General features: G+C 39.3%; 2 protein-coding genes across 5 annotated transcripts; one reads left to right on the top strand and one right to left on the bottom strand.

Annotated features, from left to right (window-relative positions):
* Positions 1–10,345: 10,345 nt before the first annotated feature.
* LOC122137228 (hydroxycarboxylic acid receptor 2-like) lies at positions 10,346–11,185 on the bottom strand. Its single transcript, XM_042722984.1, has one exon. It carries the CDS (start codon positions 11,183–11,185, stop codon positions 10,346–10,348), a length of 840 nt encoding a protein of 279 aa, XP_042578918.1.
* Positions 11,186–31,080: 19,895 nt separating this feature from the next.
* Positions 31,081–44,182, top strand: LOC122137065 (histone-lysine N-methyltransferase, H3 lysine-36 specific-like). 4 transcript variants are annotated; one of them, XM_042722466.1, is made up of 10 exons: positions 31,081–31,444; positions 31,680–31,878; positions 32,518–32,674; positions 32,813–33,002; positions 37,616–37,708; positions 38,072–38,164; positions 38,876–38,968; positions 42,788–42,880; positions 43,535–43,627; positions 44,075–44,182. In XM_042722466.1, exons 2-10 carry the CDS (start codon positions 31,773–31,775, stop codon positions 44,165–44,167), a joined length of 1,011 nt encoding a protein of 336 aa, XP_042578400.1. In that variant the 5' UTR covers positions 31,081–31,444; positions 31,680–31,772; the 3' UTR covers positions 44,168–44,182. The 4 variants fall into 4 exon arrangements, with proteins under 4 accessions (XP_042578400.1, XP_042578399.1, XP_042578402.1 ...); XM_042722465.1 differs by having other exon boundaries at positions 31,081–31,878; XM_042722468.1 differs by having other exon boundaries at positions 31,081–31,878; positions 32,576–32,674.
* The last annotated feature ends 27,907 nt before the right edge of the window (positions 44,183–72,089 follow it).

Genomic DNA, 72,089 nt, shown 5'->3' on the forward strand with positions numbered 1-72,089 from the left:
ATGGAAGGATAACATGTCCTTTTTATGATGAGCTGGATTTAATGCTGGGTGACCGACCCATGACACAGCCACTGACTACTTTTGATCCCGCTGTGCCGGAACACGAGGATGAAGACCATGTTGACAAAGGTAAGTTGGATATGGGTTATAAGCATGAACATTTTCTTGTTAGCATGCTAAACAAATTACTAGTGGGCTTCATTTTTGCTCAAGCAAATTATGTTTTGTTTCAGCAACAATTTAGTATAACGTTACAGTTAAACATAAAAAGTACAAATAAAAACTAGTACGCTATCTGTACCTTGTCGATAAGGTTATTTTACATTCATACCAACGTTAAAAACACTGTATTGTTTATTACAGTAATCTGCAGTTTAATGTTGTGTGCTAAATTAATTACACTATAGTATAGAATAATTACTATATATACAACAAAAGTAAACACAATATGCAGTTTTTAAATGAAGGTTTTTATTATGAAGGGAAAACCAAATCCAAACCCACATGGCCCTGTGTGAAAAAGTGCTTGCCCCCCCACCCCACCAAAACATAACTTAACTGTGGTTTATCACACCTGAGTTCAGTTTCTCTAGCCACACCCAGGCCTGATTACTGACACAACTGTTCGCAATTAATACTGAGATGGCGCTGCCGCATTCGGACGCCATCCAGGTCGCTCCACTTAGACTGTTTTATTTAATTTTTTACTTAACATTACTCTCACCTTTTGCACGCATAACATCGGCACTGATCACATATGTAAGCAGAACACTTTTAAACATCAGTAACCAGTTTTCTCACCTGTTTTACGACGGTTTACCCAACAATCCAAGTTGGCCACCTGAGATTCTCTGCACAACGGATGAGAACAATGGATATGAGAGGGCTCCTCCGAGGTGACAAAACAGAAAACACTGAGGGAAACATGCTGGGGTTCGCAACAGACTGAGGACCAGAGCGCACAGTCAACCTTTACCCAGTATCCTGCTAGCCAAGGTCCAGTCACTTGAGAACAAGATGGATGATCTCAGAGCCAGGATAAGATTCCATCGGGACATAAGGGACTGCAACATAATCTGCTTATCAGAAACATGGCTGACCCCCTCAGGACCGGACGAAGCTGTAACACCGTCTGATAGCTTCTCTCTTCTTTGGATGGACAGGACTGCAGAGGCCGGCAAAACAAGAGGTGGCGGGGTCTGTTTCATGGTCAACAACAAATGGAGTGACCCCAGGAACACCACCACTCTGTCGCGTTCCTGTTCGCCTCATCTGGAGCATCTAATGATCATGTGCTACCCGTTCTATTTGCCTCGTGAGTTTACAGCGGTCATCGCCACGGCTGTTTACATTCCACCTCAAGCGGACACAGAGATGGCCCTGTCTAAGCTCCATGATGTGCTTAGTGTCTGCTTAAACAACCACCCGGACACTGCCATCGTTGTTAGTGGGGACTTTAATAAAGCCAGTCTTAAACATGTAATGCCAAACTTTTACCAGCACATTTCCTGCCCAACCAGAGGGAGGAACACATTGGACCAGTGCTATTCTCAATTCAGGAATGGATATAAAGCTAGCTCGCTACCAGTTTTTGGTAAATCTGACCATACCGCCATCTTCCTCATACCGGAATACAAACAAAAGCTTGTGCAGGTAGCTCCGGAGAGGCGGGTGGTGAAACGCTGGTCCGCCCAATCAGAAGCAGCGCTACAGGATGCGCTCGATGACGTAGACTGGGACATGTTTAGGTCTAGTTCCACTGATGTCAGTGAGTTTGCGGATGTATCTATCAGCTTTGTCGGCACTCTGGTTGAGGAGTTAAAACAAACTATAACAATAAAAACTTTCTCGAACCAGAAACCATGGGTCGATAAATCAATCCGGGCAGTGGTGAATGCGCGCACAGTTGAGGAGTTAAAACAAACTATAACAATAAAAACGTTCTCGAACCAGAAACCATGGGTCGATAAATCAATCCGGGCAGTGGTGAATGCCCGCACGGCCGTGTATAATAATACGTTATGTAAAAGTTACGTAAATGTTAGAAAAAAACGTTCCTGACATAATGTTTCTGGAACAGTCTTATAATGTTTTCATAGTTAAAATACATTGTCGTAACGTTGAGGGAAAACATTTTCATAACAACGTTCTTGTAACGTCTTTATGATGTTATTTTTACTTGACTGATGTTCTCATAATGTTGAGCGAAAACAATCCCATAACAACGTTCTTGTAACGTCTTTATGATGTTATTTTTACTTGACTGATGTTCTCATAATGTTGAGCGAAAACAATCCCATAACAACGTTCTTGTAACGTCTTTATGATGTTATTTTTAATTGACTGATGTTCTCATAATGTTGAAAGAAAACGTTCTCATAACAACGTTCTTGTAACGTCTTTATGATGTTATTTTTAATTGACTGATGTTCTCATAATGTTGAGCGAAAACGTTCTCAGTTTTCTAGTTCTAGTTTTGTAAATAAATTGTTCTCATGCCAACTTAATCCAGTGAGTTCATTACTTTTAAAATGCATTTATCATAATGAGATGAGTTAGGGTTCGCGGTAAGTAAACATTTTGGCAGCGTATCAATTTTAAATGAAAGATTAGTGAACAGTAAAGAAGATATTAAAAATGAATCCGGGCCACGCCCGGGGCGCTGTACACTTCAGTGTCGTGCCGATTCCGGCTCGGATGTGGCAGTGTCGGTTTTCAAGATGTTAGAATGAAATGTTTCTATAACGTTCACATAAACCAAGAAAAAACTTTCCTAATACATTAAAGAAATGCAAATTTCAAACATTTAATGAACATTCACTAATAACGTTTTGAAGATGATAGAATGGAATGTTTCTATAATGGTCACATAAACCAAGAAAAAACGTTCCTAATACATTAAAAAAATTCACATTTCAAACATTTAAGTAACATTCACCAATAACATTTTCATAACGTTTTCAAGATGATAGAATGGAATGTTTCTATAACGTTCACATAAACCTAGAAAAACCGTTCCTAATACATAAAAAATGCTAATTTTAAACATTTAAAGAACATTCAGTAATGAAGTTTTCGTTACGTTTTTAAAATGGTAGGATGGAATGTTCCTGTAACGTTCGCAGAAACCCCACAAAAAATTTTCTCAATACATTAAAAAAAACTTGCCGTTCTCAACGTGTACAAAACATTCCGAAATAACGTTTTCATAACTTAAGGGAAATGTTAGTAAAACGTTCTGACAACTAATTTTTGTTAGCTGGGTCTGCTCCCTTGTTAGGCTCCCGTTGTCAGAGGAAGGCTTCATGAGCCAACTCAGCAACAGATAGGCAGGGTCACCGTGTAACAGTAAGGGACAGCTGTTCCTAGTATGTTTTTTGTCACCCGTAAATGTAAAAAAACAGGTCTTTGAAAAAGCTGAAAAAACAAACATGCCTTACAATGTGAACATTACTTGCATTGTATTTGTATTGCAGTTCAGTATACACTAGTTTCTTAAAATAAAATTAGAACTTTGTGATAGGACTTACAGCTGGGAAAAGGTCTCCACTTTCAGCTAATTTAAATACAGCAGAGTTACGCAACACACGTGCATCATGTACGCTGCCTGGTCATCCAACATTTATGTTGGTAAACCTAAGTAACAGAGTCAAGTCATTTTTATTTATATGACACTTAATACAGGGTGATTCAAAGCATCTTTTAAGTGATAAACAGGAAAATAATGATAAATGATACAAATATGCAGTTTGGTTCAAGAACTGTCTGAAGTTCATCATATGAGTTCAATTCAAAACAGTAATCACTAAACTATGAAATCATTTTAAGTCTCATGGTGGATACACGGATCCAGTCTTACCTGCCCCGATGATCAACAATTGCCTGTAGCAAGACTGAATGCCAGCCTTTCCTGTTGTAGTAGTCTGAGGAGTCAGGGTTTCTGCAGGATTTTTAGCTCAAATGTAAGACCTTTTTAAGACCTGCACAAATAAAATTAATACCATATGAGCGGGGTAGGGCAATGTCTATAGTTCCATATTAATCTGTAGAAATACTGTAAAAAACATAATCCTCAAAACAAAAAAAATCACACACAAAAATCAAAAAGCTTCATAAAATGATAACCTTGACATTTCAGCCTTTAAAGCATTTTTAAGAAAATGTACAAGTCAAAGGTATTAATTATTATAAAATTATTATATTAACAATTATTATCAATAAATTATTATATAAATTAAATAACATAAATTAGGGGTGTGCGATACTGAAAAAAAATCTCTTTATAATTTTCTGGGAATTTATTGATAACAATAATTAGACAATATTTTGCTATAGAATGTGTTATCGTGCTGATATCTCTAATTGTGCTGACAGCTGACTCCTGAATTTTTTTTTTTATATTCTTCTGGTCCGTTCACAGCAGTGATAAAAAATTAATAATTTCCAACAAGTTTAATGGGCATTTGTACCTTTAAGCCAATTTTTCTAAAAGTGTGCTCCATTTTTGAGTCAAATACATGCATTTGGGCTGTTACCAAGCAAATGAAATCATTATTAACAAAATTGATCTTTGCAATGCAGAGGAAACACAGAAACTGCATTAGAAGTGGCATTTAGATGTATTTACACACTGTTTAATGCAGCTCTGAGGGACATGGAATACTTTGAAATTATGTTATGAATGTTTTAAATTATTTTTAAATATGAAAAGGCACCTTAAAAGTGAAATTAAAACCGCCAGTAGGTGACAGTAAGTCACTGTTAAATGAGTCATTGTGATTGAACCGAATCATTTAAACGGTTGATTTATTCAGGAATGAAACACCGTCATGTTGCTCAGAGACGCAAAACAATGCTGTGGCTGTGTTTGAGTGTGGAATGATTTTTGATGGAGAAATTGAGCAAAAACAGGAAATATGGTGTCTAAAATGTAAGTCTCTTATATTAACTTTGAACTGTTTTATAAAATCAGGCCATCACATTTGTATTCATGCTGACTTTTGGAGAAAATATATTAACTATATGAAATTACATAAATATATACATATTATGCCCCTTATCTTTTAAATGCATTTAAATAGACTGATCCATGCAGTGACAGAACGCACTACAAATGCGCACGCACACTAGTCTAACCTGCTGGACTTCATCACTTAATGCAGGGGTTTTCAACCTTTTCGGGCACTCGCCCCCCCAAGTTCGTCTAATTTCACTCGGGCCCCCCTAAGCACCCCTATACTTATACTCAACGCGTCCGCAAGTTCGCTTCGGTGCGCGCAGAAAATATGATGTCATCGCGGTGTTGCCCGGAAGTTCACTTTGAGTGCGAGCAAACTCATTCGCACTGCATTTTTTCTAACTTTCCGCGCAGCACCGCGTCCGAAGATGCACGAGTTCAGGGCGATTCTAGCCAAACATGCATGTCTGTGCGGTGTTTGTGTGAAACAGAAGCAGGTTAATGTGAACTTCAAACTCCATCGGGTGCTTTTGGATGGAAAACAATGAATTATTTATTTATTTGTTTATTTTTTGCATAGTTTGTCCAAGGCTTTTTATTTGAAGTTTTATTTTTATTGTATACTAATTATACACTAGATACACTAGAGATACTAATTATACACTATTTGCTTAATGTTGTCTTGTGTTTGATGCAAAATGAAGCCAATAGTTTAAGATTGTTTTAAGTTTGTACATAAAGAAATTATTAATTCAACTCATTCATCATAGCACTTGTACTGGCAAATGACTTCTCACCGGTGATTCCAGACGGTTTTAGAAGACAATTACTCCTCATTGCCCCATCATTTCAAAGAATAGTAGGCCTACAATGGCGAACGCGACAAATATAAAAGCCTCGTCCATTTGGGAAGGTGCATGCGCAGTCAGTGGAGGATCGCGAAGCGGAGCCAGGTGAAAGTATAAATCCCGCTTTACACTGTCAATAAGCGTGACTGATACTCGAGCCAACGCTGCTCCAACTGTCGAGTACACTGACTAGAAGTGGGACTAATCAGACTGCCCCCTAGTGGAAGGCTAAAGATTTGCTAGCTCATATACATAAATAGGCTACTCAAGGATATACCTCTGAATTCACCCTTTAGCGCGTACGATCACACCGGTGTGATCAGTCTTGGCTGGTCCCTGAAGCGTACGATCACACCGGTGTGATTAGAACTTTCAGTGCGTCATGTCATCAACTGCTAAATTTAAATCCGCTTTCGCGCTTTGGCTGGCGCAGAGCCAGATCGGATGCGCTAAGCGCTGGACATATTATCACAAATATTCAGTGTTTTTCAACCATATAATGCTTATTTTAGGTTTCAGATATTTAAAAACACATAAGTACTTGCAAAACCATACATTTACAGTTTGTAAAATACACGCTGATGTCTATGGAAACGGCAATAATGACCCTAAGAAATATAATTTGACTACATGTTTATTATTGATATCATATACAGATTGTGTAGGTAACTATAAAGTTTACTCTGACCTTCTCCGAGTTTACCGGAGACCTACTTTAATGTGTTTCGGGAGGAAAGGAAAGATGAATTTGCGTGTCGTAAATCCCACAGCTCGGATTCAGCGCGAACTAACATGGCGGCGCCCATCACCCGGTATAGATTAACTAACACGGTCGATATAAAAGTGTTTAAACTACCAAATATATTTACTTGCATATATTTTAGAATCGGAATATCAGATAAACCATAATATAGTGAGCATGTTTGTGAATATTTTGAATAAAACAGGAAAAAAAACGAAATAAAAGCGATCCATGTGTAATACAGATCTATTTTGGCTTTGGGTGTGTCACATGACAAGCATGACGCGTCGCCATGGAAACAGTTAGGCGGCACACTCTAAATAACGGTCGCCTGAAAAAAGAACTCACGCCGGGGTCTCAGCTTGAATATTTTAAACTCACGTGCGAAAGGGTTAACATGCTGGCGCCACCCTGTCAGTCCGCCGGCATTTTTTGGGTGGCTGTCAGAAAAGCAGTGGCTGCCGCTGGTGTTCCACTGGAATAACGATGAGCAAAACGCCGGTGGATCGCTGACTCTGCCTCTAGTGGGCTGCCAGAGGACTGCTGGTCTTATGTTAGCTGGGTAGGGGTTGTCTCTGGGGGATAAAATGGGGATATGGGTCCCATCTATCGCCCCTGCGCACTGAGGGAAACCACATCTCTGGTCATACCCGCGCGTCACCTCTTTCAGTCTGTCTCCGGTGGGTATGCTTATGTGCTGACGAGAAAGAGATTTCAGTCCGGATGCCACCTCATGCACACTTTGCCGATCTATGGCTTTGCTGACACCAAAAAGGTGCCCAATTGTAGGGAAGCAGTCACCTGTAGCAAACCAATACAGGGCCAGGGCCACTCTTTTGTCTACGGGAATCGCCTCACGTAGCTGTGTGCTTCTGCGAAACAACCAAGGATGGAGTAGATCGCAGATAAGGTGAAACATTTGTTTTTTTAGCCGAAAGTTGCACAGCCATTCATTTTCTGTAAATGATGCGCAATTTTCCCACCATATCGGGGAACCATTTCAGACCCATATGTCTCTTTCCAACCTTTTTAAATTACGTGTATAATTGTGGCAGTATTTGTATGTTAGGTAAAAAATGTTAGCCTGAATGCACTGTAAGTCGCTTTGGATAAAAGCGTCTGCTAAATGCATAAATGTAAATGTAAATGTATGTTCCTCATTCTCACTTTACGAGATATGTAATATTTTTTATGTCTAAAAAATGTTTTTAAAAGAAAAGCATCACTTCAGGTCGACTTTGCAGGTCGAGTTTTTAACGGCAGCTTGTAATTTACCGTTATGTTTTCATGACGACACAACAAAATTTTGAATTTAAAACATACAATTACTGGCAAACACATCAAGAGGTATTATAAGCATTAACAATCAATTTATGTCCTATATATATATGTGTGTGTGTGTGTGTGTGTGTGTGTGTGTGTGTGTGTGTACAGTAATTTGTTTTTGTAAAGCATTTTTGTGTTAGTAGCTGGTTTTTGTATTTGTGTATTATGATACATACAAATAAACCAGCTACATTTGCATACTTCAACTTCTAATGTTTAGTTTTGTAAAATGTCTTAAATTGTACAAGAAAGTCTTGATTATGATTTCAAGAAGTCTTAAATTTGGCTACAGACCAGAATTGCAATTCAGCTTAATGTGATGATTTAACTTCAAAAGGCTTTGAATTCATAAATAAACAAGAGAGCCGCTACAGGATTCAAAATCCGGAGCTGTGCTGCTTTGTTTACTGCAGCCACCGAGGAAACAGTTATAGGTCTGCTGTTCTGAAAGTGCCTCCTGCTGGCAGAAAATGAATGTGCATTTCCAATAAACCTGTTGTTGTGAGTAGGGTATTCCTGCAATACCGGACGCTGTCATTTCAGGACTGCATTTATAGGACCCTATCATTTTTTTTTACATTATTTTATTTTATTTATTTTTTGTATGTATGTATCAGCGGCTCATACTATTTTAAAGGACTTGCTTTTCAATTCCGTATATTATTTTTAAGGAATTATGTAGTCGTTTAATACAATTGTCCTTGAAGTTGTATACAATTGTCCTACCTCTAAACATATCACTTGTTAACCCTCTTGAAATATTTAAAGGCTATGTTATTTGTGCTGGTCTTAAAAAGTCCTAAATTTAAATTTAAATATCCTGCAGCAACCCTGATAAATGTCCAGGCATTCCACTAGCCTGATGGAATGAGTTGTGGAGTTTGTAGATGTATAATTCATCAAGCCATATTGTACACATTTATCAACTATATATTCATATGATGCAAAATACAATGGAGTTCATCCTTCTCATGCAACCCAGAAAGGTTTCAGGATGAACGGTCAGTGACAGTCTTGTTAAAAACTGTTTTAATGTTAATAGACTTGGAAGCCAATATGTCAGCACAACGATCAAATTATTCAGACAGTTGCCAGTCTAACAAACAGAGAGATTGAGGATGAAGAATGTAGGAGTGTGTAGAAAGACCAAACAAGAAACCAATGCTGTGCACACAGATTTCCATAATCTGAATTGGCCCAAAGGAAGAAGTTTATAGAGGCTACAGTCATAGTGAAGTTCACTGTAGAGTTATATAAATTCTCTGGGTTTTTCACATTAAATATAGTAATGTAATCTATGGAAAAAGAAAAGTGGACATAAATATATTGTCAGTACTTTCAGCGTAATACTAAAGCTTTCGAAACACTGATTCATGAAGCTTTAAAATTAAGATTTTTTATATTGTTTTGAACCAGTGATTCGTACACAAATATGATTTGTTTGATTTCAGCAAGAAAATCTTTGTCATGTCATTCTTTTCCAAAATGTCATCAGTCTATATTATGTTTACTTTCAAACCTTCCATAAAATAAACTGTTCTATATCCAAACAAAAAGGAGCATTAACAAGTTTTCATCTTTATCAAAAGAACTTACAAAATATAATTTTCTCTCATATTTTGTTCGAGTTAAATTTCTGTTTAGTGAAACAAAAAGAGTTGACCTCATTTTAGCGCGGAACTTGGTTTATACATGCTTGCTTATTATTGAGGATAAAAAGAAGAAAAAAAAAAGTTTTATCACCTGAGAAGTGGATGTCCTGTCTCGAGTATATAATCTCAGTGCTGTGTTTTGTAGACTGTCCTCACAGTCATCACAGGGATATCAGTGCTTGACTTCATCTTTTGCGTGCCACATAAAACATGCTAATATTTCAAGTAACAAAAAAGAAAGGAAAAAAAGCTTGTGCTTTGTAATATTTATTTGAAAAATGTGTAATTTGTATTGACCTATCAGAATCAAGTATTCCATGCTGCTTCTACAGTAACAAAAGCAAATTCAAATTGATCACCTGAATCTGTTTTTGCAGACTGAACATCTAAACTTTGCCAGCACAGCTGCCACTCATTCATCACTTTATACAAACTTTTAGACTGAATTTTAAAGGAGTGAGAGAGAAATAAATAAATAAAAATGAAAAAATGACACCAGAGTATTTTAATTGATAAACACACTGATTTCAAACATAACTATATCTCTTAAATACACTCAGAATAAACTTTATGTACAAATTAACAGGTCAAATAAGGATTATGTACAGACATAGACTGACTATTCATTATTATTATTACTATTGATTATTACTATTGACTCCCTATATACTTTGTACACAAAATTAAGATATATTGGAAATCAGATCTTTGAAATATTAAAATATAGCAGTATAAAGACCAATTAAGAAGAAACTCTTCAGTTTAAAGCACAAAAAATACCCCATCCACTAATAAAAATATAAAAATTAAAACTTTATAATTATTTTTGGCAGGTTAAGAGGAAACGATGGAAGGAGAGTTTTCCAGCACGTTGAAGATAGAGAACTGGCTGAACAAAACTAGCCAGCACATAACAGACCACACCAGGAGCCCAAAATGTTAATGTATACTCCTTTGTTACCAGTATAAATACTGCTGAAATAATAATTGGCCCATATGCAATAACCACGTTCACAGTAGTAATTAGAATGAGATTAAATGCTCTTCTCTTCATGTGGTTTTCCTCATCTCTCCCTCTCTTTCTCTCTCCTGGTCCTGACTGCTTCAGAGCTCTGAGAACAGCCACAAAACAAAACAACTGGACGGAGAAGAGGAGGAAGAACTGCACCAAGAAGAACCATGTATGTGCATTAGTATTATATATTATTAATATGAACATGCAGAACAAACAGGAGCCAAAAATAATTATCCAGGCCACAGTGCAGCAGATCACTCTATATCTGAGAGGTTTGTACTTCAGAAAGGTTACAGGATGAATCACCGCCAGGTAACGCTCAACACACATCAGACACTGAAACAGAGGACGACCAGTGAACACAAGTCCTTGAAATAACAGTGCTATTTGCGTTAAAAATGAAGCCCAATTTAACAGTACAAAACACATAAGATCTAGACAGACACCAATCTCACAAACAGACAGATTAAAGCTGAAGAAGTCTGACGCAACTCCACCTCCTGTTCCTGTGACGATGAGCCATAAAATATATGAGTTTGTAGGAAAACTAAATAGGATATTGATGCTGAGCATACAAATTTCAAAAGAGCCCACCGACATGTGAACTGTGGAGTTGGTGGAAGCTCCTGATGTGGTGGAGTTCATTTCCTTCTTCGTTTCTGTGCTCAGACAGACAACAAAGCAGGATTAATATTTCTATAGGAATAGAGGAATATAAATGTATGGGGTTAAGTAAGCGGATCACTCCAATATTTTTATGCTGATCATTTAATACATAATAGCCTATGGTGTTGAGTAAATTGCTAATTCACTTTGCTGAAACACGGAGATCAAACAGCTCTGTTAATTCCATTTAACATGACCATAACCTTTTTAATGTGACTAATGATAACAATATTATATTGTTAAAAAAAAAGAGAGTTAATCACCTGAAGAGTGAATGTCCAGTCTCAGTGGATGTACATAAATGTCTGTGCTGTGTTTGGTAGACTGACTTCACAGCTGTCACAAGAATATATGTGCATGACTTCATCTGCTACACGTCACATAAAACATCAGATATGCAAATATTAAAAGTAGGGCTGTCCATTTAACGGTGAGTTTTTGTCATATAGTTAAAGGGATCCTTTATGCTCTTTTACAAAGTCTTGATTTTTTTAGAGGTGTACTTGAACATTCTCTCATGCTTGGTGGTTAAAAAACTTATTATTTTTCACACAATTTACATTATTACAATACCTTTCTCCCAAGCCTGGCACAAACGGCTCGATTAATTCCAGATTTGATGAAAGTCCGCCATCCAAAAAACAAAATGTGTTGTGATTGGTTAGCTGTCCCAGTGCGTTGTGATTGGCAAACAGCTTAGACAGTGTTACAGTACTGCCCTGCCCCTCACCGAAGCAACAACTTCCATCTGCTCCTGTATAGTAAAGAATGGCATCAATATTGCCATATCAATTTCACCCCAAGAATATTGAACAAGAGGAGCGTGCAGAGCCTTTGCACACACGGATATTGCAAGAAATATTCGAGTGGGGGTTGGGCCTATAGACGATGGCTGATAGACTTTCTCTCGCAGTTATATCATTTGGTAATTATACTGTAGGTCAATATAAATTTCGGGCATCAGAGAGCCGCTATTATGCCTAGCATGCTTTATAGTTTCACTTTCAGTTTCACTTTTGAGATTCGTAATCGCACATACTCTGTTTATACTATGGAGCGGCAGTACTTGCACACATTTTATAAGATTAGATGTTTGTCAGTGGTGTTTAGGATTTGCAAATCATTCGCCATCATCCTCAGTCATCTCTCATACTTGCTCTGTTTACGTGGTAAGTGAAATTTTATGCTATTTGTTTTCCGCGCCTTTCTGAATACGCTTTGGGCACCCCCCCACCCGCTGAAAAATAACTGCATTTACTATGTACACATAAGTGCAACGGTATCGTGTAGGCTATTATGTTACCACTGAAACTGTTATACAGTTGAATTTATTTATACCATAGTCTCATAATTGTAAATTCTGTAGATTAGATCATTGTACTGTCAGCGATTTATAAAAACGTTTTCATAACTGTAACATAAATATTTACATACATAATTATTCAGGTGCGTGTGCGTTAAAATGCCCAGTGAGGTAGAAAACTGCAAGGAAAAAGGCATGGAGGTGAAAAAAACAGTGTTTCTTTGACTTGGCGAAAACTTGATGCTACAGCAGCACTTCTTCTTCGTCATTGTCTGATGCACTCAACCAAGCAGTCTTACCATGACCTTGCCCCTGCCCACCCTGATTTGTGATGTCACAAATACTGGAAAACAACTTTGTAGTCCAAACAAACCATTTGTTGTAGAGTCGACGTTGAGATTTGTAACTTTGTAAATCTTTTTTATGCCCAAAATACACACTATACACTGACTAAAATTCAAAAAGTTAAAAGCATAATATGACCCCTTTAAGCAATATAACACATTGTCTGTTTTGTTCAATTTTGCCGAAGAAAATATGAAGACAAAGCAGAACTGTTTGTCTCAGAGCAAAACGCAATGGCATTTAATTTCTTAATCCATGTTTTGAACGAATTCGGTGAAGCAGGCTCATTGGATTTGAAGCGGCACTGCATAGATCGATCTGTGTTTGACATCAAAAGGACAGCAAGAGTGGTTCAAAAGCATTCTGAGTTATCTGCTCACTAATCGTTCTCGCAGTACTTTGATGTCAAACTCTGATCAATCTGATAGTGATGATCCGCTTCAAGTCAAACAAGCCTAATGATTCAATGGACCAATCATAAAGAATTATATGGCTTTTCCCTGGTTCGAGCAGATCGTTCGGCAACATCAGGCAATATCTGTGTTGGAGGTGTGTGTTTGTTTGTGAATGAAGGTTGGTGTACCCAGTTCACCATGAGATCCATAGTATGCAACACTGATATCGAACTGATCTGCTTGTATGAGACCCTTCTATTTACCAAGGGAGTTTGGAAATATAATCACTTGTGGGATTTATGTTCCACCTTCTGGTAATGCAGCAAGAGCAGCGGAGCAAATTAATGACTGTGTTAGGTGATTTTAACAATTGTTAACTGGAACGTCTCGGTTACGTATGTAACCCTCGTTCCCTGAAGAAGGGAACGAAGACGTTACATCAGTGACTGACGAATTGGGATCTCGCTAGAGAGACGAATCGCCTTCGAGTGTTAACAAAACAAGCCAATGAATGTTGGCGTGCGAGATTTGCATCACGCACCCCGCCCCGCAGCGCGTGCAGTCGTACATAAGGAGAGCGCGTGCAGTTCAGTTTTTCGCTGAGGAGCCGAGACGGTGTGCCTCGGCCGTACAGCAGTAGTACAGCTACTGTGGCGACAGAACGTAACGTCTCCGTTCCCTCCTTCAGGGAACGAGGGTTACATACATAACCGAGACATTCCCTTTCAGTCAGTCACGTGCAACGTTACGTCAGTGAATGACGAATTGGGATCCGTATGGAAAGCACCACTATTGCTGACCTCCTCCAGTGCCCTGCGAAAACCGGCAAGTCCCCCCACACCAGTTAGGGTTGAAGATAGGACAGGGCTTAGGCAGAGGAACCCGCCACTGCTGTTCCGTACAGTGGGATTGGATAACACTGGGAAAGCATACCCAAGTAGGGGAACGCTACGGAACCACATCCTGCGCATAGGAGGTTACATGTGGAAATTACACATCTGGACTGGCCATAGGGCAGTGCTACATATGGAAATCCCTGCGGTAGACTCAGGCTGCCTGGGGTGAGATCACTACGCAGCAGAGATGGCAGAGAAATCTCTGCCAAGGAAAGACACAGGCTTACCATGAGGGAAGCCGTACCATGGAAGAATACACATGTGGGATCACCCGAAGGGGGAATCACTACACACGGGCACCTAGCCCAGCACAAGGGCTGACCTTGGGCATTCACACGAGTGCTGGACCTGGCGTCTTGATCACTTGATCCAAGATGGTGGCGCGTCCACACGCAGCCGCTTCTCTCTGTCCCAACAGAACGGTGTTTTCGTGTTTTTTGTCTTGTGAGTCGCAGTGTTTTTGTACGTCGTCATCGCATCTACCTGTCTTTAAGCGCACATACAGTCGTGAGTTTCTGCTGGATGTCGGCAGAACCACATTTCTATACCAAAACCCACCCCCAACGCTAAACATCTCCCACATCTCAGGCGCCACAAGTGGCGTGAGAGCATCACCGACCCCCACTGCTAAATCTCGCCCACAGCGGAGGCGCCACAAGTGGCGTGAGAGGAAGCAGAAGAGGGGTAAGCGCGTAGGTATCCGGGCTAGGCTAACAGCTAACCCACACAAGCCATCTATCCCCACCATCGTACTGGCTAACGTACGCTCTTTGGACAATAAACTGGACTTCATCTGATTACTACTTTCAACTAAAAGGACTGTAAGAGACTGTTGTGTTTTTGTGTTCACGGAAACATGGCATAGCAACAGTGTTCCGGACTGCGCCATTCAGCTCGACCAGCTGACGTGCCATCGAGCAGACAGAGCTCTCGTCGCGGAAGGAAAAACCCGCGGCGGCGGGCTTTGTGTTTACATCAATGACACGTGGTGCCGCGATGCTGTTGTGATCTGCAAACACTGCTCACCCCTGTTGGAGTTTATGATTATTAAGTGCCGGCCGTTCTATCTGCCGAGGGAATATACTGCCATACTGCTCGTTTCGGTTTACATTCCCCCGAACAACAACAACAGCAACAGGAACGATGCACTAAATGAACTGCACCAGCACATCAGTGAGCAGCAGACAGCACACCCTGATGCTTTTCTCGTCATAGCTGGGGATTTCAACCATGCTGACTTAAAGAGTGTGTTTCCCAAAAATACACCAACACATTAACTTTCCAACAAGAGGTAAAAACATTTTAGACTTTGTTTACACCACACAGAGAGGAGCTTACAAAGCCCTCCCCCTCCCCCACCTTGGTGCCTCAGACCACATCACTGTCATGCTAATGCCTGAGCCTGTCCTCCAACAAAAAACGACCATATAGGTCGTTTGTGCAAGCACCTTATTACGACCTATATTTACGTTTTAAAGTTAAGCGGCCTCTAGCGGGCGTAAAAATAATGACAGTTTCGCGTTGCGTCTGTCGTCATGAAATGACGTGTAACGTCATTACCAATCAAAACGCACGCTTATTTAAATGCAATGTGAGGACTTTTTACACCGATCTCACAGTAATTCGTACATATTTTAGAGCCTGTCCTCCAACAAAAAACGACCATATAGGTCGTTTGTGCAAGCACCTTATTCTGACCTATATTTACGTTTTAAAGTTAAGCGGCCTCTAGAGGGGGTAAAAATAATGACAGTATCGCCTTGCGTCTGTCGTCATGAAATGACGTATAACGTTATTACCAATCAAAACGCACGTTTATTTAAATGCAATGTGTGGACTTTTTACACCGATCTCACAGTAATTCGTACACATTTTACTAGGTGGCTTATTCGTTCGAATGACCACACCTAACCCCACCCCCTTAACCTAACCCTCACAGAAATCATGCTAAATTATTATTTATTGAGCATATACATTTTACGTGCATGTCCGTTCTCTGGGATCGAACCCATGATAGCATGATTGCATATCAAGGTATAACGCAATAATCTACCAACTGAGCTACACGAAACACAAATCACAGTGCAAATAAAAGAGTACAAAACATTAATATGAAAAACGACCTTTTGCCGATAGGGGCGCAATTGTAGTATACGCTCTGATGGGTCGTATTTCAGGGATTTGGACAAACGACCTATACGAGCGTATTAGTTGGAGGACAGGTTGATATTTTACTAGGTGGCTTATTAGTTCGAATGACCACACCTAAGCCCACCCCCTAAACCTAACCCTCACAGAAATCATGCTAAATTATGATTTATAGAGCATATACATTTTACGTGCACGTCCATTCTCTGGGATCAAACGCATGATAGCATGATTGCATATCAAGGTATAACGCAATAATCTACCAACTGAGCTACACGAAACGCAAATCACAGTGCAAATAAAAGAGTACAAAACATTAATATGAAAACGACCTTTTGCCGATAGGGGCGCAATTGTAGTATACGCTCTGATGGGTCGTATTTCAGGGATTTGGACAAACGACCTATACGAGCGTATTAGTTGGAGGACAGGTTGTAATGCCTGCATACAGACCGCTCGTTAAAGTCGCCAAACCAGTTCAGAAACAGATTCAAGTGTGGGTCATCAGACGCTCTTCAAGACTGCTTTGATACAACTGACTAGAATATGTTTAAGCAGGCTGCCACTTAGAATAACACCACTGACCTCCATGAGTACTTGGAGACTGTCACTGCCTACATCACCAAGTGTATTGAGGATGTAACAGTCACAAAAACCATCACTGTCCGGGCCAACCAGAAGCCGTGGATGACAGGGGAGGTCTACAGACTCCTGGAGACGCGGAACGCTGCCTTCAGAGCTGGAGATGAGGTGGGCCTGAGAACAGCCAGGGCCAACCTATCCCACGGCATCAGAGAGGCTAAGAGACAGTACTCCAGGAGGATAGCCCATCAATTCAGCAACAGCAGAGACACTCGGAGCCTGTGGCAGGGGATACAGACCATTACGGACTACAACCCCCAACAGCGGACCTGTGACAGCAACATCTCTCTGCTGAACGAGCTGAACACCTTCTTCGCTCTCTTTGAGGCACAAAACAGCACCACTACACGGAAGACTCCACCTCCTCCCAGTGACCAGGTGATGACGCTGACCCCGGACAGCGTGAGGAGATCCTTCAGCAGGATCAATGCACGCAAAGCTCCGGGTCCTGACAACATTCCTGGGCATGTACTGAAAGACTGTGCAGCAGAACTCTCTGATGTCTTCACTGACATTTTCAACATCTCACTTAGTCAGGCTATTGTTCCCACATGCTTCAAAGCTACCACCATCATTCCAGTCCCGGAGAAGCCATCTCCATCCTGCTTCAATGACTACCGTCCTGTTACACTTACTCCCATCCTCATGAAGTGCTTTGAACGGCTAGTCATGCACCACATCAAGTCTGCCCCCCCCCCCCAGACCTATTCCAGTTTGCATATCGGTCCAACCGGTCGACCGATGATGCCATCTCAACTACCCTCCACTCAGCACTCACACATCTCGAGAAAAAAGACTCATACGTCAGAATGCTGTTCATAGACTTCAGTTCAGCATTCAACACAATCATCCCTCAACAGCTCATTCACAAGCTGGTCGAGCTGGGGCTCAACACTTCACTGTGCAACTGGCTGTTGGACTTTCTGACTGGAAGACCTCAGGCAGTACGTGTCGGCAGCAACACATCCAGCACCATCACACTGAACACTGGAGCCCCCCAAGGATGTGTGCTGAGCCCCCTCCTCTTCACTCTGCTGACCCACGACTGCACACCGTCACACAACTCCAACCTCTTCATTAAGTTTGCAGATGACATGACTGTGGTGGGTCTCATTAGCAACAGAGATGAGACAAACTACAGGAGTGAGGTGAGCCACCTGGCCGGGTGGTGCAGTGACAACAATCTCTCTCTGAACGTGGAGAAGATGAAGAAGATTGTTGTTGACTTCAGGAGAGCGCACACTCAGCATGTTCCTCTGACCATCAACGGTGCGACTGTGGAGAGAGTGAGCAGCACCAAGTTCCTGGGTGTGCACATCACAGAGGACCTCTCCTGGACCGACAACACTGCAGCACTGGCCAAGAAATCACAGCAGCGTCTCTACTTCCTCCGCAAACTGAGGAGAGCCAGAGCCCCACCCCCCATCATGTACACCTTCTACAGAGGCACCATCGAGAGCATTCTGACCAGCTGCATCACTGTGTGGTATGGAACTTGCCCCCCTGTCCCTCTTCTGCCCCAGGCACCACTGAACTATGAACCCCCCCCCACACATCCCACATCTCCAGGTCCTTCCACCCCCCCTCCCACTAACATACGATGACATGCACCAGTCACTTTGTGCAGCATTGGTCTGCTCACTACCTCATTCACCATGGAACTGACGTCATTCTACCACCTCATCAGTCAGTTTAAATAAAATAACTGCTCTTGAGCCCTTTTGTCACTTTAATCAGACTGAATAAGCTTTTTTTATGCATTAAAAATCTTTTTACCTGCACTGTTTGTTCACTGGTTTGCACTCTATCTGCCATATGCCTTGCGCTGCTTTTATTTAACTTTATTTTTTTTTTATTATGTCTTTTTTACATTCCCTTATTGTATAGTTATATCTTATATTTTATATTTGATCTAGATTTTTAGGCTCTACTGTTAGTGTTATCTGTATGCACCGGGGGTCTGAGAGTAACGCAATTTCGATTCTCTGTATGTATGTATGTACTGTACATGTGGAAGAATTGACAATAAAGCAGACTTGACTTGACTTGACTTGTCTGGCGCTCCGTCACGCCTGACTGCCGAGGGTGCAGGAGGAACTTCAACAGGGTTCACCAAAAGGGAAACTGAACTGAGAAGCACTTAAGCGCATGTATCCGGTCCGTATAGGGGAATGGTGCAGCAATCGTGATTGACACCGAGCGGGTCTAGCATTACAGGCCATCTGAGGCGAGTACACGAAAGGACACAGGCTCCACACGGAGATTATAGAATGTGTTAGGTGTCGCCCAGCTGGCAGCTCTACAGATGTCTGCTATCAAGGGTCCCTGTGCCAAAGCCCAGGAGGAAGCCACAGCTCTTGTAGAGTGTGCTCTCACTCCAAGGGGGCACGGTAAGCGATGGGCCTGATATGCTAAGACTATAGCCTCCACTATCCAGTGGGCAAGTCTTTTTCTGGAGACAGCCTTTCCCTTCTGCTGTCCTCCAAAGCAGAAAAAAAAACTGGTCTGAGGTCCTGAAGCTCTGCGTGCGGTCCACGTAAATGTGCAAGGCACGAACGGGACAGAGCAAAGTGATGGCTGGGTCTGCCTCCTCCTGGGGCAGCACTTGCAAGTTCACCACCTGATTCCTGAAAGGCGTGGTGGGAACTTTGGGCACGTATCCAGGCCGGGGTCTCAGGACAACGTGAGAGTTGGCCAGCCCGAATTCAAGGCACGTATCGTCAACCGAAAATCCCTGCAGGTCCCCGAAGTGTCTCCAGATCAGCTGGAATGTCTCGGGGTGGAGTCGCCATTCTCCCGGAAGGGCGGGGTGACGTGAGAGCTCATCTGCTCCACGACTAAACTCGCCTGGGACGTGAATGGCACGAAGCGACCTCAGATGCTTCTGACTCCAAAGGAGGAGATGGCGGGCGAGTTGCAACATGCGACGGGAGCGTAGACCACCCTGGTGGTTGATGTAGGCAACAGTTGCAGTATTGTCCATACGGACCAGTACGTGCCTGTCACGAAGCCTTGGTTTGAAGCGGCGCAGAGCAAGCCTTACTACCAGCAACTCTAGGCAATTGATATGCCACAGCAGACGAGGCCCTGTCCAGGTGCCTGAAGCTGCATGCCGTTGCACATGGCTCCCCAGCCGATGGCAGAGGCATCTGTTGAAACAACAATATGCCTGGACACTTGCACTAGGGGAACCCCTGCCCGTAGAAAAGCAAGGTCCAACCACGGGCTGAAGGTTTGGCGGCAGGACGGGGTAACCAAGACCCGTTGCCATGCCCATCTCGGGACTCGATCTTGAAGCCAACGCTGATGCGGTCTCATATGAAGCAATCCGAGCGGCATGACAGCAGCAGCAGATGCAATATGCCCCAGGAGCCTCTAAAAACGCTACGTCTGGTCGGCCCAGTCCAACTCGACACCGAGAAAAGAGATCCTCTGCACAGGGGAGAGTTTGCTCTTTTCCCAGTTGACCTGATGCCCCAACCAGCTGAGGTGGCTAAGTCCCACGTCCCTGTGTTCGCACAACTGAGCTAGAGACTGGGCCATTATGAGCCAGTCTTCGAGGTAGTTGAGAATGCGAATGCCTGCTACCCTCAAGGGAACGAGGGTTACCTCCACGACCTTGGTGAAGACACGAGGCGACAGGGATAGCCCGAAGGGGAGGACCTTGTACTGATATGCCCGCCCCTCGAATGCAAAACGGAGAAACAGCCTGTGTCGGGGGAGAATCGAGACATGAAAGTTCATCTTTAATAGAGCTGATCTAGATGAATCCACGAAAATAAAACTGATTATATAAACTATTGTACGGATTACGTGGATTCAAAAAAGCAGGTTACTATTTATCCAAACAATAAAGTTTATATTACCAAGCAGTGGCGTAGCCACGGGTGTGCCAGGGTGTCCCGGTGCCACCCACAGTGGCAGCTGGCACACCTAAAAATAGATGCAGAATTATTTTTTATAGTCTCAATAAAAAATGTTTACTAAACTTGGGCTATTGTTGTTTACTTAGAAAATATATTTTTTAAATTCAACCCTTTCACGCATAAGTTACAAATATTTTAACTGACCCCTTGTTTCCATGGCGACGCGTCATGATTGTCACGTGACACACCTCAGCCACAATAACTAACAGATGTATCGCTATTCCTTTTATTTCGTTTTTCATTTTTTATTAAAAAATATTCACAAACATTGACACGCTTACCATGTAAACTATTTGATATTCCGATTCTTCGTTTTTAAAACCTTTATAAATTATCTTGATCTAACGAGATGAGCGCTGCAGTTCAGAGTCCTGTCAGCCAGATTTAACGTACAGCCAAACTGTCTCTGGTACAGCACTTGAATTCCCCAGTTTCTCCCGAAATACATGAAAGTAAGTGGCTGTTGAACTGTGAGAATAGAGTAAACTTTATTGTTCTGCTATGTGTGTCTGATATATGAATAAAACACATTCATTTTACATTTGAATATATTGATAGTTTTTACTGCTTCCATAGACATCAGTGTGTTTTTACAAACTACCAATGTTTTGTTTTACTAGTGATTATGTATATTTAAATGTATGAAACCTAAAATAAACATTATGTGGTTGAAAACACTGCATATTAGTTATATGATAATTGTTGATATATGACAAGCGCTGAGCGCGTCCGTCTCTGGCTCAGCGCCAGCCAACGCATGAAAACAGTTTGAATCTGACAGTTCTGTGACGCCACTGAACATTCTAAATCATACTCTCAGGGGCACAGAAATAAAAATCCAATATATGGTGTCATAATGCTCAAAATGTTAAAATGTAATTTACATTTTAAATTATTTTCATTAAAAAAATATCTGCTGACATTCGGACTACCAACCAATCAGCAAACAGCAGCTGACTGTGACCCCAGCAGCTCCCCAGAGATCTTTGCCGCGCAAACAAACAGATAATTTTTGATTGCACATTGCTAGCTAGCAATATGTCGCAGAGCTCCCTTCTTAATTTTTTTTAGAAAAAAACCTCGGCTTGATGGACAGCCGGACACAAGGCCTAACATTACACCTGATGAGGATGTTTCTCCGTCCCTGGGCCCAACATCAACAGATGTGACTCTTCCTGCGCTCCTGGCTACGGAAAAAACTGTTGAACCAGAAGACACCGAAATGGCCTCCATCTCAGAGCTTAAGCCTACAAACCTTTCCACAGCAGATGAGCCTGCATGTCAGCCAAAACTGTGTGCTTTTCCAGTCACGCAAACAGTCAGTGGAAAGAGGAGGAATTTTTCTGCTAAGTGGTATGACCGGTACACTTGGTTAGAGTACAGTTTCACAATGGATGCTGTTTTTTGCCATTCCTGTCGCCACTTTAACACTGATGCCAAGGAGGACAGATTCAGCAAAGCAGGACTAAGAGACTGGGGGCATCTTGGTCAGTTTTGTATAAAACATGAAGCCAGTAAAGCCCATGCTGCTGCTGTGGCCCGACACAAAGGTTTCATGGAGATAAAAAGGGCTGGAAAAAGGTGACATCATACATCAGGTAACAAAAGACACACAGGAGCATTTTACTGACATGATTGAAAGAAACCGGGCACATGTCAAAGTTATCATTGATATTTTGCTTTTCTGTGCGAAACAAGGGATTGCACTGCGTGGTCACAAAGAAGACACAGAAAGTCTTAACAGAGGAAACTTTTTGGAGTTGTTTAAAGTGCTTTGTAAATATGACCCAGAGATAAAACGACGCCTTGATGAGCTTCCAGCTAATGCAAAAATGATGAGTCCAGATATTCAAAACGACATCCTTGAAACTGCAGCATCACTTCTCAGACGAAAAATCAGAGCAGAATTGCATGCACAGGCTGACACCTATTATGCCATTTTAGCTGATGAATACAAGGACCTCTCGAAGAAGGAACTGATTGCTGTCTGTGTGAGGTATATATTTAATGGCAATCTAAGAGAGAGAACTGTTGGATTTGTGGCAACAGATGATATGACATCCTCTGGCATCGCTGTCAAAATTTTGGAAGTACTGGAACCTCTGCATTTGGATCCTGAATTGTGTGTTGGTTTCAGTTTTGACGGCACGGCAGTCATGTCAGGTGGGAGAACTGGGGTGCAGGTGCTCCTCAAAAAAACTTTCCCCCATGCAGTGTATGTACACTGCCACTCGCACCGCCTGAATCTTGTTCTTTCAACAGCCTCAAAAGTGTCTCCTACTGTGGTCACTTTTTTTGATGTTATAAATTCACTGCACCATTTCATGACTGGAGCCAACAGACACGCACGGTTTCTACAGATCCAAAAAGAGCTACACCCCGACAAACCCTGTCTAGAGCTTGTGCACTCCACGGATATTAGATGGAGTTCAAAATCTGTTAGTCTGTGAGTCGATTCTTGAAGTTGTACGACGTCATATTGGAAACACTGAGTGAGTTTGCAGAAGGCTCAGGCCAGACCAAAATAGATGCAGAGTCTCTTTTGCAACAAATACAGACCAAGAGGTTCATCTTTATCCTTGTTGCATTTTCTAAGCTGTTTAGTGCAAGTGAATTTGTGACAAAAGGCCTACAGTCCCTATCTGTTTCTGTTACTGACTCTGTTCACATGATTGAGGGTTTAAAAGAAACTTTTACTACATTTAGGAATAACTCAGATGGGGAATTTGAAAGAATCATTGGGCTTACTGATGACGTCATGAAGAAGAACGATGTGCACAACTGGGACATAGTGGGTGCACGTAACAAAAAATTACCTGCCAGGCTTTCCGACTCGCATGTGACCTCTACAGAGGGCAGGTGTGCGCCCATTAGGAGTGACTTAGATTTGCAATCCTTGTGGATTTCCATTCTTGACAGACAGCTAATGGAACTTAACAACCGTTTTCAGAATGACTCCTACAGAATAATGAAGGCTGCTGCCTCCTTGCTGCCTGGATCTGACACGTTTGGCCAGATGGAAATATTACAGGTACCAAGCAAGCACTATGGACTTGGAGTGGAAAGTCCTGAATTGAACCGAATCAAATCCAGCAACAGAGCAACCATGCTCACAGAAAGACTAAATAGCCTCTCGTTGCTGACATTTGAACGAGAACCAGCAGAGACACTGGACCTGGATGAAATAATTGAGGCTTTCAAGGCCAGGCCACGCCGTCTCGCCCTTTAAGCATCACTGTAAACCCTAACGCTCAAAATAATTAATTGGTTTGAGTAGGAAAAACTTAAATTAAACGAATTAGTTCAGTGAAATTAACTTTATGAGTATTTAGCACTTTGTTTTTCTTTCAAGTTCACATAACTGATATATTTTAAGTAAACTAAACCGTTTCATTGTTTTGAGTTTTATGAAATTATTTATTTTAATTTAGACAAACTTAAGTTTAACTGAAACGGCTTTGATGTCTATTTCCCAGCATGCTTTGCCAATGGCACTCAAAAGGGAGAGTAAATGCTAAAATTAAGTGTAATATAAGTTTTTTTTTTGTGTAAGATTAATGTTAAGTGTGAGATTTAGCAATGATTAATGTTTTGCTAATTTATGTTATGCTAATTTAGAAGAATTTCTGTTAATGTTGGCTTTATGGTGACAAGTGGTAAATGCAGCTTGATTTGAGAGCAAATGATCCCTTTATATTGTTACGCTCATACAGCTTCTGTATAACACTATTGTTAATATGTTAGCAAATTAGTATGTAAGCAGATTAGATTTTAAAAGCTAACTGAGTTTATACTAATAAAAGTGTTCACAATGAGATCAATTGAAAGTTTTAAGTTAATTGTATGAATTAATGTACTCATACATTTTAATTGTAACTTGAAATGTTTAAGTACAAAATAAAAATCTGCTAGTTCTGCTTACTTATTCGGGTTTACAGTGTACTTCATAGATTTGAGTTATATTAATTGAATGGACTTAGTACTATTAGAACTTTATTTACCCAAGTTATCTTAACAATAAGTTACTTGGACACAAATCAAATTTTTTTTATGCTTACATTTTTTGAGTTAATAAACTTAAAGGATTTAATGTAATCGGTTTCCTCAAACGGTTTGAGTTGAACTAACTCATCAGGTTTTACAGTGCAGCTAACAGGCACTATGTTATGACTATGTTATTGGCGATCCTGAGTGTAATGTATATTATTCTTCCGCAAATGGGAGTCTATGGCAGCCCTATGAGACAATGAGAAATAGTACACCTGATTGCTCTCATCATGCTGATCACAAACAATATCATACATTAAGACTCCGCCCATTACAGTAGTAGCCATTTTGAAAAGTACAGTGTTCCATTTTTTTTTTCGCTCAAATGATCTTCGGGGCGAGCCGCATAAAAGTACTGTCCCCGATTTCTGATGTTTTGTTCTTCAGGCTCTGCACTGCTCTTGGTGCTTAAATGCTTGCTGCGCTGCTGTACTTGATGTGCACCATACTTGGTCTGTTTGCTGTGCCTTGCATAGCTTGGCCCTGTATTGCTGCTTGCAGCTATATTATTTTATATAGTTTTATGGTTATGTGGGGCATGGTTATGGTTAGGGTTAATAATTTTGCACAGTAATCTGACAATAAATGTGGCACACCCAGATTTTCATATGCACAGCCAGAGTCTCTTTTCTGGCTACACTACTGTTACCAAGGAGATAAAGTATTGTATCAACGGTAAAAAAAATAGCTTTTAGAAATCATGATCGTGTAGCACTTCAATCTGTTTAGAAAAAACTGAATCAGTTGTTAAGAACGGCAAGGAAAAGACAAAAAAACGTTTTAGAAGAGAATTTCTATAAGTTTACTATGCAAAATATGTGGAGCTCGATAAAAGACATTACTAATATTCAACCGGCAAAGACGTATGTATCAAATGATGATATGCAAAAAGCAGATGATCTGAACCGTTTCTTTCTAAGGTTTGATACCCAAAACTATAACCAAGAATGTATGAAGGAATTGAGTTCTATAATTACCGTATTGACCTGAATATAAGATGACCCTGATTATAAGACGACCCCCCTTTTTCCAGATGTACCTTTTGAAAAAAGGTTTTTTGAAAACCGAATGTTGTGTTTTACTGAGAAAAAAAAATCTTAAATTATTTTCATATATATGGAACAAAAATAATGACCAATGTATTTGAAATAAAAAAGCTTGTTGAATTGCACTAATTGAAAAAAAAAAGGCATTGCATTAACCATTCTTGCATTTTAATGCATTGTATTTTTAAGGATTGCATTTTTGGGGGATGAAATTCAACATGGTTGTAAATATAAGCTGTGAATATTTCAATTAAAAGCATTTCACATAAATTTTCATTAAGAAAAAATCAATAATCCATATTCACCTTTCAGATTTCGTTTCCAAAATATTTGTTCTGTTTAAAAATACAACCTATAATATTCAACAGGCAAATTTCAGTCCATTTTATTTTGCTTTACAAAATTAGCTTCCCCAAATTTAGTGGTTCAAATTCGATGCCGCACATTCGGGAACTGCAGGAAAAGCAGTAGATCACTGATGCGTGATCACCATCTGCTATTAGTCTGCCTCACTAGCAGGTCCCGCTAGCGGCTGTAGACAAGGCTAACATAACGGTTTAAGAGAGGCATTCATGTCAATTTCATTCACAAAAACGGATTTACAGAAATGGGAAGTACATATGATGATCATCAGGGCCAGTATATATCGAAAATCTGGTAAACGAGACAAAAGTTATGTTTATGTTTAATTTAACATCTTCACGATTTCTTTCCCTGTGCATAGCATACATATATGTAGCTTTCTCTACCGCGGACATGATTATAACGTTATTCCCACCTGATGCTGATGCCAAATAAGTCTGAGGAAGACATAAAGTAGCTATTGCTTTGTCTTCCTCAGACTTCTTAATATTAAGAAAAATGTGTATAATAGATATGCTCTGTTATTTATTGTTTATTTATTATTTATTGTTTGTGAATTTCCTAACTGTTCTGTATTGTTGTTGTTCGAGTAGCAATTGACAGTTTCATGTTAAATTAGTTATTAAAAGATTGCTCTGATCTCTCTAAGCGGAGTTGACCGTGATAGGTCCACACACCACCGTTCTGCATGTGATTCGCAGATTAATTTGCCAATTTACACGTTCAAGCTTTTTAAAACCACAAAAAGAAGAAACGAAACAGAAGTCGTTACTTAAGCGCTGTTCTCGCACACACCCGAAGCGAGCACAAGCATAGAGACAGGTATCAGAGAGCGCTGTATAATGAGTTTATTCCTCACAACTGACAGAGTTTTCTAACGCTGCATTAAAGGATTAGTTCACTTTCAAAGATGAAATTTCAAAATAATTTACTCACCCCATGTCATCCAAGATGTGTATGTATTTCTGTCTTCAGTCGAAAAGACTACGTTTTATATATTGTTAAAAAATGACCAATCGATTCGCTTGATAAGGCCCTTATTCATCATCTGGTAGAGTTTATAGATCTTCTGAAGCTGCATTGAAAACGTAACCGCGAGGAGTCCATTAACGTCCACAATATGCCGAAGTAAAAACCTAAAAAACATAAACTTCTTTTCGACTGACAGACAGACAGAAATACATACACATCTTGGATGACATTGGGGTAAGTAAATTATTTTGAAATTTCATCTTTGAAAGTGAACTAATTCTTTAACAGCGTATATTCTCTCAGAAGACGACAAGAGACGAATCTACTTCTACTGATAACAGTATAAATGAATAGACCTGTTTTAAAGACCCCCCCCCCCCTTTAGATTTGTTTTATTTAAGTCAAATCATAAATATATTTTTATACTAGGCTACTGTATGGGATCATATTTATTTTAATATACAAAAAATTAAACTGTAATTCCTGATACCTACATAATGAACACTGTCTGGGAATTTATAGTCAATGTTTATCATCCTTACATCCACTATACTACGGTATTATCATGATTCTACACGTAAGTGAATAAATAAATACATAGATCCGCTATTTATTTTTGTGTGTGATAATGTGCTAGGGCTGGAACTTTTTTTCTTAAAACCAAAGATATCAGTGATTGTTTATCAAGAGAAGCAAATATTTGTGTGCATTTCATTTTTGCAGCAGTGTTCATCGATAGATTGAAGGCTCGTCTGTTTGAACACTGATAACAGTCAACGAGCACTCACCATGATTTCAGAAACAACTCATTCCAGTGCCAGATCACCTTTTATTTAACAATCGAATGGTATAATGTTCTGATCTGCTGCCTAATAAATGTATTAGGTACATCCCTTTGTCACACCTGTAAATTACACCTATGGCGTGATAATAAAACGGCAAATTTTGGTGTATTAACGCTGCCAGAGAAACTATTATAAAGAAAACGCTCATCATGCAGTAGTTCTAGCTTGTGTTGCATTTCACTGGTTTCATCTGTTGCAGTGTTTTTGTCCATGCACAAACAAATTAAATCTATTCCGTCTGTTGCCAACAAAGTAAAAATGAATAGACAGTGTCGATTGTGACATTAAATTAAGATCTGGACATGTAGAACCATATTTGTGATATGATCTGGGAAAACCCGTCTGATTTCGCTTTGGGAATTTTTCAGGAATTTTGAAAAATAGGTTGAATGTCAATTTTTTGTCAAAATTAAGTTTTTATTATTCTATAACATCTTGTCACCTGTGAAAATATCTTGGCAAAATAAGTAGCCTACAGAAAAATTTCTTTCTCTTATGTTTCTCTTCCGAGCTGCAGAGGTACTTTCTATTAAAACCAAAAAAACAGTTAACCTATCAAAATAAACAAACCACGTAACATTTATAATAAATGAGTCCAGTCCTGTGTAAATTACAGCAAGCAAAGTTTATTTTTGATTTATTTGAAGTAACGTTAGCTGCACACTTAAACAATCTTGCTCTCAGTCTGCTCAATCTTAGTGATGTCAGTGCCCTAAATGATGTTATAACAGACTATTTCACATCCAGAGATAGAGGATCGGATGATGAAGTTACTAAAGGTCCGATGACAGTCTTTTATATGCACAAGTGCGCTGGACACTTTTCTAAATAAACTACAAGGTACGCTATTCGAGCTATCTAAACATACAAGAGGTGATCAAAAGTTCAGAGACTGTGCCCATCGTGATAAACAGCGGAAAACTGTCCTCTTCAGCGTTAGTCTGTTTGTGTAATGATGCAGTAAAGCTCCTGACAGACAGCGGATCGTTGTAAGTGAAAGTGAAACTTTAAACCCGTTTTTCTCCAAATTCCATTCTGGAAAATCATAGCTATCAGCCAACTTCAGATAGCCATAACTTATGTTCGTGTGTTCAGTGTACAATGTATGTACAGTGTAAATAAGAGACTAATTTCACAGTGTATACAGCTTCAGTGATTATAAATAGGCTAAAGTTTTTTTTAGAGTGCTTAAACGCGCAATAGATCAAAGTTATTGATAATGTCATATATAATTTATTTGCTGTTTGAATTAACCGAGGAAAGAAAACATTAATTGTCAATTTCTAATGTTTTTATTCAATTGCAATCAGGTTCAATATAAATTCAGTCCCACTGAATATTTTATACATGACACCCAAGTCTGGTTCTTGCCTAAAAAGATGGGTTTATGATGTTTAATACATTTGAATGTTGTGTATTTTGTACAGCAATACGGTGTACACTGACTTTGCTCTATCACTGTATTAGTGCATTAAGCAGTGTTTTGGTTGTTGGGGGATTCCTGGGGTGTGATGTAGTATTGCAGCACAGCGCTGCAATATAAAAGCAATAGCTGTATGTCTTCCTCAGACGTAATATTTAATCTGTGCATCAGCATCTGTGGGAATAACGTTATAATATTTTTCGTGGTGCAGAAAGTTACATACATGTATGCTATGCACAGGGAAAGAAATCGTGAAGATGTTAAATTAAACAAACATAGCTTTTGTCTCATTTACCAGATTTTTGGAATATACTGGCCCTGATGATCATCATATGTACTTCCCATTTCTGTAAATCCGTTTTTGTGAATGAAATTGACATGAATGCCTCTCTTAAACCGTTATGTTGGCCTTGTCTACAGCCACTAGTGGCACCTGCTGGTGAGGCAGACTAATAGCAGATGGTGATCACGCATCGGTGATCTACTGCTTTTCCTGCAGTTCCCGGATGGGCAGCGTCATATTTAAACCACTAAATTTGAGGAAGCTAATTTTTATTTTTAAACAGAACGAATATTTTGGAAACGAAATCTGAAAGGTGAATATGGATTATTGAATTTTCCATAATGAAAATTTATGTGAAATGCTTTTAATTGAAATGTTTACAGCTTATATTTACTTACAACCATGTTGAATTTCATCCCCCAAAAATGCAATCCTTAAAAATACAATACATTAAAATGCAAGAATGGTTAATGCAATGCCTATTTTTTTCAATTAGTGCAATTCAACAAGCTTTTTTATTTCAAAAACATTTGTCATTATTTTTGTTCCATACATAGCATATTTTTCCTATTTTAATTTTTGTTATTAAAGTAAGGTAAATACTGGTAAAATGTACCAACAATCACATTTAAAATTATACACTTTTTGATATACCATAAAAATAAAAGGTAGCCCATCTTATATAACATTTAGTCTATCCATCTCATAGTAGTTTACCAAAATTGTATTAACAGTAGAATTGAAATCTTTTTTGTAGTCTTCAAATCTGTGTACTGTCTTACGTTTTAAAATCACTTACATACGAAGTTCTCTCCATTCAAGCAATAATCACCATCACGACTCATGCCACTGTAAGCTTTTCCTTTTCTTTTGTTTTCATTCGCGATCTTTACAACACACATTACTCTACATCACGTATTTCATGGCACAACCCAGCTAACAAAAAAAGGTCCCCAGGATGTCCCCTAAATGGCCTCTGTGAACGTCCCCTGGACGTCAGCATGTAGGGCCCCCTTGACGTCGAGCGGACGTTCGCGAAGACGTCCTCTGGACATTCACGGGGACGTTCACAAGACGTGCAGGGGCCATTCGGGACGTTTAGGGGACTTTCACTTTAAGTCCTCAGAATGTCATTTTATTTACTTTTAGGCTAATCAAAGACAACAGACACTTTGTATGAAGCAAAATATGTTTATTTTAATTGAACAATTGTAAAGTTACAGTGCTCTTTTCATGTGTGTGTGTGTGTGTGTTTGTTTTTATTACATAGTGGGGTCCTCAACACGTTAGCACACTCACATAGTGGGGACCGAAAACATAGTGGGGACCAAATCCCCGGTCCCCACAATGTTTTGCTTGTAATCGGCTCAGGAGGCGGTGCTGATAGGCCTAGTGCAGTTTTTTTCTTGATCCCCTCCATGAACAAAAACCGGATTTCTGTGTGTGAGTGTGTGTGGCTGTGCGGAACTGCACCTCTACACACACATATGACGTAATATATGAAGGTACACATTTTTTTCAACTGCTCATGCGCAAGTCGCTTAATTAAATGACAAAAACAACTTTAAACAGTGTCTATCAATGGGGAAAGTACATTCTTACAGGTAATTAACCTACTTGTAAATATTATATTACATAATTCAATAAATAAACATCACAAATTCGAATTATTTTTAAGAATGTTTATGTGATGGAGTTTTCTAATGAGATTAATTAACGTTAAAGTTTTTTCAGAATCATAATCTTTGAATGTGGCGAATGAACTATTGATAATCTTAAATTTCACGTCGTTATACAATTTAAAGTGTTTACTTGTGCGTGTTACTGCGTATTGTAAAGTGTTATTAACTGCGGCGTGGCGGGAGATTGTGAGACCGCGTGACCTCTCTGAATCACTGGAACCGGAGGAGCGACGTGAGACGGCCTGTTGAAATGAGAAGGAGAAGAATAAAACCGTTAAAAGAAGCGGAAGATCATGTTCTCCGTCGCATCGACAAGACCGACGCACTGGAGGCCAAACACATAAACGAGTATAAAGGTAGGTTTGTAAAGAACTTAGATGTTGTTGTGACTGATTGTGATTAGCAGTACGGCGCTCCACACATGACGCGGGAAATATAAATATATATCATGGCCATGAATAGGAAGTCTTCCACGAATGAATTATGAAACTGCTAACACCAGGGAATAAAATAGGAAATCGTGGCCACGAATAAACAAGGCAGCGAATGATTTCTTAGTTTTGTTACCACGATATAGCAAAGAGCCTATAGTACTGTATAGTAAGGCCTAGGTATTGCTAGCAGGACTGGGTTTCTTAATTGGTAACGTTATGAGTGGTAAATTTACAGTAATCACATACGTTTTAACTATGATTTAAGTGGTTTAAAAATACTAAATAAGTAACCATGATTATTTTATAGGATCTGGGTCCATTGGGATATAAAGGATATTGTGTTTTTTTGTTTGTTTTAGCAGTTTTAAATTGCTCTTTGTGATATTATCTGTAAATTAATGAAAGAAATAAGCATGATGAAAGAATGTTGAATACATTGGTTAAACTATTACAAAGCATAAAAGTTGTTTACATTTGGCTAACCATCAATGTATTAGTTACATGTCTACAAGGAATTGTATTAACAATTGTATTTACCCCACCCCCCACCCTTTTTTTCAGGTCGTGGAGTGTTTGCCTTAATTCCTTTTATTAAAGGAGATTTTGTTGTCGAATATAGGGGAGAAATGATCACCTTGATTGAAGCCGAACAAAGAAGAGAGGCCAATCAAGACACTTTTTTTATGTTTGACTTCATCTGGCAGAACAAGAAGTGGAGGTAGTTGTTTTTTTTTTTGTTTAATGAATACATTTTAAAGTTTGCAGTTAAAAAAAAAAGTAATTTTAATTTTGTTCAAATCCAAATTTGTCTTGTTGTAGTTTGTTAGGCTAAATGATTAATTTTTGTTTCCTGAAGCATTGATGCAACTCATGAGGATGGCACCCTTGGCCGCCTTATAAATGATGATCACATAAACCCAAATTGTACAATGAAAAGGATTATCGTTGAGGGAAAACCCTGTTTGTGCCTATTCGCTGCAAGAGACATCTTTCCTGGAGAGGAACTCACATATGACTATGGAGGAAGTCACTGGCCTTGGAGAAAGGTTTGGCAAAATTTGACTACTTTTATAATTTGTACAGTAGAGGAAATGGAAAGTTTTTAATTAAATACTTATTATGTGCATTTTTTTTAGATTAAAATATATAAATAAACTACTAGAACAATGCTATATATGTTTCCAGATATATGTTTGAAACCATAGAAATCAGCTATTTTAAACAGTGTAGTGGTGTCATTGCATCATCTGTCAACAATGTCATACCCGCATGGAAACGTCAAATAAATAACTTTTTTTCAGTGATAATACAAATTTATCTAAGGGAATAAAAGCCTTTGCAATGGCTTAAAATACATATATAATAGCAATGAGGCAATAATAATTTTGGTTCAAATCAAGGATCAAAGCAAGTTATATGGTTTTATTAAACAAACATGTTAAAATACATGTAATATTTTAAAAATATAAAATCATAACTTAAAGGGATACTCCACCCCAAAATGAAAATTGTCATTACCATTGGTACCATGTCGTTCCAAACCTTTAAAAGCTTCGTTCGTCTTCAGAACACAATTTAAGATATATTTTATGATAAATCTGGGAGTCTTGTGACTGTCACATTGACTGCCTGGTAAATAACAGCATCGGGGTCCAGAAAAGTTTGAAAGACATCGTCAGAGTACTCCATCTGCCATCAGTGGTTCAACCTGAATGCTAGGAAGTGACAAATATTTCCTCTAAAATATCTTATATTGTGTTCCAAAGCCGAACAAAGCTTTTATAAGTCTAGAACGGCATGGGGGTAATTGATTAATTACTAAATTTTCATTTTGGGGTGGAGTATCCATTTAAGTACACTATCCCCCAGTTTCACAGACAAGGTTTAAGCCTATAGTAACATAACTAAGATAAGGAATTCCTTTAAAGTACTTCTTTTGCGAGTACATGTTCGGTGCTGTATGCATGGCTTGCAGCCAAAGTCCTTTAATAATCTTTGTTGCAGCGCTTAAGTTAAAATACTGAGTGTGATTTAATAAAATGATATGTTAAAATGTGTGCTTATTCTGTGGACATAATCCCACTCACGCTCATCTGTTTTCAATGCAGCTGTAATAAAAGTATACAGAATATGTAACTTAATCAAATAAATGAAAATATAGGCTACAACCAACTGTATTTGATGTATTGTGCCCAAATGATAAATATACATATATATATATATATATATATATATATATATATATATATATATATATATATATATACAGGTCCTTCTCAAAAAAATTAGCATATTGTGATTTTTTCCATAATGTAATGATAAAAATTAAACTTTCATATATTTTAGATTCATTGCACACCAACTGAAATATTTCAGGTCTTTTATTGTTTTAATACTGATGATTTTGGCATACAGCTCATGAAAACCCAAAATTCCTATCTCAAAAAATTAGCATATCATGAAAAGGTTCTCTAAAACGAGCTATTAACCTAATCATCTGAATCAACTAATTAACTCTAAACACCTGCAAAAGATTCCTGAGGCTTTTAAAAACTCCCAGCCTGGTTCATTACTCAAAACCGCAATCATGGGTAAGACTGCCGACCTGACTGCTGTCCAGAAGGCCATCATTGACACCCTCAAGCGAGAGGGTAAGACACAGAAAGAAATTTCTGAACGAATAGGCTGTTCCCAGAGTGCTGTATCAAGGCACCTCAGTGGGAAGTCTGTGGGAAGGAAAAAGTGTGGCAAAAAAAACGCTGCACAACGAGAAGAGGTGACCGGACCCTGAGGAAGATTGTGGAGAAGGACCGATTCCAGACCTTGGGGGACCTGCGGAAGCAGTGGACTGAGTCTGGAGTAGAAAACATCCAGAGCCACCGTGCACAGGCGTGTGCTTTTGAACCAGAAACAGCGGCAGAAGCGCCTGACCTGGGCTACAGAGAAGCAGCACTGGACTGTTGCTCAGTGGTACAAAGTACTTTTTTCGGATGAAAGCAAATTTTGCATGTCATTCGGAAATCAAGGTGCCAGAGTCTGGAGGAAGACTGGGGAGAAGGAAATGTCAAAATGCCTGAAGTCAAGTGTCAAGTACCCACAGTCAGTGACGGTCTGGGGTGCAATGTCAGCTGCTGGTGTTGGTCCACTGTGTTTTATCAAGGGCAGGGTCAATGCAGCTAGCTATCAGGAGATTTTGGAGCACTTCATGCTTCCATCTGCTGAAAAGCTTTATGGAGATGAAGATTTCGTTTTTCAGCACGACCTGGCACCTGCTCACAGTGCCAAAACCCCTGGTAAATGGTTTACTGACCATGGTATTACTGTACTCAATTGGCCTGCCAACTCTCCTGACCTGAACCCCATAGAGAATCTGTGGGATATTGTGAAGCGAAAGTTGAGAGACGCAAGACCCAACACTCTGGATGAGCTTAAGGTCGCTATCGAAGCATCCTGGGCCTCCATAACACCTCAGCAGTGCCACAGGCTGATTGCCTCTATGCCACGCCGCATTGAAGCAGTCATTTCTGCAAAAGGATTCCCGACCAAGTATTGAGTGCATAACTGAACATAATTATTTGAAGGTTGACTTTTTTTGTATTAAAAACACTTTTCTTTTATTGGTCGGATGAAATATGCTAATTTTTTGAGATAGGAATTTTGGGTTTTCATGAGCTGTATGCCAAAATCATCAGTATTAAAACAATAAAAGACCTGAAATATTTCAGTTGGTGTGCAATGAATCTAAAATATATGAAAGTGTAATTTTTATCATTACATTATGGAAAATAATGAACTTTTTCACAATATGCTAATTTTGTGAGAAGGACCTGTGTGTATATATATATATATATATATATATATATATATATGAAAACATTTTAACATTGTGGCTACTTGCACATTCAATTGAGCAGCAGTTTCTAGCCATGCAGCCTTTCTCTCACGTTTTATGACAGCTGTACCTTTTATGGTTATTAGAACAATAAATTAAATTGCAATCCAAAATTGCATTTTAAAGCATTAAAACACTAAATCAAAAGTTAAAAATTACTGAATTAAAATTTTTAAAAAATAAATAGAATCAGACTACATTTTAACTGATAAGAGGAACACAGATTTAACTCATTAGCCAGCTTACATTTGATTTACAGTTAGGTCTGTCATAAAATTATGATTATATGTAGAATTAAAATATTAAGTCACATTTAATGTCTAACAAGATATATTTTATTTATTTATTAAATTATTGCGCTATTATTCTATTGCGTTCTGTCTCATGAACGCAGCGCTGTCAGCACGCACAGCTACTTCGTTCACCTAAACCTCGCCCCCTCCTGACAGCAAAATGGATATATTCGCTTGACTTATAACATTTGCAGTTGAAAAATATACCTGTGATGTGTCAGTTATGCACAGGGAAAAACACAATGTCTCAAATGCATTAAACAGCACAAATATTCGCTGTTTGCTGTGGTGGATTGATTTGATCCATGATCGACATTAAGGGCTGCTTAAGAATAAGCGTGCACATCAAATTATCCTGACTCACTGAACCTGGATCAAATAACTGAGATTGCATGAGCTTAAATTGTCGTTTATGAAACCGCTTTAGTCCCGATTGATTTGTTAGGTTATTTCAAGTCAGGTTTTAGACTTTAATCCCCACTTTTCTTAGCGTCTTTTAGAACCCCCCCCCCCCCCCCCCCCCCCCCGCTTTGTATTTTCTGTTGGTGTGTTGTCAGTTTTCTCTTTGCTTTGCAATTGTATTTTTTACTGCTTGAGAACGTGTATAGTGTGAGGGGCATTGTTTGTCATCCATGGCAACAGTAACTAAGGGTGGGCAGGTATTGCGAGTGGTCAATTGAACTGTGACCTAATTCTGGTTTAGTCTAAGCTCTGTCTGTGAAACTGGCCTAAGTATTATCCAATCCTTATTTAATATTGACTAAACAACAATTAATTCAAATGTTCACTTGATCATTAACATTTGGCCATTTCTTTACAATAGAATTGCTACAGCTACTGTCACTTCTTGAACAAGAACATGTGGACATCAAACCATGAAACCATGCGAGGGTTTTAATTTTTTTTTTAATTGTGATGAATTTTCTATGAACAAAATATTTAGGAAGATAATGTTTTGTCCTGTGTTAGTGTAGGTTTAATTTAATTTATCTTTTATTTAATGGAATAGCAGCCTTAGTGAATTCACAATAGCACTTTGCTAAAGTAAGAGTTTTAAATGGTTTAAATGCATAGTGCAGCCTTAGGAAGCAGTTTAATGCATTTCATGGATTCTCATCCATGGAATGCAGCACTTCGGCTATTTTGTCAGTTAATCAACAGTTAAAACCGAGTACTCCTTAATGTAATCATGGAATCATGACACCCCTTCTGTACGCCATTCTGTCTATCAGACTTTCTTTTCTTTTGTCTTTCTTTCTGTCCGTCCATCTGTCTGTCTATTAATTTATTATATTCGGTCTTGACTTGAGAAAGTCTTACACACTGTTTTCAGTGTAATGTACGTAGTGGGGACCTGTAGTTTTAGGAAAGCCATACAAACTACCAAATACACACATTTCACAGGTTTAGAATAGTGGGGACCTTGTCTAATAAGTGATGACTTGTAACTATTTTTTAAATAACTTTATTATAGCCTCCATGCAATGATGATGACAACATGACAGCTATAGAGAACTGCTCTGAGGATTCTGTAACTACTGCAGGCACTTCACGATTCACAGCTGAGGTATGTGTATTTATTATCTCTGTGTCAGTTTCTTTATCTGTCTGTGCCTGTCTCTGTCTGTGTCTATCTGTCTGTGTCAGTCTCTTTATCTGTCTGTGCCTGTGTCAGTCTCTTTATCTGTCTGTGCCTGTCTCTGTCTGTGTCTCTTTATCTGTCTGTCTATTAATTTATTATATTCGGTCTTGACTTGAGAAAGTCTTACACGCTGTTTCCAGTGTAATGTACGTAATGGGGACCTGTAGTTTTAGGAAAGTCATACAAACCCTTTGGTACCAAATACACACATTTCACAGGTTTAGCATAGTGGGGACCTCGTCTAATAAGTGATGACTTGTAACTATTTTTTAAATAACTTTATTATAGCCTCCATGCAATGATGATGACAACATGACAGCTATAGAGAACTGCTCTGAGGATTCTGTAACTACTGCAGGCACTTCACGATTCACAGCTGAGGTATGTGTATTTATTATCTCTGTGTCAGTCTCTTTATCTGTCTCTGCCTGTGTCAGTCTGTTTCTCTGTCTGTGTCTCTTTATCTGTCTGTGTCAGTCTCTTTATCTGTCTGTGCCTGTGTCAGTTTTTTTATCTGTCTCTGTCTGTGTCAGTCTCTTTATCTGTCTCTGCCTGTGTCAGTCTGTTTCTCTGTCTGTGTCTCTTTATCTGTCTGTGTCTGTCTCTGTCTTTGCCTCTTTATCTGTCTGTGTCTGTCTGTCTGTCTGTCTGTGTCAGTATCTTTATCTGTCTGTGCCTGTGTCAGTCTGTTTCTCTGTCTTTGTCTCGTTATCTGTCTGTGCCTGTGTGAGTCTGTTTCTCTGTCTTTGTCTCTTTATCTGTCTGTGTCTGTCTGTCTGTCTGTCTGTCTATGTCAGTCTCTTTATCTGTCTGTGCCTGTGTTAGTCTCTTTATCTGTCTCTGTCTCTGTCAGTCTCTTTATCTGTCTGTGTCTCTTTATCTATCTGTCTATTAATTTATTATATTCGGTTTTGACTTGAGGAAGTCTTACACACTGTTTTCAGAGTAATGTACGTAGTGGGGACCTGTAGTTTTAGGAAAGCCATACAAACCCTTTGGTACCAAATATACACATTTCACAGGTTTAGCATAGTGGGGACCTTGTCTAATAAGTGATGACTTGTAACTATTTTTTAAATAACTTTATTATAGCCTCCATGCAATGATGATGACATTATGACAGCTATAGAGAACTGCTCTGAGGATTCTGTAACTACTGCAGGCACTTCACGATTCACAGCTGAGGTATGTGTATTTATTATCTCTCTCTGTGTCAGTCTCTTTATCTGTCTGTGTCAGTCTCTTTATCTGTCTCTCTCTGTGTCAGTCTCTTTATCTGTCTTTGTCTCTTTATCTCTCTGTGTCAGTCTCTTTATCTGTCTGTGCCTGTCTCTGTCTGTGTCTCTTTATCTGTCTGTGTCAGTCTCTTTATCTGTCTCTCTCTTCATTAACTGCAAGCCGTTCTATTCGCCGCGGGAGTTTCACTCGTTCATTCTGGTGAGCGTTTACATCCCTCCGCAAGCGCACGTAAGTCTGGCTTTACAGAAACTCGCTGATCAGATCACAGAGACAGAACAACAACACCCGGACTCCATTTTAATCATTCTTGGGGACTTTAATAAAGCCGACCTCTCCCGTGAACTGCCAAAATACAGACAGCATGTTACATGTCCCACAAGAGACAGTAATATATTGGATCACTGTTACACCACACATAAAGGATGCATATCACTCTGTTCCACGAGCAGCTTTGGGACGTTCTGATCACTGTCTGATTCATCTTATACCGACCTACAGGCAGAAACTAAAATCAGCTAAACCTGTAGTAAGGACTGTAAAAAGATGGACTAATGAAGCAGAGCAGGATTTACAATCTTGTTTTGACCTCACTGATTGGAGTGTTTTTGAAGCTGCTGCCACTGATCTGGACGAACTCACAGAGACTGTAACATCTTATATCAGTTTCTGTGAGGATATGTGTATTCCTACCAGGACTCAACTAATTTACAACAATGACAAAACCGTGGTTCACAGCAAAACTCAGTCAGCTCCGTCAGGCCAAAGAAGATGCTTTCAGGAAGGGGGACAATGTCTTGTATAAACAGGCTAAATACACACTGGAAAAGGAGATCAAAGTGGCAAAGAGGAATTATTCTGATAAAATAAGGACTCAGTTCACTTCCAACGACTCAGCATCAGTGTGGAAAAGTCTGAAAGAGATCACCAATTACAAGACACCATCCCCCAGCACTGTGGAGAATCAACGACTGGCAGACGATCTGAACGAGTTTTACTGCAGGTTTGAAAGAACACCCCATCACCTGCCCTGAACATCTCTCCACACAACCGTTCACACCATTTACACCTCTTGCAACCCGCCTGAACACCTCTCCACACAACCGTTCTCACCATTCACACCTCCTGCATCCCCCCTCTCCCCCACACCTGCAATACAGATAAGCGAGGATGCGGTGCGCCAGGTCTTCCGGAAGCAGAAAAGGAAAAAAGCACCAGGCCCAGACTGTGTTACACCAGCTTGTCTGAAATCCTGTGCTGACCAGCTAGCCCCCATCTTCACACAGATCTTCAACAGATCACTGGAGCTGTGTGAAGTCCCTTCATGCTTCAAACGCTCCACCATCGTCCCTATCCCAAAGAAATCCAAAATTACAGGACTAAATGACTACAGGCCTGTGGCTTTAACGTCTGTGGTCATGAAGTCATTTGAAAAACTGGTGCTGGCCCACCTGAAGGACATTACTGGACCCTTACTGGATCCTCTTCAGTTTGCCTACAGAGCAAACAGGTCTGTGGACGATGCAGTAAACATTGGACTGCATTATGTTCTGCAACACCTAGACAGACCAGGGACTTATGTGAGAATCCTGTTTGTGGACTTCAGCTCGGCCTTCAACACGATCATCCCAAACCTCCTCCTCCCCAAACTAACTCAGCTCTCTGTGCCCACCTCCGTCTGTCAGTGGATCAACAGCTTCCTGACAGACAGGCAGCAGCTAGTGAGGCTGGGAAAATACACATCCAGCACCCGTACAATCAGCACTGGAGCTCCCCAGGGCTGTGTTCTCTCCCCACTGCTCTTCTCCCTGTACACTAATGATTGCACATCTAAGGACCCCTCTGTCAAGCTCCTGAAGTTTGCAGATGACACCACACTCATCGGCCTCATTCAGGATGGTGACGAGTCTGCTTACAGACAGGAGGTTAAAGAGCTGGCTGTCTGGTGTACTCTCAACAACCTGGAGCTTAACACGCTCAAAACAGTGGAGGTGATCGTGGCCTTCAGGAGAAAACCCCCCTGCTCTCCCCCCACTAACCATCATGAACAGCACTGTGACTGCAGTGGAGTCATTCAGGTTCCTGGGCACCACCATCTCTCAGGACCTGAAGTGGGACATTCACATTGACTCCATTGTGAAAAAGGCCCAGCAGAGGTTGTACTTCCTTCGCCAGCTGAGGAAGCTTAACCTGCCACAGGAGCTGCTGAAACAGTTCTACTCCGCCATCATTGAATCCGTCCTCTGCACTTCAGTAACTGTCTGGTTCAGCTCAGCTTCTAAATCTGACCCCCAGAAGACTACAGAGGGTAGTCCGGACTGCAGAGAGAATCATCGGTACAACCCTCCCGTCTATTCAAGAACTGTACTTATCCAGAGTGAGCAAAAGGGCTGGCAAAATCACTCTGGACCCCTCACATCCAGCACACTCCCTGTTTGAACTGTTGCCATCTGGTCGACGCTACAGAGCACTGAGCACCAGAACGGCCAGACACAGGAACAGTTTCTTCCCCCCAGGCAATCCATCTAATGAACATTTGACAATAACTGTGGAACACATTACACTATTTATATTTACAGACACATATACTTATTATCTAACACACATACTTAGTGTACACTTAAATTATTATTTTTTTGCACATAATATACCTGTACATACATAACTGCTCGTAATATATCTGCCATACAATTGTCAATTTGTATATTGTCATTCCTTACCTACTGATTTGTATTTTTTGTATTTTTTTTATTCTTTTTATTGTGTGTTTTTTGTTTCTGTCATTCTCTTGCACTGCGGAGCTTCTGCTTCTGTCACGAAAACAAATTCCTCGTATGTGTAAACATACCTGGCAATAAAGCTCATTCTGATTCTGATTCTCTGTGTCAGTCTCTTTATCTGTCTGTGTCTATCTGTCTGTGTCAGTCTCTTTATCTGTCTGTGCCTGTCTCTGTCTGTGTCTCTTTATCTGTCTGTGTCAGTCTCTTTATCTGTCTCTCTCTGTGTCAGTCTCTTTATCTGTCTGTGCCTGTCTCTGTCTGTGTCAGTCTGTGTCTCTTTATCTGTCTGTGTCAGTCTCTTTATCTGTCTGTGCCTGTGTCAGTCTCTTTATCTGTCTCTGTCTGTGTCAGTCTTTTTATCAGTCTGTGCCTGTCTCTGTCTGTGTCTATCTGTCTGTGTCAGTCTCTTTATCTGTCTCTGCCTGTGTCAGTCTGTTTCTCTGTCTGTCTCTTTATCTGTCTGTGTCAGTCTCTTTATCTGTCTCTCTCTGTGTCAGTCTCTTTATCTGTCTGTGCCTGTCTCTGTCTATGACAGTCTGTGTCTCTTTATCTGTCTGTGTCAGTCTCTTTATCTGTCTGTGCCTGTGTCAGTCTCTTTATCTGTCTGTGCCTGTCTCTGTCTGTGTCTATCTGTCTGTCAGTCTCTTTATCTGTCTGTGCTTGTCTCTGTCTTTGTCTCTTTATCTGTCTGTCTGTCTGTGTCAGTCTCTTTATCTGTCTGTGCCTGTGTCAGTCTCTTTATCTGTCTGTGCCTGTCTCTGTCTGTGTCTCTTTATCTGTCTGTCTATTAATTTATTATATTCGGTCTTGACTTGAGAAAGTCTTACACACTGTTTCCAGTGTAATGTACGTAGTGGGGACCTGCAGTTTTAGGAAAGTCATACAAACCCATTGGTACCAAATACACACATTTCACAGGTTTAGCATAGTGGGGACCTTGTCTAATAAGTGATGACTTGTAACTATTTTTTAAATAACTTTATTATAGCCTCCATGCAATGATGATGACAACATGACCGCTATAGAGAACTGCTCTGAGGATTCTGTAACTACTGCAGGCACTTCACGATTCACAGCTGAGGTATGTGTATTTATTATCTGTGTATTTATTATCTCTGTGTCAGTCTCTTTATCTGTCTGTGTCTATCTGTCTGTGTCAGTCTCTTTATCTGTCTGTGCCTGTCTCTGTCTGTGTCAGTCTGTGTCTCTTTATCTGTCTGTGTCAGTCTCTTTATCTGTCTTTGCCTGTCTCTCTCTGTGTCAGTCTGTGTCTCTTTATCTGTCTGTGTCAGTCTCTTTATCTGTCTGTGCCTGTCTCTGTCTGTGTCAGTCTGTGTCTCTTTATCTGTCTGTGTCTCTTTATCTGTCTGTGTCTATCTGTCTGTGTCAGTCTCTTTATCTGTCTCTGTCTCTGTCAGTCTCTTTATCTGTCTCTGTCTCTGTCAGTCTCTTTATCTGTCTGTGCCTGTCTCTGTCTGTGTCAGTCTCTTTGTCTGTGCCTGTCTCTGTCTGTGTCTCTTTATCTGTCTGTCTATTAATTTATTATATTCGGTTTTGACTTGGGAAAGTCTTACACGCTGTTTCCAGTGTAATGTACGTAGTGGGGACCTGTAGTTTTAGGAAAGCCATACAAACCCTTTGGTACCAAATACACACATTTCACAGGTTTAGCATAGTGGGGACCTTGTCTAATAAGTGATGACTTGTAACTATTTTTTAAATAACTTTATTATAGCCTCCATGCAATGATGATGACAACATGACAGCCATAGAGAACTGCTCTGAGGATTCTGTAACTACTGCAGGCACTTCACGATTCACAGCTGAGGTATGTGTATTTATTATCTCTGTGTCAGTTTCTTTATCTGTCTGTGCCTGTCTCTGTCTGTGTCTATCTGTCTGTGTCAGTCTCTTTATCTGTCTCTGTCTGTTTCAGTCTCTTTTTCTGTCTCTGTCTGTGTCAGTCTCTTTGTCTGTCTGTGCCTGTGTCAGTCTCTTTATCTGTCTGTGCCTGAGTCAGTCTCTTTATCTGTCTGTGCCTGTCTCTGTCTGTGTCTCTTTATCTGTCTGTCTATTAATTTATTATATTCGGTCTTGACTTGAGAAAGTCTTACACACTGTTTCCAGTGTAATGTACGTAGTGGGGACCTGTAGTTTTAGGAAAGTCATACAAACCCTTTGATACCAAATACACACATTTCACAGGTTTAGCATAGTGGGGACCTTGTCTAATAAGTGATGACTTGTAACTATTTTTTAAATAACTTTATTATAGCCTCCATGCAATGATGATGACAACATGACAGCTTTAGAGAACTGCTCTGAGGATGTGTATTTATTATCTCTGTCTGTGTCTGTCTCTGTCTGACAGAGATTTTCTCTCTTCCACTTCATTTTCATATTTTTTTTGTCTTTTTTGTCCTTAACAGCCTTTTTACAATTACTCAAACAACTAATACCAACCTCACACCTAAAAAAAAATAACTTCTTATAACAAGGTATTTATTTTTATATTTACTTAAATAATGTTGAAGTAAGAGTGCACTCCTTACTTCAACTATAATTACTTAAGTAATGTTTTTACCTGACTCATACCTAAATTGCATTATTTTTAGCTGAATAATGTGAAGTAAATTTAAAAGGACAAATAAAAATTGAAAGAGGACCATCTTTTGAACCACCTTAAAATCTGTTTTCTAAATGCAAGTTACTATTGTGAATATCGTTTCACACCCATAAGACATTTGTTAATCTTCAGAACACTAATTAATATATGTTTGTTGAAAGTCAAGTGCTTTCTTTCCCTCCATCTGGAGTTAGAATGGTAGGCAAAAGCTCAGATTTCATCAAAATAATTTTAATCTGTTTTCTGAAGATGAATAAGGGTCTTATGGGTTTGGAACAACATGAGGATGAGTAATGTTAATGATAGAATTTTCATTTTTGGGGCAACTATCCCATTAAATTGATAGAAATGGATCGAGCATTTAACAAATGTTGATTTAATATACAGATTTTACACATTAATTATAAAGTGTAAAAATGTCAACAGTTATTTTTCATTATGATAAACACACTTTTTTCTAGATCATTTAAAACTTGTCATTCTGATGTTTTTTGTTTGTTTGTTTTTTTAGAGATCTGTGATTCGTGATGATTCGGATGATCTCTTTGAAAATTCCAGTGTAAACAGTAAAGACATTCAAGATGATGTCAGACGGAATCATGCATCATTTGCAATGAATGAACAACATTCCGCTTGTACCACAGCATCCAAAAGAGCAAAAAACACCAGAGTAAGTGTTAATTACTTTAATAGCTTGAATAGAATAGAGAATAGCCTATGATAGAGGATTAAATGAACTGAATGGTCATTGTCTTTCAAGGCTAGAGGGAAGATTGCTGAGTACTCAGATGGTTCAAGTGAAGATGAGTTATCTGTTAGTGAGGAAGAGTACATTCCTGACACATCAGAGAGTTACACATCAGATAGTAGCATGAGCTTTACTGCTTCACCAAAAGGTAAAGAAAAAAAGTTACAGACTTTGCCAGTCCGGAGCAGTTCAGCTGTGAACAGAATCAAAAAGTTCAGTATTCAAAGCAGCGGTGACTTAGGGAGCTCCCAGAAACACGACATAGCCAAAGTTCCTGACACATCTTCGATTCTTGACAGCGCAACATCAGTAGTTATCCCAGCTATAATTAAAAAGAGAGGTGGATTGAGAATGTACAGCAAAAAACAACAGTGCTTTTTTGTGACGGTGCTTTTACAAAAATTTCTAGACACCTGGAACGAAAGCATAGAAATGAGGTAGAGGTAGCAAAACCATTAAGTCATCCAAAGGGCTCAACAGAAAGGAGGATGCAACTGGAGTATCTACGAAACAAAGGGAACTTTGCTTACAATAGTACTGTTATTAATACAGGTGCAGGACTGATGATTCCACGGAAACTGCCCAAAAAGAACCTGGTTGTGGAAAGTTTTATTCACTGCATTTACTGCAAAGGACTCTTCTTAAAGAAAACTTGTGGCGACATGTCAAGGTTTGCAAATTCAAGCCTGGTGATGAGAAGCCGAAACCTGGAAAAACCCGTGTCCAGGTTCTTTGTGGTTTTGCACAACCTTCCCCACCAAGAGTAACTCATGGTGTTTGGAAGCTGTTAAATTCCATGAACCAGGACCAAGTGGCACTTGAAACTAGAAACGACTGGTGCATTTTAGAGTTAGGAAAACATCTATACAACAAGTATGGATCGAGAGTTAAAATGCATGAACACATCCGCCAAAAGATGAGGAAACTTGGAAGACTCCTAATATGTGCAAGAGAGGTATCCCCCCTTACATCTATTAAAGAGCTCATTCATCCCACAAACTTCATGCATACCATCAATGCAGTTAAAAGGGCTGCTGGCTACAATGAAGAGACCAATGTATTTGAAAAGGCTAGTGTGGCTGTGAAACTTGGACAGAGTCTGAACAAAATTGCAATGCTCATTGAGAGCCATTCTACTATTAGTGGAGATGAAGAGACAGGAAAAATTGCGAACAGCTTTCAACAGCTTTATCAGTCCAGATGGCCCGAATACATTTCTACAACAGCCCGGAGAACACTGGAGGAAGCAAAGTGGAATTCCCCACAATTACTTCCATTCACCGAAGATGTTAAGCTCCTTCATATATATCTTGACGAGCAAGAGAAGACCCATCGCCAACTCTTGTTAACACAGCCATCATCTCAGCACTGGGCAAAACTGGCCAAGATCACGTTAACTCAGGTTATGCTTTTCAATCGTAGACGAGAAGGGGAAGTGTCACAAATGCCGTTGTCTGCATACATCTCCAGCAACCAATTGGACGCTCATCCAGATATTAGCATGGCTCTCACAGATTTAGAAAATAAACTGTGTCAGTACTTCAAGTGTGTAGAAATCAGAGGCAAAAGAGGCAGAAAGGTTCCCGTGCTTCTCACACCTTCCATGCAAGAATCGATCAGCCTGCTTATTGAAAATCGGAGTAGGTGTGGAATACCAAATGAAAATCCTTTCCTCTTTGCACGTCCGTCTGCAATGACGTTTTTCAGAGGCTCTGATTGCATTCGAGAATTTGCTGTTGCATGGAGCACAAAAAATCCTCAGACTCTTACTTCAACAAAGTTGAGGAAACAAATCGGGACACTTTCTGAAGTTCTTAATCTTAGCAACACAGAGCTAGATCAGTTGGCAGACTTTCTAGGCCATGACATTCGAGTTCATCGTCAATACTACAGGTTACCTGAAGGCACCCTCCAACTGGCTAAAATTAGTAAAATTTTTCTGGCCCTCGAAAAAGGACGCTTGGCAGACTTTAAAGGGCGAAATCTTGATGAAATCAACATTGATCCAGAAGGTACTATGCACTACACACTGTACACAACGTGTTCAGATTTTGGGAATGCTTTGAATAACATTACCTTGTGTTTTAAATGATATATTTCTGTATTTTCTACCTTTACAGGAAGTTACAGTGGACAGTGATTTGGAGGAGTCCACTTCTAGTCCAAAAGGTAATGATTACATATTGCCAGTTTGTTCCATTTATGTTTGCCTAATTAATGGGACATCGGATGCCCATTTTTCATGAGTTGGACTGATTCTTTAGGGTCTTCATGGAATTTCTGCAAAATACCCGTCTGCCGACTCTGAAACCCGGAAGCAGTTCAAGCGGATGATGTAGCATGTCGGCATTGCGTGATTACTGAGAAGAGCGCAGAGAGAGAACAAAACAAAACGCTGTTCACGAATTAGAAGCACAAAGCGAGGATTTGGCAGACGTGAGAGAAAGACGTTTATAAAGCATATATATGTATGATTTTACAATTTTTTTTTTTTTTTTTTTTTTTTTTTTTTAGTGTTTATAGCTCATTTGAAGCTGAGAACTCAACCATCTGGAGTCCATTGACGTCCACTATATGCCGAAATTGTCACAGATCGGCCTGTTTCTTCCTCTTCCTCTTCCTCACTCACCCAAACCTGGCTCCTGATCAGGCACACCTGCACCCCATGAACACTCCAATTAACTCATTCATCAATCCCCACATAAAAGCAAACACCTCAGAATCATTCACCATCCGGTCTCGTAAACTCTACGTGGACTCTACCCTTGGTATCCTTATCCTAAGCAAGCTATTACCTACCTGTGATACTTACCACCTGTCTCCTTCCTCAGTGATCCCTTCCGTCTCCAGCTCCATTCTCCAGTCGAGGTGTGCCCGTGCAGCTCCCCTGAGCCTCTGCTGGTCCCACCAGAGCCCACTCCTCCTCAGCGCCCCCCTGACCTTAAGACCCTGAACCTTTCCAATAATTTTTTTTTGGGAGGGTGGCTATATAGCCACGGCTGAGTTAAGGGTGGGTGGGCTATGAGCCAAGATTATCGTCCTCGAGCTGCCTGCTCTGCCATGGCCCCCCGAGGTACCTGATCCGCCCTGGAGGTCCTCCTTCACTCCATCCTATTCCTGCCCTGCACCGGCCCCCAGGGCGCCCGCCCCCATCACCCGTGTTATTACGGCTCGGGATGAACCTTCCGGGAGGGGGAGTACTGTCACAGATTAGCCTGTTCCTTTCTCTTCTCTTCTCATCACAGCACTCACCTGGCTCCTGATCATGCACACCTGCACCCCATGAGCACTTTGCTGAACACAAAAGCACAAACCTCAGAATCATTCACTGTCCAGTCTCGTAAACTCTACGTGGACTGTACCCTTGGTATCCTTATCCTAAGCGAGCTATTACCTACCTGTGATACTTATCACCTGTCTCCTTCCTCAGTGATCGCTTCCGTCTCTAGCTCCATTCTCCAGTCGAGGTGTCTGTTTCCCGTCAGTCCTGGTCTCCACTCTCCGTCTCTACGAGTCTCCTGTAAGGCAAGAAAGATCAGATTATTTCCTGGATTATTCTCTAGACGAATCTCAGTGCTGGCATACTCAAATGTACACTCAGCTCCTTTGCTGTCCTGTTGTTTAATAAACTTCGCTGTTGTTTACTTACCTCTGTATCTGAACAGTGACTGTTACAGAAGACCGGACCAATACAGAAGATGAGGCTTGAGCTGGCATCCATTAATGTGGACCCGAGGGATGGTGAGCATAGCCCTTCAGGAGCCACAATTTTTATCCTCCATGACGGCCGAGATCTAGCGGATTTTGTGCAGGAGTTTGTGAATTACGGTCAACTTGCCGCATGTGATGACCTTACCTTAACCCTCTGGAGTCTAAGGGTATTTTTGGGGCCTGGAGAAGTTTTGTCATGCCCTGACATTTGTGCTTTTTTCAGTTTCTTATAAATATCTAAATGGCTAAATTCTAATCTCACTGTAATCAGCACAAACTAGGCTATAATAATATGTGAGCAGCATGTATGTACATGATTGTGTTTTTGAGAAAAAAAAAATGTTATGCGTGGTTAGTGAAAAACTAAAAATGTTAAATCACTTGAATAAGGCAATAAAACATATACAGAAAATTGGTTCCCAGGAATTTTGAGAACTGGAGCTTATAGACTAGAATTTTTTTTTTCTAAATGATGTGAAAATCATCTTGTTTACTCACTTACAGAAAACAATATATTGATTTAAATTTTCTAAGACACTTTGGTAAAAGTCATATGCGAGTAGGCGTCAACTATCATGAATTCACACCTGAGAAGACAAAGGCCTGAATAATGAGCTGCATAATGAGCCATTCAGTCAGCTGTGTCACTGAGAGGGATGAGTTACAAGAAAGAATGTGAGGACAAAATAAATGTATATAATTTTATGTTTGTAGTTTATTTAGAATATATTTAATTATCCCACAACATAATTTAATATTCACTTGTGAGTCCAGTTAAACAGTTTATTAGGAAAAATCAAAGCTGACTTTCAAACTGAATTTTTTGCATCATTACTCCAGTCACACAATCCTTCAGAAATCCTTTTAACAATCTTATTTTCTACAAAAAAAAAACATTTATCATTATTATTATTATTATTATTATTATTATTATTATTATTATTATTATTATTAATGTTGAAAAGAGCTGAGAATATTTTTTTTCAGGTTTTTTAGGAGGGATAAATTGAAAGAACAGCAATGATTGTTACTTTTGTTACAGTTACATTTATTGTTACATTTATATTATTTACATCAAGCTTTTGAATGGTATAGTAGTGTATATTGTTATTGAAACTTCATAATATTTCACTTGATTATACATTTAGTCAGGAATTATAGTTTGGAAAAAGTCTAACTAGTAAAATGTTTACACGTTATGTGAAAACTAGTACAGGTATATAAATAAATGAGAGACTTACTCATGTTTATGATCTCTGCTGAATAAAGTGCTTCATTCTTTTTTCTGAGGAAATCCAAATCTCAAATCCTCAACCACATCACATCTTTTTGGGGTGAATCATGTCTTATTCCTCTCATCGCGAAGCAAAACAGTAAAATAAAAAAAAACTTGAAGAACAATCTCGCTGCGTTGTCTTCTGTTGTGTGGGCGTATTCAAAAGCCGCGCGCTTCAGAGAAACATTTGAATCTCAAAAGCGCGTTCAGCGCGGGGACGTGGTCGCATTAGAAGATAATGAAGGGAGACGTGAAAAACGGACATCGCATTGTTTTCATATGGATTACTTTATCACAGAATATTTGTTTTCAGCAGCACTTGTTTAGTTTAAAAGTAGACATGTCAGGCTTTCTATAGATATCTCTCTCATGTCTCTGTGTTGAGTATTCACGGAGTTACAGTTCATTTTAACGACGCGTTTGTAAATAAAGATCAGCGCAGACAAAGGCTGCAGACAGCACTCCTTGTTTGTTATCTTTATTTTATAAGCGCACAAATTTTTGTTATTATTATGTCTGTATACAAAAAAAAGTAGACCCTTTACAGATTCGATTGATGTATTGCTCTTATCTGTACGATCAAAACTGAAAGTGTAATTTAAGTTCTTTTCGGGGTTATCAGGAGAAAATACCCCAAAACGCGTATACGTCTTAATCGACTTCAGAGGGTTAATGGAGGGATTCTGGTGCGGGTTGGAGGAAGATATCCATCTCGTAATGCTGAGAGCTGATCCATGCTGGTCATTGAAGAATTACATCAACTTTGCGCTGTGGATCGCCGGATCAGACTTCACCATGGACGAGGTGAAGTCCCATCCGTAGTCGTCACATGTGGCTGCCCCTCCGCTATCAGTTCCACCTGCTGTTCCCCAGCTGAGCTCGGATTTGCCTGCCGCCGGTGCCTCAAGTCCTTAATAACTGTCCATGGCTCCGCTGTTCAGCCCGCACTCATGCCCACCACCATCCGTGGCCAACACGAGTCCGTAGCCGTCCACGGCTCACTCAAGCTGGGTGCAATCTGTGGCAAAGTCTGTCCCGCTGCCCAAAGCAAGATTAATGCCGCCAGAGGGTCCTATGGCAAGCCCTGTTAACATTAAGATGCCCGCATCTCGCAAGTGCCCTCCAAAGCCCACTCCTCAGAAACGCCCTCCCCTATGGCCGATTCCCCAGAGCTCACCCTAGTGCCTGTTTCTCCTGAGCACCCATCAATTCCTGTAGGTAAACTGGGAGGTATTCTGGATTTGACACTTCTCCCGGAGTTCTCAGCTCCTCTCCTCACCCCAGAGCCTTCATCTCCCTTGGCTCCACTGGTACTGTCCAGCTCTCCTCCTCCAGAGCCTCCGCTGGTCCCGTCCAGCTCCGCTGAGCCTCCGCTGGTCCCGTCCAGCTCCGCTCCTCTAGAGCGTCCTTAAGTGCCAGCTTCTCCTGAGCACCCACCAGAGCCCACTCCTCCTCAGCGCCCCCATGAACCTAAGACCCTGGACTTTCCCAAGAATTTTTTTTGGGGGGGCTATATAGCCATGGCTGAGTTAAGGGTGGGTGGGCTATGGGCCAAGATTATCATCCTCGAGCTGCCCTGCTCCGCCATGGCCTCCTGGATCTCCTACTCCACCATGGCTCCCCGAGTTACCTGGAGGTCCTCCTTCGCTCCATCCTATTCCTGCCCTGCACCGGCCCCCAGGGCACCCGCCCCCCTCACCAGTGTTATTACGGCTCGGGACGAGCCTTCCGGGAGGGGGAGTACTGTCACAGATCGGCCTTTTCCTTCCTCTTCTCATCACAGCACTCACCTGGCTCCTGATCATGCACACCTGCACCCCATGAGCACTTTGCTGAACGCAAACCTCAGAATCATTTACTGTCCGGTCGTGTAAACTCTACGTGGACTCTACCCTTGGTATCCTTATCCTAAGCGAGCTATTACCTCCCTGCGATACTTACCACCTGTCTCCTTCCTCAGTGATCCCTTCTGTCTCCAGCTCAATTCTCCAGTCGAGGTGTCTGTTTCCCATCAGTCGTGGTCACTACTTTTCATCTCTACGAGTCTCCTGTAAGGCAAGAAAGATCAGATTATTTCCTGGATCATCCTCTAGACGAATCTCAGTGCTGGCATACTCACCTGAACAATCTACTCTCAGCTTCTTTGCTGTCCTGTTGTTTAATAAACTTCGCTGTTGTTTACTTACCTCTGTGTCCGACCAGTTACTGTTACAGAAATATTTCCATCGAAACCCTAAATTTCTTTTCAAATGAAGACAGAAATACATACACATCTTGGATGACATGGAGGTGAGTAAATTGCCAAGAAATTTTATCTTTGAAAGTGATCCTAGAATAAATTTAAAATGTTTCCTTTCTCTTTGGAGTGTTACAAGCCCTTGGTGCATAAAGAAGATCTGTAAAGTTGCAAAGACTAATAAAGAGATATTCTTTATTAAAGTTAGGAGTCTGCCACACCCCCCTAAAATGGCTCGTTCTAACACACCCCCACATCTCTACGTCAGCATGTGGTGATGATTTGCACCGAACCGACCAAAAGTGTACGCAAAGAAAGTAGGCGTAACTTTCTCACTGTATGTTGTCATGTGCGCCGGTGACATGTTGTGGAGAGAGCTGTGTGTTTGGATGTGAGTAAAGAGGACATAAGAACTCTGTGGCTGAGTTTTATTTACAACACTGTCCCAGAGCATTACAACACAAATACTCCAGTTTCACGGAGGACTGTTTTCTGAACATGGGAGAAAGAAAGGCAGGTTGTGCATGTAACCGCTCTCCAACTCGCCCTGCTCCAAGCGGGCCGCGAACCCTCATCATTCTGTGATCAGTCGAGTGAGGTATATTTACACAGCTGATGGACAACACGGACATTACAGGGAGGCTGGCGCTTCTCACAGCCTGGAAGTTACGTTTTATAATCTGCTGCTTAATGTTACTATTTAAACGCGAGTTGCTTGTGGTTTGTTTCTCCAATCACAAATGCAGACACAGTGTTATGTTTACACGTCGCGATGTGTAAAAAGACAGTATAAGTCATAATCAGTAATTATGTTCCCACTGAACACAACAAAAGCCTCATTTGAAATGGCTTATGTTTTTCGCGGGGACGCAGCATCTTATTATGGTAAGGAGGGTAACATTTCCGTCAAAAACTTGACTATTTGGCCAATCACAACGCACTGGATCGCTGGCCAATCAGAGCGCACATCGGTGTCTTGCAGCGCTGACCGTTTCAGAAAGGCAGGGCTTAGAGGAGATAAAATAATGTAAAATATGTGGAAAATAATGCAGTTTTATTATTTAAACCCAGTAAACACATTGCATGATACCAAATAAACAAAAATGATCTTTTCCTCACACCATTCTAGGACCCCTTTAAAATTTGTTTACAATAGCCCTGTGAAAAAAATTTCCCTCAGTAATTGCTGACAAGCTACAAAATATCAACAATATCATAGATTCATCTTCGATATAGAACTCGTTATTGTGTAGCTTGTCAGTGAACTACGGCTCTGTGTAGTAATTCCCGCTCTGTTTGAAAACAGCTAATAGAGATTTACCGTTAATCACGGAAGCGGCTTTACCGACTAGATGCGCATGATCATATCCTTACATATATCACCCAGCCCTACATGGAAATTAAATTTTTTGGCAAACAAAATGGCTGGGTGATTTTTCAGATTTTGATTAATTCGAATTTAATGTTTTGTCATTATTTCATTTCATTCATCATTTAAATTTTTATTTTAAATAATGGCCATATTGTCCTGCCCTGACCCTGACTGCACCTCAGGAACTTTGTGTTCTTGAGATGACTGTCTTTTTGGCTGCAGAGACTTGTCAATACTCAAGACTGGCTTAATTTTTACTTTCAGAGTGCACCACAGTATCATCACCGCAGCACACTGTTTGTGAGAACAGCACACTTCCAGCAGACCCAGTCTCCAAAAAAAAGAGAGGTATGATCATTTTACTTACACCTCACTTATTGCCGATTGTCCTGAAAAAAAAAAAAAAGTCCTTTTGCATCAGGATTCTATTTACAACATGTTTTTGAAGCATTTTTGTATTCTAACTATGGGTGAGCCAATTAAAGGGATAGGAACAGCCTTAGCTCGGCTAGTGCTTCCCACATTTTCCACTGGCTCTGATGTCTGTGTAGTGATTAAGCAAGAGATACACTTCGTTTTGGGTAGGCTATATTTAACATGCATTTGTGGTCCCATGAATCTATTATTTGTTCCTGGTCATGTTGTTTTGGCTGAGCACAAATGATGTTTAACTTTATATGTTTATTTTGAATTTTACCGTAGTACAGCGCTGACTTTGTAGCATACTTTGACTGAATTCTTTGCTTGCTTTATTTATATCTTCTTATATAAGACTCTTATACCTTGTACCTATACCTTTATAATGGCTATTATTGTTCATTAAAACTGACATTAACAAAAAGAGGCAGAGTTGTGCCTATGTCGTGCTTTCCCGCATACACCACGCCTACCAAGTAAGGGTAATATTGACAGTGAAAAAACAAGCCTGATCAGGGTTACCTGTACCGAACTGTACTGAACTGAACTGTACTGTACTGAACTGTACTGTACCGTACCACTCAGTGGCATAAGACCACTGGTTGATGCATTGTTGATGCAAGTGCTTCTCATGAGTAAAATGCTAATGTGTTCCCCCCACAGGTTACGTTAAGAAGACGGCCTGGAACAAACATACAGAGATATAGGCTGTGGAGAAGCATATGATGAGGTTTATTAACAACCGCAAAATTCCAGGAAAGGCGGACTGCATGAGGTGTAAAGAGGCGGAACCACTTGCACTTAAAAATAGAGAGTGGTCCACACTTAAATTGTACATCAAAAATCGAATCTCCGCTCTAAACAGAAAAGATCTGCCAAATTAATTGACACACTGGCAGATTTAATTGTTCATTGGTAGAAACAAGCTTTTATAGTTTTAAAACGAGCTTCCATAGTCACATGGTTATAACTCAATAGACCATCAGTTCCATATTATTGTATGGAAATGTAGATTGTTCTTTCGAAAATTAAGGCATTTTAAATAACTTTTAGACTGGAGTCTTTTTTTTTCATCCTTGTCTGCTTCAAATTTATAATTGTTTTTCTATAGGCATGGTAGACTTTCATACTAAAGTTATTGTACTTGTTTTCAAAAACTTGAGAATGCAGTGTTTGTCATGAAGGGTTTTATTAATTAATCTATTTTTTAAACTCAACTAGTGTTTACTGTGAACATCTTCATTAAAGATTTATGCTATTGTTTGTTGACGACTGAAACTTATGCTAATGTTTCTTGACTTGACTGTTGACGTACTGATGTTATGAGTTTTGAAAATGTATGTCATATACTGTATAACACTTTTTTTACTAAACCTTTAAAAGTACTAACAGTTCATTTTGTTTCTGCATATAAAACAAACATTTACAAAATCAATTAAAGCATGGAGCAAATTGTAGCTCCTGTTCTGTCTAAAGTATGCAGATTCTCTTTTGTGAGTGAGTTTGAGCCCCACAATGACCAAAAATTGGCATTTAGTGTGTTTAGATTCGATCCCTACAATGACCGAAATCTAGTGTCGGGTGTGTGAGTCCAGTCCCCACAATGACCGAAAACTGGTGTCGGGTGTGTGAGTCCAGACCCCACAATGACCGAAAACTGGTGTCGGGTGTGTGAGTCCAGACCCCACAATGACCGAAAACTAGTGTCGGGTGTGTGAGTCCAGTCCCCACAATGACCGAAATCTAGTGTCGGGTGTGTGAGTCCAGTCCCCACAATGACCAAAAACTGGTTGTGTGTTTGCCGGACCCCAGATATACTCAATACCTGAAATGTCCCCACAAGTGACCACTGTGTCAGGTTTATAATTTTTTTAGTGAAATATTTGTAATCTGAAGTGATACTTTTAAACAGGCTTTTTAGTTTTAGTCAAATCATTTTTTTTAGGTCTGTAGGATCATAGGAAAGGGTGGTCCCCACTATGTAGCAATTCTGACAGGTGACCCCCACAATGCACAAAAACAAGTATGTGTGTGTGTGTGTGTGTGTGTATGTGTATGGATGGGTTGGGTGTGTGTTCATCTCTGGATGTCAGCTGTGGTTAGACTGATTGGCAATTCTTCCCATTGTCTTCTAACCTAAAACAACAAAATGAACACATTCAGTAGTGTTATGATTTTATATGTCTAGGACTATCGTTTATCCATTGAAAAAAGATTTGTAAAGACTGTTGACAGTTTGGATTTAGACCAAGTGGTCCGAAATTTAGCGGACATACTGTAAGTCTTTTTGCTGCATATAGGCGTCTCAATATGTATTTTTAACATATGGAAATTCAGTATTTAAGTTCAATATCTGTCAATATTATTTACGTTTAATCTTTCATTTTTACATGCTGATGTTAGCTTCGAAAGTGTTCACATAGCCTAACGTCAGCAGCCGTACGGAGCAACTTCAGCAAACATTTAAAAAAGTTAACTTTTCATAAAATATAAGCATTAGGAGATAAACAGTAGTTACGGTAGCTATAATGTCTAATAATATAAAAGTATAAATACCTTTTCGACCAAACAAAAGTGAAAACTCAAGGCCGTGTCTGAAGGAGTCACCGGGATGACCGTTAACTGTCACTACGCGGCTGAGCGTTGCCGTGGATACGTGCTGCGTGCCCTAAAGTGACGTCATTTGGTCATGTGCTCATTTGATCGACACTCGCTTGGATCCTATCTCCCAATGTGGCTATATTACTTTTTTTTTTTTTTTTTGTTTTTTTTTTTTTTGAGCTGAATGTAGTGTAGCAGTCTTAAATGCAATAACTAAAATAATAGAGTTTCTAAATAACTTTTCTTGTCTTCTTACCAACAGTTTAATACGTAAATGGAAAGAATTAATGTATTTGTCTTACCTGTGTTATTTTCCACTTTCTTTTCGTCATGTTTTCCTTGGCTGCATTCATCACTCTATAACATTATAGAGCTCCTGGGATGCAACCTTATTTTCTTCATTCATGGGGAATGCATAAACCTAATTGTAGCCTATATGTTCAATTATATTATTGAAGGACATCATGATTTTGATGTTTAAATGCTGAAAATAGTCTCCTGATTTGATGACATTTTTAATTAGAGAAGTTACTCCTATTTTCTTTTTCCAGAAATGAAAATGATTAATTTAACATTAACTTCATTTTACAATGTATTCAAATATATTCTACTATAGTAAAAAATAATAACAATATCAATCTGCAAATCAAAACATTTTTTTTTCTTGCATTTTGCATTCAATTATTAACACAGTTAAAACCCTTTAAAATCCAATATGGGTTTATATTTTAGTTTAATTTGGTCAACTCTCTTTGTCAGAGTTGCAAGGTGTCAGGTCCAGTGTTGGGAAGGATGCTTTGGAAATGTAATAGGTTACAGATTAAAATTACCCTATTTAAAAAATAATATGTAGTGTAACTGTTTCAGTAACTTTATTAAAGTAATGTAACTGATTACATTTGATTATTTTTGATTACTTTTCTAAATTTCAATTGTTTTCGAATTTTAATTATTTTGAAACATTTAAAGCAGGCAGGGTTTATGTTATCAGTGGTACTCAACACTGATTACTGTCAGACTTTCAGAATCTTTCTTCACTTGAATATAGATTATAATAATTTAATTGTAAAGTACAACCACCTCAAAATAGGACTTTAGCAGCTCTTTTTACGTTTCGATCTTTTTGAGGTTAAATACAGATTTAAAATCATAAGATATAGTTTAATAGCTATGATACTGTTTTTGAAATCAAATTTTTGCATAGCTATGACAGGAAACACTGGCATCTAACAATGCATTGGAGGGGGGGGGTATGCCTTGGGGGGTTAATCTTAAAAATAAATAAATAAAAAAATCATATACATATACCAAAATAGGAAATAAAACAGTTATGGAATAAGCATGTGTCATATTCTGTGTCTTAAACTCCTGAAATATTGGTGTCTCATATTTTAAATATGTATATGTGTGAAAATATTCAGATGTAACCCACTTAGCAAAGACACATCCAAAAGACGTCAATTTAACGTCTTTGTCATACGTTCAGAAGACGTCCACTGAGGAGCCAGAATGAAAGTTTTTGCGACGTCTTTTTTAGACGTCTGTTTAGCGTTCAATATTAACTTCCAAGTGACATAAATAGTGAACGTTTAGAAGATCCACTGAGGAGCCAGAATAAAAGTTTTTGCGACGTCTTTTTTAGATGCCTGTTTAGCGTTCAATATTAAGGTACAAATTACATAAATAGTGAAGGTTAAATGTCTTTTTAAACATTTTTCAAATGTTTTTTTATTGATATCCAAGCCACACCAAGACAGGGTTCTAAATTAAAGTTTTTACGTCATTTTTGACATCTTTTCAACGTCACATACAGATGTTCATACTTTCAACGTTTTTATGTTTAATTTGACTAATTTCAGACATCCCTGTTGCACTCAATTTAAACCAACCAAACTATTTTAATTGTTAATGAGGCCAGAGTTCAATCCTGTCTTACTATGAGCTTTATTGAATACCATGAACATGTCACCAGGCTGTTCCAAGGTTGGATGACCACATGGTATTCAATAAAACTAATTTTAGTAAAGGCACTGTGCAGAAGTACTGCTTTACAATAATATATATCCCCTTAGTTGTACCTGTCCAAGACATATAGGTGTGCAAAGACATTTTAGTAGCCTTATTTGCAATTGGAAATACACGGTCTTCTCTATTACAAAAAAGAGGACAGAAAAAAAAATTCAAATGACAAGAGATTACTTTTTAACCATCTTTAATGAGTTTTTCAGCAATATTAACAAGCTGATAAAACAAAATTCTAATAGTTAAATTCAACTCTCAATTAAAAAAAAAAAAAAATATTAAAAAAAATTATAAAAACAAACAAACAAAAAAAAAAAATCCCCCAAGACTAATATATTTAATCTGAAATCAGTAGGGGAAGGGGGTATAAAGTCTTTTAAATGGGAAATAAACACAAATGCCAAAAGTCCTCAATTAGTTTCCACCCCTGTATGCCCTCCACCTCCCTTCCTCCCTGGTGCATGTTTAAGATGCTCTGCTGCATGATGTTTTATTGTAGCCTCTGTAGCATCTTTGTCCCATTTCATGACTGCATCTGCAAAAGTGGAACAAAAACAAAAATGACAAATATGTAAAGAAAACCAGTGTACATTGCAATTGTACATTTAATTGCAGTGTGCATGTTCATTTAGTATTTGTATGTGAAAACATTAAGATTTGTTTATACTTTTTATAATTCCTCCTGTCATAAAATCAAAAAAAAAAAAAAAAAAAAAAAACCCTATGCAGAGTGCAAATATTGCAAAACAGCAATAATTGTGGAGGCTGGCATAACATCCAAGTTATCACAAAAATGTGGAAAGAAAACAAAGGCATGTACAGGCAACTTATTAATATGTTTAAAGTGGGTAAAACTAGCAATATATGCATTATTTGCAGACAAAATGTTTTGTTACTTCTCAGAGATATTCATAAATGTAAATGTACAGTGTATTACTGATTAATTTGTTTTCCTTGAAGATCATACGGTAAAATTATAACAGGGTTTTAAATTAACATTAACATCCATCCAGCTGGAAAAAATCCAATGTGGCAGGTAAAGATGACAAATCACTATGGAGGATAAACACTAAAAATAAATTGGTAAATTAAAATGCAGTATTTATTTTCAATTAAATAATACAAACACAAAAATGTAAATAAATGAATTACTTCAAATAGACAAATGAAAGTGAAAGATTGCCATCGTGAAACCATCACGTCGAAATCTATGGTCATGGCATCTACCTTGTGTCATACAGTGAGAGACATTAAAAAACGTCTGTCATGGTCTTGTGACAAAAAATAGCCTACGATAATTTTCTGACAGTGTCAGAAATTCAGCCTGATCATCACACAGTGTGTTTGCTACTACAGACCAGGTCTACTGACCAGCCAATAAAAAGCTAAATAAAAAAGCATGTTGATCAACGCGACATGACACTAAAACTGCTTACCACAAACTATTTTGCAGAGTGTGATTTGTAATGACCTTATAAAATTGCAGTCTGTAAAAGTCTTTAAGGCTGTGACACATGAAGCCAACTTCGGCAGTGTCTGGACAACAGCAGCTATCAATACTGAAACTGAAACAAGAATATACAAGATATGCAGATATATGAAACAAAAAACAAAGCAGCGCTTGCTTACCATTTTGACTATCACTTATGCTGATAACTTTCTTCTTTTTAAGTGGCTCATGTTGTTGTGAAAATATTTGCATATTGGAATTCAGCATTCACGTAACATTAGAACAGTCCAATCAGAGTTTACTCTCTCACCGATTGTCCCGAAGTCGATTCAACATGTTGAACCAGACAAACTACCACTGATGTGAGCACACCAAACAAACTAGCCCAACAAATGAATGCCAATGGCCGAATGTCGTCTTGGTGTGTCCCGGGCTTTAGGCTACAGGCAGGTGAGATTTCTTTTTTTTAAGGGTTGGAGCTAAACTCTGCAGGACAGCTGCACTCCAGGAATGATGTTGCCTATCCCTAATGTACAATATGCTTTTGAATTTGCAATTTTTGAAAAAAGTTTGTTCAATAGGTTACCATTTAAAAAAATAATAAATAAATAATGTTAAGATCCAATTGGGTATATTTTTATTTTAGTAACACTAACAGAATGTTTTTCTTAGTTAAGCTTTGAGCATTCTGTTTGCCATTTGAATTCAGATTCAAGGCCAGATTCCTTTTCTGGTTTTGGCCACTCATCTCGGACTCGACTTAGACTCTTTCTTTGTCATGAATCCCATGCCTGCCCTTCCATTCGCTCATCACCAAAAATCACCCGCTCATTACGATGGACTCTTGCACCACACCACTGTTGCACTTCACACCGGACTACATTTCCCATCATCCACTGCACTGATTACACACACAGCTGCAACCAATCAAACACCCTAAATAAGCCATGGACTTCTTCTTTCTCACTGCCGAGTATTGTTTGCACATATTGCTACATTAGTAATAGCAACATTATGGAGCCCATTTCCCAGTCTTGTATTAATTCCCTAGTTCTAGTCTAGTCTCGCCTCGTAGTGTTGCCTGATTTTCTGCCTGCCTTAGATTTCTCTCGTCTTGTCATTTGGAATCTGTTAGTACCTTCCCTGGACTTTTGCTCACGTTTTCGGATTACCCCTCTTGTCAAGCCCTCTGGATATTATTCGTCAATCGAAGACCCTCGCCTAGGACTATTCTTTGCCTTGCCTGTGTTGTACCTGTCACTTTATCTGACCATTGCCCGTTTCATGACCACGCCTTTTGAAATAAAGCCTTGCACATGGATCCGCACTTCTCATGTTCTGATCATTCCGTAACAGTCTTGAGTTAAACTCAGATCTTTTGACTTGTCTCCGATGTTTCTTAATTTTGTTTTTTTCTTGCTGAACACAACTATTCTCAGCTGGGTGAACATTTTGCCCGAGTAAAATCGTTCTATATAACAGACCAGTACAGTGCACACAAACACAAAAAAGTGTGTAACTTTTAACTATAATGTGGTACTTATATTTGATTTGACCCTTGATGTAACTAAATTATACACATTTAAGGTTACCTGAGAAAACATTTTTAAAGTGCTGTGTTACTTAGGTTACCAGGAAACTATTAAACATCATTTAAAAATCCCACACAGAACAGTTCATTTCTTTATAATAATATAATATATGAAAAAATAAGCAGTTATTGAGGCCCATTATTTATGAGTCTAATAATATAAAATAATATTACAATATAATATAAAAACATTTTAGACAAATATTTTCAAAAGATGTAAATGAGAATTATTTTACAGTTATCTAAAAAATCATTATAGTCACCTATGTTTAACAGTAAATTTCTCCCAGTTTTGTTACTGATCTGTGCCCATCATTCACTATTTGCTACATTTTTAGAAAAAGATTAGGTAGTGAATATGAGTGAGTTGGTGTTAAACTTAAATGACATGGGGAAAATGCTGAGTACCGTTTTAGTCGTCTCCAGAGGCAGTTTCTGCTTCTTTCCCTTCCCCTTCATGTTGAATTTTGACATCAACCAGTTGGTAAAGAGCCTAAAGAAACAAATGCACCAATTAAAAATTACATGTGTGTGATAATCTACAGCTGTAGCATGGGTGAGTGTGCAAAGAGTGGACTCAAAGGATGTGGTTTTGGACACTGTAGTTTTCTGAAATCAATTAAACAAACCTCTGGGAGGTGACCATTTGATAGCTCCAATGACATTCTTTCCCTTCATCTGTCCCTGCACCTGTCAAACCCCATCCTCTTTAACTTCCACATCAGGTTTCTATGCAGTGATTGCATTTCAGATAATTAAAGTCTGTGTGAACTGGAATTCGCTGCTGACTTCATTTCAGTATAGTGACATATTTCCAACTGAAACAGATTAAATAGCAGGGATGGTTTTATTGTAGTGCTCCTCCTCTCCATCTCACTCATAGCAAACTAACGGTTTGAGGGACGTGGTTAAGGATATTCTGCCCAATCAGACTGACATCATCATAGAAGAAATTTCATTCCAGAGCAAATGTTCAGATTTTGAATGAAGATTGCCAAGACAAACTATTTTTTTCTGAGGATTAACTTGCACGTGGGGTGGGCGATATGGCAAAAATATAATTTAAAATTGTTTTTCAGGAAAATCACAATTACGATTTTATCACGATTCTTTGTCATGTTGGTTTTACTATTTTGCAAGTTGTCTGAGCAGTACAGCCAAACTAATTTCCCTATTTTAAAAACAAAGCCTTACAAGGTAACACAATATAAAATAAAAAACCTTAGTCAGACATTTAGGCCAAAATGGGCGAAGATAAAAACTTTGTCATTATGTTATCTTTGTTATTAAAAAATAAGAACAAAGATACACATTAAAAATACACATAATATACAAATAAAACAAGCAGTGCTTTGTTTTTAGGTACAGTAGGTGTATTTAGCAGTAGCATTCAAGAAATTGAATGAAGAAATATAAAGCATTATATACACATCACTGTGTAACACTTGATTCTTATTAAAGCAGCTGTATTAAAGTTCTTAAGTCAAGATGTCCTTGAGGCGTTCCTCCTCTCTCGCAAAGTCCTCCATCATCTCCAGCTGCTGTATATGGGTGGATGAAAGGGGAGGCTCGCTTCTTCCCAGCCTTCTGACCTCCATGTGGATTTCCACCAATTTAGACAAAACTTTTTTCTGAAACTCTGAAATCAAAATTATGCTATTGTGCTGAAAATTATGCTATTGTTATCCTTAAACAGATGTGTAAGTTAAATCTGCTAATGCTATATGTCCTGTTTAATTCAATATTTGTGATTTTGATACCAGTTCTTGCCATATCCATTGGAAATCTTAAGTCTGTTTCCCTACGAGGCCCTGTTCGTCTTGATTCATGTGCAGAGGACCTGTTACTCTGCTCTGAGAAAGACCTCTCAGAGGATTTTGAGATTTGTGTTTGATACATTTCATAATCTGAAAGACATAACTTGTCAAATATTACTCTGTTGTTCGTAATAGTGGATATAGCTCTTGTAGCAAGTTTTGTGCCCATATTATTTATTAAGTTTGGATGACTCAAGCAACCCCAGTACACAATTCCTGCCTCTGCTGTACTCAGCAGTCAGTCAAGCTCAATCGGTGCAAAAACACAAAATTCTGTTATAATCAGTGAAGCAATGTAAATTTTATGTTGAAAAAATATCTTAGCCCTTATTGACATTGCACACGTATGTGGCACATTACAGCTCTGACAAGGCCACGAGCTGATCGCAGCCAGTATAGTCAATGCTTGTATTTATACCAGCTGCTCCATGCTGCTTTACTTAAGATAGCCGCCTAGTGTGTTTTTGATGGATAATAATAATAATAATATTTGCTAATATTTTGCTATCGTCAAAGGCATCAGCAACAGGCGATATGACATGATACTATTATCTATCGGCACACCCTATTTTCAACCATGAGATTCAGAATGTTAAACATTAAACAGTTGTTGAAAATATGCTCGAAATATCTCATAACATTGCCACTACTTTAGAACATTTACTTTCTTGACTCTGTGAACCGCATAAAGGTTTGAAAGAATACTGTCCTTGGACAAATCGCTGTTTCTGAGTGCTTGCCTTGTCCCATCTGGTTGCTGTCCCTGGACCGGTCGCAATACCTGGACTGCTTCCTGTTTCAGTACCGTTTGCTGTGCTGGGACCCACCACTCTGCTGGGATACATCACTGTGGCTGGACTGATGACTAGACCCAGCACCCATCAACTGGCTGGCTCGGTTTATGTTTAAATGTCCAGAGTCTGAAAAATTAAACACTGAGTTAATTTATAGTTAAATGCAGGTTCATGGAAAAACAGAAGTCATACAGAAAAATGCTTCGAGATTTAACTGAATTCGCAAACCACATGGTTGATGCAACGAGACAATATTTTCAGAACTGATCCAATCCGATACAGATTTTTTTTTTTTTTTTTTATCAGTGTAGAATTTCAATACTTATGTGTTGACATGATCATCACTCTTTTGTGTGTTATATACAATCTGTAAAATATTCAGTGATGGCCAAAATTATTAGAACACTAGTATTTCCAGTCACTGAAAAATGGTTTTAAGTCTGTTATTTCTATCTTTTGCCGTAGTGTGTCTAGGAAATATCAGTTTTCATTTACAAACATTCATTTTGCCATTAACTGTAAAAATGCAGTGAGGTGTTTGTGCTGCACACAGAGATGTGATCTGATCATCATCAGTCTGTCTGGAGTGACATGAAGAAACAGAACAAACTGAGACAGACTCAATCCAGAAGAACTGTGTCTCCAAGACACTTCAAGAGACCACACTTTCAATCAGTTTTTCTTAATTAGTAAACTTAGGGTGACCAAACGTGCCATTTTCCCAGGTCACGTCCTGGCCAGCATTTCTATAATGCCTAAAATATCCAGGTTTTTGCTTTGGTTTTCTGTTTTCATACTTAATGAAGGTAATGATCGTTTGACCAATAACATGCAGACATTGTACGTAATCGATCAATCATGGTGCGTGAGAAGGTGGGATCTACAGAGAATGGTTAAAGCGATGCAAATACGTGTATATATTAGTGTTGGACTTGAAGCAGCACTGAGCATACCGACCAGTTTATGACTTCAAAGTACTTTGTCATACAACAACTGGTCTGCACAGCGCCAACAAAGCCAAAACCTGGATATTTTAGGCAATATAGAAATCCTGGCCAGGACGTGTCCTGGGAAAATGGCAAGTTTGGTCACCCTTAGTAAAATGCCATTTTATACGAGGAGTGGAATCATGTAGACTACAAGCAATAGCCCATAAATATAGCAAGATGCTCCTCTTTATAGTTGTTTTTCTAGCTGACTGATGAGCTTATGGACACGAATGGTTATTCTGAGGTCAATGTATTATTACGTTGCAATGTTTACAAGCTTTACACGTTTTCCACAGTTTGAAACACTGAATGAGCTTTTACACAAGACATTTCAGTAAGTATTGTAGACTCTCTTATAAAATATCAGACTGTAAGGAGTGAAATTATTTCCTTATGAAATGAATTCTTTGTGAAGCCAGACTTTAAGGAACTCTCGCAATGCAAATGCAGATGCACCAAAACAATGGGCTTTGATCTCCTCGTGGAGCCAACAAACAGATAGAAAGATCTGGAAGAAAGACCATTTGTTCTGTGGTACCTTCACCCATCCTTCCCCCCAAGGCACATGGTCCAGGCAACTAAAAGTTCTTACGCTCACATAAAACATTTACTATATCTTCAGGATTCATGATCATAAACTTTTCATGTTTGGTATCATTTTAAAGGTCTTTGTGCGATTGGTAAAATGGTCTCAATTTCACAGTAGTCACTTGTATTATAAGAAAGATTGAAAACTTTTGTAGAATTGTGTTCTACTGAGAAGGTGGTGTGTCCCCATTTAGGGGTCTTTGAGAATGTTTATCTCCAGCCAGGTGTGACCCTTATGTGATCACGGGAACCTAAACAACCAAAAGGTCTTTTATGTTTTTACAACTGATTTGAAGATTTCTTTGTTATCTGGTCTGAGTATGTAAGGGAAGTGACAAAACACTACTGGGCGATTCTGTAGCCAGAAAGCCTGTAGTGTGGAGTGTATTTCATATGCTCTATACTATGTATCTTCCTGAAGTCAGGTATACTATTATGTAATTGTGTTAAACACATTGTGCCTACAGAGCACACTGTATAGTTGTTTGTGCTACTACATGTACACATTGGCTAGTTAAGTTTATTCTCTAGTGCTTTGCTATGCATTTTAGACCATGTGTCTTAAATTAGGATAACTGTTACATGTGTGACTGTTAAATTTGTGTGCCTCCTGCATGGATCACTTGGCCGTTCCCAATATGGCTACAGTGTCTTTGTGCAGGAGCAAAGTTGCAACACAACTACAATGTGATTTACGTTTACACTATCCTTTCTAAATTGGCTTCTGATTGTTTTCATTATGTAATTGGCATGATACAATTTTACCTGACTGATAATAAATTGTTATATTTGATTTATTCTGCATTATTCTTAATTCATTATTACTAGTAGATTAAAGCGAAGGTATTACCTCAAATCTGTGTTCAGGATTGTTCATACGAAAGGTTTAATAGATGGAGCATGGGGCACATCACTTGAGTCCATTTCGATTTCTGACTATCACTGTCTTAAATAAGTTGCAGTTTTCGTAAATATATAAAAACTATGCTTTTTGTACGAGTAAGCAGGGCACGACCGACTTAAAGGTAGATATTTACCCTGCATCCAATGTTTAAGATCAGACTGACGAGTTTGTGTCCGGGAAGAGCATTCAGTCGGCCGAAATGTTACTTCTAAAGCAATACCGGGTCTGCAATGAACGAATAATTTAAAGTATGGGATTTTCAGAATACTCAAATATCTAAATTAATAAACAATCGATATCTGTGATCAGCTTTTGATAGAAATATTGCCTAAATTTAATGATCATGTGAAATTGGAGTCAGATTAAACACGGAGCTAGACTAAAATTCAAACTAAATCCTGATGAATTCAGAAGCGCAAATAAAAGACCGAATACGCATAAAACCTTCGACCAGGCCGCTGGATTCCGCTTTTTGGGCTGGCGGGTGGATCCTTACAGACCTTTAGATGTTAATTCATGTTCATTAAAAATCCATGTAAAGAGAAACATAGAATGGGTTCACTTGCCGCTTTAACTGAGGTGCTAAAGCAATCACCAATGCCACATTAAAGAGTGCCAAAACCATATGTATTGTTTGAATTTCATTATGAATTTGCCATAATTTTAAACTACTTTATTAAAAAGTAACAAGTCAAGTCAAGTCACCTTTATTTATATAGCGCTTTAAACAAAAAAGATTGCGTCAACGCAACTGAACATCATTAATTAGGAAAACAGTGTGTCAATAATTCAAAATGACAGTTAAAGCCAGTTCATCATTGAATTCAGTGATGTCATCATGCAGCTCAGTTCAGTTTAAATAGTATCTGCAATATTTTGCAATCAGGTCAACGATATCGCTGTAAATGAAGTGTCCCCAACTAAGCAAGCCAGAGGCGACAGCGGCAAGGAACGTACAAATAGGGTCTCGCTCAGACGTACAGACACTGGACCAGTTTTGCACGTCAACAGATGTACAAATAGGGTCTCGGTCAGACGTACAGATACTGGACCAGTTTTGCACATCCACGGATGTACAAATAGGGTCTCGGTCAGACGTACAGATACTGGACCAGTTTTGCACATCCACGGACGTACAAATAGGGTCTCAGTCAGACGTTCAGACACTGGACCAGTTTTGCACGACCTGAAGACTTCCAAAAGTGGTTCTGAACTAACCAACGTTATACAGACATGATCTGAATGTCTCTCTGACGTCAAATGTTTGCTGGGAACTCCCTTTCTAATCATTAACATTTTCCTAAGTAACTGTAATTTAATTACACTTTTTTCTCTCAGTAACTGTAACAGATTACAGTTACATTTATTTTGCAATTAAATTACGTAATTTAGTTACATGTAACTAGTTACTGCCCAACGCTGATCAGGTTTGATGATAAAGGATAAAGGACTGGATTTTTCAAGTATTGTAATGGAAATGGCAGATGAGGGACAAAACAGGGACGTTTGCAAACTGTCTTGGACGAATGTCCTCCGAACGTCCGCCAGCAAATGTCAAAAAGAGGACCAAATACGGACGTCCTCAGAAAGTCCGTCAGCGAACGTTACAAAACGGACCAAAATGGGACGTCCTCAAAACATCCACCAGCAAACGTCAAAAAGAGGACCAAATGCGGGCATAAGTGGACGTCCTGAAAACGTCCGCCAAGGAACGTTACACAGCGGACCAAATCCGGACGTCCTCCGAACGTCCGTCCGCGAACGTTAAAAGCGGACATAATGCGGACCTAAACGGACGTTCGGAACGTCCGGGGGACGTCCCCTGTTTGCTGGGAATTGTTTTATGCATATTTGGTGCCATCTATTGTTGTGGGTATATTATTGACATGTCAAAATCTAGACCCCGAATATAAGATGACATTTTTTCTGATATATTTCCAAAAAAAAAAACATTGTCTCATATTCGGGTCAATACGGTACTTCTGATCAAGGGGATAACAGGTTGATAATAGACATTAATTATGTTCAGTCACTATCTAAACAGATAAATCCAATGAAATCCGCTGGCCCTGATGGTATTTCCTCTTATTTATTAAGAGTTTGTGCAGAGGAACTGTCTCCGGTCTGGTGCGCTATATTCCAATGGTCTATTGACTCCAAAGCAGTACCAGCAATCTGGTCAATAAAGTATATTTCATGGGGAGGTCACGTGACCCATGTGCGCGATTGTCGAAGGACTCTGATGCTCCATCCAAACCTCCTTCCTTCTCCTAAATAACAATATATAGAATTGACAGCCAGCTTTTATTATAATTTTTTTTTTACTCTGCATAGTGTCAGTATAATGTACGGAAACAAAAAACAGGACTCCTCGCCGTCCACAACTCCCTCCGGGAAGAAAAAGATGAAGCTAGCGAGCACTGAGGCTAATCTGACAGACGCCATTGCAGAGGCGCTTTCAAAACAACAAGTAGCGCTTGAAACTACGATTCAAAATGCAATTCGGATGGCTATGGAGGACGTGAAATCCTCTTTCATTGAGCTCCGCCAAGAAGTGCAATCCCAAACCAACACAGTACGAGACTTGGGTTCGAAGGTAGACAAGATTCAAGGGGAGACGCAAGAGTCTCAAGAGTCCATACTGCGTTTTTTTCGCAGACTACAGTGGGTTTACCTCCCGTAGACGACAGGCCTTCGGAAGCATTCAAAAGGAATTGCACACCCTGGGAATTCCAAACTTCCTCATATACCCCGCCACTCTTCGTGTCAGCTTTTGTTGTAATCAACACTCCTTTGATTCAGTCAAAAAAGCGGAGGATTTCTTAGTGGAAGCTCGTAATACTCCTGGATCAGGCGCCAGACATAAATTGTCCTTTTATGGTCCAGAGCCACCTCCAGAGTCTATGGATGAGTAAAATGAGTCAACCGTGATAGAAGTGATTATGCCGATAATGTAAAGTGCTAGCAATGTTAACGACTCAGGAGTCCTGTTTACTTTTGTTTGTTTTTTTCCTCTCTAAATCGGTCAAACATTTGTATTTTGTTTTATTTATTTTATTCATATAATATACGGCTGTCACTACTGTTTATACTATGTATACTTTGTTTGTTATATACTACATACTTCATGTTTCAATGGAAGAGAGTGTTTGACGTTCTGTTGAACGACGGTGGATGTTGTCACGGGCCCTTATAATGATGGGGAAATTTGCGGTCTCTAATGGGTTTTTTTTTCTGTTCATGTTACTTCTATTTACCTCTTACAATGTTTTAGTTTTGTCACAGGTTAAACAGATACATTTTGGTTTTGCAAATCGTATTAAAATTCGTACCTTTGTTTCATTAGATTATGGATAAATTTAAAATTATATCACTTAATATTAGAGGTCTTAACAGTCCAAATAAGTGAGCTAAGTTCTTGATCTACTTGCGCAGGAAAGCGATTGATATCACTCTAATTCAGGAAACTCATCTAAAGAGAGCAGATGTTCAGAGATTACAGAATAAATTTTATAAAGTTGTAGCCTTTTCTACTGATAACACTAAAACTAAACGTACAGTTATTTTGATTGCACCTAACTGTAATCTCAAGATTGACAGACAAAGTCAGGATCAATCTGGCAGGCTTGCATATTTTTGTACAAACATTAAGGGGAGGAAAAGCTTTTGTATCAATCTATGCTCCTACAATATTTGAGACAAATTTTTTCCCACACGTAACTAATCATTTACTTTCATTAATAGACTATTCTCTGATTATCAGAGGGGATATGAATGCGGTGATTGACCCTGTATTGGACAGATCTTCTTTCTGTAGTCAAGTTCAGCTTAATTCCTCGGCTGGACTAAATGACTTCGTAAAAACGCTGAATTTGGTTGACGTTTGGAGATCGGGGAACCCCTCGAATAGAAATTATACCTTTTTTTTTCGGCACGATATCTCTCTTTTTCTAGAATAGATTATCTACTATGCTCCAAGGAACGTTTGAACTCTTTTGACCAGACAATTATACTACCAGCAATTCTTGCAGATCATAATTCTTTAATGGTAGAATTTGAATGTGCTCCATTTGTTGAAAGATCTCCGCGGTGGTGTTTCAATATCTCTCTTTTACAGAACAATAAGTTCGATGAAGACTTCAAAGCTGGTCTGTCCGAATTTCTTTCATTTAATGTTGGTTCGGTTGAAGACCCTATTTTTGTCTACGAAAAGGAAAAGCTACGAAAGGTTTTATCAAAGATTTTTCTATAGCCTTTGCTACTAACGTAAAAAAGGCACATAATCAGAGAATTGACCATTTAGAAAAAGAATGTCAAAAACTCGATTTGTCACTAAAATCTTCTTTCTCTAATTCAAATTATAAGACGCTTCACACAATTAAAGCGTAATTCAACGATCAAAAGAGAAGGAAAGCAGAATTTGTGATTCACAGAACCAGACAGTCCTGTTACTTTTGTGGTTCCAGACAGAGCAAACTTTTAGCCTTAAGACTGAAGCAAAATCAGGCAAAAGCCTACATTGAAAAAATTAAGCACCCTTCTATAGGATTGGTTGGGAATAGCAAAGAAATTAATTCCTCGTTTTCCGATTTCTTTTCCAAACTCTATACATCTGAACTTAATCCCTCAAGTTCAAGTTGTGCTGCCTTTTGCAGTCTCTACCTCGACTAAGTCATGAGGAAGCTGAATCTTTAGGACAGCCAGTTACTTTGGAGGAACTTAAAGGGGCATTACGAGGTGCTAAGAAAGGCAGGGCGCCAGGCTTAGACGGGATCCCTGCAGAATTATTTCTTAAATATTTTGATCTTCTCGGACCTGTCTTCCTGACTGCCATCCACGCGGCAGTAGAGGTGGGCGCCTTTCATCTGCAGATGAATACGGCACTTATATCGCTGATACCCAAGAAAGGTAAAGATCATACGGATTGTGCAAACTACAGACCCATTAGTTTGCTAAAAACTGATATAAAAGTGTATGCCAGAATTCTCGCCTTGCGACTACAGCAATATGTGAATTTTTTAGTCCATCCTGACCAGTCTGGCTTCATGCCCAATAGATTAGCGGCGGACAACATTCGGAGACTATTGCATAGTCGGAGAGATTCATGAATCCCAGGGTTGTCCCACTCCAGCTGCGGTGCTTTCATTG

This window comes from Cyprinus carpio, chromosome B4 (assembly GCF_018340385.1).
Source record: "Cyprinus carpio isolate SPL01 chromosome B4, ASM1834038v1, whole genome shotgun sequence".
Lineage (NCBI taxonomy): Eukaryota > Metazoa > Chordata > Actinopteri > Cypriniformes > Cyprinidae > Cyprinus > Cyprinus carpio.

Excerpts from the sequence above, each read along its gene's own strand:
- LOC122137065 (XM_042722465.1), top strand. The coding sequence starts at position 31,773 with ATGAGAAGGAGAAGAATAAAACCGTTAAAAGAAGCGGAAGATCATGTT. Across the intron at positions 33,003-37,615 it reads GTCACTGGCCTTGGAGAAAG|CCTCCATGCAATGATGATGA; the intron begins GTTTGGCAAAAT and ends ACTTTATTATAG. Across the intron at positions 38,969-42,787 it reads CTTCACGATTCACAGCTGAG|CCTCCATGCAATGATGATGA; the intron begins GTATGTGTATTT and ends ACTTTATTATAG.
- LOC122137228 (XM_042722984.1), bottom strand. The coding sequence starts at position 11,185 with ATGAACTCCACCACATCAGGAGCTTCCACCAACTCCACAGTTCACATG.